This window comes from Pongo abelii, chromosome 11 (assembly GCF_028885655.2).
Source record: "Pongo abelii isolate AG06213 chromosome 11, NHGRI_mPonAbe1-v2.0_pri, whole genome shotgun sequence".
NCBI classification, from domain to species: Eukaryota; Metazoa; Chordata; class Mammalia; order Primates; family Hominidae; genus Pongo; species Pongo abelii.
Genome location: NC_071996.2, coordinates 2,572,462 through 2,644,550, shown reverse-complemented (window position 1 = coordinate 2,644,550; position 72,089 = coordinate 2,572,462).

Here is a 72,089-nt window from a genome sequence, read left to right as displayed (position 1 = left end):
GATGGTGGTTTCCTTTGCTGTGCAGAAGCTCTTTAGTTTAATTAGATCCCATTTGTCAATTTTGGCTTTTGTTGCCATTGCTTTTGGTGTTTTAGACATGAAGTCCTTGCCCATGCCTATGTCCTGAATGGTATTGCCTAGGTTTTCTTCTAGGGTTTTTATGGTTTTAGGTCTAACGTTTAAGTCTTTAATCCATCTTGAGTTGATTTTTGTATAAGGTGTAAGGAAGGGATCCAGTTTCAGCTTTCTACATGTGGCTAGCCAGTTTTCCCAGCACCATTTATTAAATAGGGAATCCTTTCTCCATTTCTTGTTTTTGTCAAGTTTGTCAAAGATCAGATTGTTGTAGATATGTGGCATTATTTCTGACGGCTCTGTTCTGTTCCATTGATCTAGATCTCTGTTTGGTACCAGTACCATGCTGTTTTGGTTACTGTAGCCTTGTAGTATAGTTTGAAGTCAGGTAGCGTGATGCCTTCAGCTTTGTTCTTTTGGCTTAGGATTGACTTGGTGATGCGGGCTCTTTTTTGGTTCCATATGAATTTTAAAGTAGTTTTTTCCAATTCCGTGAAGAAAGTCATTGGTAACTTGATGGGGATGGCATTGAATCTGTAAATTACCTTGGGAAGGATGGCCATTTTCATGATATTGATTCTTCCTACCCATGAGCATGGAATGTTCTTCCATTTGTTTGTATCCTCTTTTATTTCCTTGAGCAGTGGTTTGTAGTTTTCTCCTTGAAGAGGTCCTTCACATCCCTTGTAAGTTGGATTCCTAGGTATTTTATTCTCTTTGAAGCAATTGTGAATGGGAGTTCACTCATGATTTGGCTCTCTGTTTGTCTGTTATTGACGTATAAGAATGCTTGTGATTTTTGTCCATTGATTTTGTATCCTGAGACTTTGCTGAAGTTGCTTATCAGCTTAAGGAGATTTTGGGCTGAGACAATGGGGTTTTCTAGATATACTATCACGTCATCTGCAAACAGGGACAATTTGATTTCCTTTTTTCCTAATTGAATACCCTTGATTTCCTTCTCTTGCCTAATTGCCCTGGCCAGAACTTCCAACACTATGTTGAATAGAAGTGGTGAGAGAGGGCATCCCTGTCTTGTGCCAGTTTTCAAAGTGAATGCTTCCAGTATTTGCCCATTCAGTATGATATTGGCTGTGGGTTTGTCATAAATAGCTCTTATTATTTTGAGATACGACCCATCAATACCTAATTTATTGAGAGTTTCTAGCATGAAGGGTTGTTGAATTTTGTCAAAGTACTTTTCTTCACGTATTGAGATAATCATGTGGTTTTTGACTTTGGTTCTGTTTATATGCTGGATTACATTTATTGATTTGCATATATTGAACCAGCCTTGCATCCCATGGATGAAGCCCACTTGATCATGGTGGATAAGCTGTCTGATGTGCTGCTGGATTCGGTTTGCCAGTAATTTATTGAGGATTTTTGCATCAATATTCATCAAGGATATTGGTCTAAAATTCTCTTTTTTGGTTGTGTCTCTGCCAAGCTTTGGTAGCAGCATGATGCTGGTCTCATAAAATGAGTTAGGAAGGATTCCCTCTTTTTCTATTGATTGGAATAGTGTCTGAAGTAATGGTTCCAGTTCCTCCTTGGACCTCTGGTAGAATTCGGCTGTGAACCCATCTGATCCTGGACTCTTTTTGGTTGGTAAGCTATTGATTATTGCCACAATTTCAGCTCCTGTTATTAGTCTACTCAGAGATTCAACTTCTTCCTGGTTTAGGCATGGGAGAGTGTATGTGTCGAGGAATTTATCCCTTTCTTTTTTTTTAATTTTTTTTCTTTTTATCATTATTATTATTATTATTATTATTATTATTATACTTTAGGCTCTATGGTACATGTGCGCAACTTGCAGGTAAGCTACATGTGTATACATGTGCCATGCTGGTGCGCTGCACCCACCAACTCGTCATCTAGCATTAGGTTTATCTCCCAATGCTGTCCCTCGCCCCTCGCCCCACCCCACAACAGTCCCCGAAGTGTGATGTTCCCCTTCCTGTGTCCATGTGTTCTCATTGTTCAATTCTCACCTATGAGTGAGAATATGTGGTGTTTGGCTTTTCGTTCTTGCGATAGTTTACTGAGAACGATGATTTCCAATTTCATCCATGTCCCTACAAAGGATATGAACTCATCATTTTTTATGGCTGCCTGGTATTCCATGGTGTATATGTGCCACCTTTTCTTAATCCAGTCTATCGTTGTTGGACATTTGGGTTGGTTCCAAGTCTTTGCTATTGGGTATAATGCCGCAATAAACATACGTCTGCATGTGTCTTCATAGCAGCATGATTTATAGTCCTTTGGGTATATACCCAGTAATGGGATGGCTGGGTCAAATGGAATTTCTAGTTCTAGATCCCTGAGGAATCGCCACAGTGACTTCCACAAGGGTTGAACTAGTTTACAGTCCCACCAACAGTGTAAAAGTGTTCCTATTTCTCCACATCCTCTCCAGCACCTGTTGTTTCCTGACTTTTTAATGATTGCCATTCTAACTGGTGTGAGATGGTATCTCATTGTGGTTTTGATTTGCATTCCTCTGATGGCCAGTGATGGTGAGCATTTTTTCATGTGTTTTTTGCCTGCATAAATGTCTTCTTTGGAGGAGTGTCTGTTCATGTCCTTCGCCCACTTTTTGATGGGGTTGTTTGCTGTTTTCTTGTAAATTTGTTGGAGTTCATTGTAGATTCTGGATATTAGCCCTTTGTCAGATGAGTAGGTTGCGAAAATTTTCTCCCATTTTGTAGGTTGCCTGTTCACTCTGATGGTAGTTTCCTTTGCTGTGCAGAAGCTCTTTAGTTTAATTAGATCCCATTTGTCAATTTTGGCTTTTGTGGCCATTGCTTTTGGTGTTTTAGACATGAAGTCCTTGCCCATGCCTATGTCCTGAATGGCATTGCCTAGGTTTTCTTCTAGGGTTTTTATGGTTTTAGGTCTAACGTTTAAGTCTTTAATCCATCTTGAGTTGATTTTTGTATAAGGTGTAAGGAAGGGATCCAGTTTCAGCTTTCTACATGTGGCTAGCCAGTTTTCCCAGCACCATTTATTAAATAGGGAATCCTTTCTCCATTTCTTGTTTTTGTCAAGTTTGTCAAAGATCAGATTTTTGTAGACATGTGGCATTATTTCTGACGGCTCTGTTCTGTTCCATTGATCTAGATCTCTGTTTGGTACCAGTACCATGCTGTTTTGGTTACTGTAGCCTTGTAGTATAGTTTGAAGTCAGGTAGCGTGATGCCTCCAGCTTTGTTCTTTTGGCTTAGGATTGACTTGGTGATGCGGGCTCTTTTTTGGTTCCATATGAACTTTAAAGTAGTTTTTTCCAATTCTGTGCAGAAAGTCATTGGTAACTTGATGGGGATGGCATTGAATCTGTAAATTACCTTGGGAAGGATGGCCATTTTCATGATATTGATTCTTCCTACCCATGAGCATGGAATGTTCTTCCATTTGTTTGTATCCTCTTTTATTTCCTTGAGCAGTGGTTTGTAGTTTTCTCCTTGAAGAGGTCCTTCACATCCCTTGTAAGTTGGATTCCTAGGTATTTTATTCTCTTTGAAGCAATTGTGAATGGGAGTTCACTCATGATTTGGCTCTCTGTTTGTCTGTTATTGATGTATAAGAATGCTTGTGATTTTTGTCCATTGATTTTGTATCCTGAGACTTTGCTGAAGTTGCTTATCAGCTTAAGGAGATTTTGGGCTGAGACAATGGGTTTTCTAGATATACTATCACGTCATCTGCAAACAGGGACAATTTGGCTTCCTTTTTTCCTAATTGAATACCCTTGATTTCCTTCTCTTGCCTAATTGCCCTGGACTGAACTTCCAACACTATGTTGAATAGAAGTGGTGAGAGAGGGCATCCCTGTCTTGTGCCAGTTTTCAAAGTGAATGCTTCCAGTTTTTGCCCATTCAGTATGATATTGGCTGTGGGTTTGTCATAAATAGCTCTTATTATTTTGAGATACGACCCATCAATACCTAATTTATTGAGAGTTTTTAGCATGAAGGGTTGTTGAATTTTGTCAAAGTCCTTTTCTTCACGTATTGAGATAATCATGTGGTTTTTGACTTTGGTTCTGTTTATATGCTGGATTACATTTATTGATTTGCGTATATTGAACCAGCCTTGCATCTCAGGGATGAAGCCCACTTGATCATGGTGGATAAGCTGTCTGATGTGCTGCTGGATTCGGTTTGCCGGTAATTTATTGAGGATTTTTGCATCAATATTCATCAAGGATATTGGTCTAAAATTCTCTTTTTTGGTTGTGTCTCTGCCAAGCTTTGGTAGCAGCATGATGCTGGCCTCATAAAATGAGTTAGGAAGGATTCCCTCTTTTTCTATTGATTGGAATAGTTTCTGAAGTAATGGTTCCAGTTCCTCCTTGGACCTCTGGTAGAATTCGGCTGTGAACCCATCTGATCCTGGACTCTTTTTGGTTGGTAAGCTATTGATTATTGCCACAATTTCAGCTCCTGTTATTAGTCTACTCAGAGATTCAACTTCTTCCTGGTTTAGGCATGGGAGAGTGTATGTGTCGAGGAATTTATCCCTTTCTTTTTTTTTTAATTTTTTTTCTTTTTATCATTATTATTATTATTATTATTATTATTATTATTATACTTTAGGCTCTATGGTACATGTGCCCAACTTGCAGGTAAGCTACATGTGTATACATGTGCCATGCTGGTGCGCTGCACCCACCAACTCGTCATCTAGCATTAGGTATATCTCCCAATGCTGTCCCTCGCCCCTCGCCCCACCCCACAACAGTCCCCGAAGTGTGATGTTCCCCTTCCTGTGTCCATGTGTTCTCATTGTTCAATTCTCACCTATGAGTGAGAATATGTGGTGTTTGGCTTTTCGTTCTTGCGATAGTTTACTGAGAACGATGATTTCCAATTTCATCCATGTCCCTACAAAGGATATGAACTCATCATTTTTTATGGCTGCCTGGTATTCCATGGTGTATATGTGCCACCTTTTCTTAATCCAGTCTATCGTTGTTGGACATTTGGGTTGCTTCCAAGTCTTTGCTATTGGGTATAATGCCGCAATAAACATACGTCTGCATGTGTCTTCATAGCAGCATGATTTATAGTCCTTTGGGTATATACCCAGTAATGGGATGGCTGGGTCAAATGGAATTTCTAGTTCTAGATCCCTGAGGAATCGCCACAGTGACTTCCACAAGGGTTGAACTAGTTTACAGTCCCACCAACAGTGTAAAAGTGTTCCTATTTCTCCACATCCTCTCCAGCACCTGTTGTTTCCTGACTTTTTAATGATTGCCATTCTAACTGGTGTGAGATGGTATCTCATTGTGGTTTTGATTTGCATTCCTCTGATGGCCAGTGATGGTGAGCATTTTTTCATGTGTTTTTTGGCTGCATAAATGTCTTCTTTGGAGGAGTGTCTGTTCATGTCCTTCGCCCACTTTTTGATGGGGTTGTTTGGTGTTTTCTTGTAAATTTGTTGGGGTTCATTGTAGTTTCTGGATATTATCCCTTTGTCAGATGAGTAGGTTGCGAAAATTTTCTCCCATTTTGTAGGTTGCCTGTTCACTCTGATGGTAGTTTCCTTTGCTGTGCAGAAGCTCTTTAGTTTAATTAGATCCCATTTGTCAATTTTGGCTTTTGTGGCCATTTCTTTTGGTGTTTTAGACATGAAGTCCTTGCCCATGCCTATGTCCTGAATGGTATTGCCTAGGTTTTCTTCTAGAGTTTTTATGGTTTTAGGTCTAACGTTTAAGTCTTTAATCCATTTTGAGTTGATTTTTGTATATGGTGTAAGGAAGGGATCCAGTTTCAGCTTTCTACATGTGGCTAGCCAGTTTTCCCAGCACCATTTATTAAATAGGGAATCCTTTCTCCATTTCTTGTTTTTGTCAAGTTTGTCAAAGATCAGATTGTTGTAGATATGTGGCATTATTTCTGACGGCTCTGTTCTGTTCCATTGATCTAGATCTCTGTTTGGTACCAGTACCATGCTGTTTTGGTTACTGTAGCCTTGTAGTATAGTTTGAAGTCAGGTAGCGTGATGCCTCCAGCTTTGTTCTTTTGGCTTAGGATTGACTTGGTGATGCGGGCTCTTTTTTGGTTCCATATGAACTTTAAAGTAGTTTTTTCCAATTCTGTGCAGAAAGTCATTGGTAACTTGATGGGGATGGCATTGAATCTGTAAATTACCTTGGGAAGGATGGCCATTTTCATGATATTGATTCTTCCTACCCATGAGCATGGAATGTTCTTCCATTTGTTTGTATCCTCTTTTATTTCCTTGAGCAGTGGTTTGTAGTTTTCTCCTTGAAGAGGTCCTTCACATCCCTTGGAAGTTGGATTCCTAGGTATTTTATTCTCTTTGAAGCAATTGTGAATGGGAGTTCACTCATGATTTGGCTCTCTGTTTGTCTGTTATTGATGTATAAGAATGCTTGTGATTTTTGTCCATTGATTTTGTATCCTGAGACTTTGCTGAAGTTGCTTATCAGCTTAAGGAGATTTTGGGCTGAGACAATGGGGTTTTCTAGATATACTATCACGTCATCTGCAAACAGGGACAATTTGGCTTCCTTTTTTCCTAATTGAATACCCTTGATTTCCTTCTCTTGCCTAATTGCCCTGGCCAGAACTTCCAACACTATGTTGAATAGAAGTGGTGAGAGAGGGCATCCCTGTCTTGTGCCAGTTTTCAAAGTGAATGCTTCCAGTTTTTGCCCATTCAGTATGATATTGGCTGTGGGTTTGTCATAAATAGCTCTTATTATTTTGAGATACGACCCATGAATACCTAATTTATTGAGAGTTTTTAGCATGAAGGGTTGTTGAATTTTGTCAAAGTCCTTTTCTTCACGTATTGAGATAATCATGTGGTTTTTGACTTTGGTTCTATTTATATGCTGGATTTCATTTATTGATTTGCGTATATTGAACCAGCCTTGCATCTCAGGGATGAAGCCCACTTGATCATGGTGGATAAGCTGTCTGATGTGCTGCTGGATTCGGTTTGCCGGTAATTTATTGAGGATTTTTGCATCAATATTCATCAAGGATATTGGTCTAAAATTCTCTTTTTTGGTTGTGTCTCTGCCCAGCTTTGGTATCAGCATGATGCTGGCCTCATAAAATGAGTTAGGAAGGATTCCCTCTTTTTCTATTGATTGGAATAGTTTCTGAAGTAATGGTTCCAGTTCCTCCTTGGACCTCTGGTAGAATTCGGCTGTGAACCCATCTGATCCTGGACTCTTTTTGGTTGGTAAGCTATTGATTATTGCCACAACTTCAGCTCCTGTTATTAGTCTACTCAGAGATTCAATTTCTTCCTGGTTTAGGCATGGTAGAGTGTATGTGTCGAGGAATTTATCCCTTTCTTTTTTTTAATTTTTTTTCTTTTTATCATTATTATTATTATTATTATTATTATTATTATACTTTAGGCTCTATGGTACATGTGCGCAACTTGCAGGTAAGCTACATGTGTATACATGTGCCATGCTGGTGCGCTGCACCCACCAACTCGTCATCTAGCATTAGGTATATCTCCCAATGCTGTCCCTCGCCCCTCGCCCCACCCCAAAACAGTCCCCGAAGTGTGATGTTCCCCTTCCTGTGTCCATGTGTTCTCATTGTTCAATTCTCACCTATGAGTGAGAATATGTGTTGTTTGGCTTTTCGTTCTTGCGATAGTTTACTGAGAATGATGATTTCCAATTTCATCCATGTCCCTACAAAGGATATGAACTCATCATTTTTTATGGCTGCCTGGTATTCCATGGTGTATATGTGCCACCTTTTCTTAATCCAGTCTATCGTTGTTGGACATTTGGGTTGCTTCCAAGTCTTTGCTATTGGGTATAATGCCGCAATAAACATACGTCTGCATGTGTCTTCATAGCAGCATGATTTATAGTCCTTTGGGTATATACCCAGTAATGGGATGGCTGGGTCAAATGGAATTTTTAGTTCTAGATCCCTGAGGAATCGCCACAGTGACTTCCAAAAGGGTTGAACTAGTTTACAGTCCCACCAACACTGTAAAAGTGTTCCTATTTCTCCACATCCTCTCCAGCACCTGTTGTTTCCTGACTTTTTAATGATTGCCATTCTAACTGGTGTGAGATGGTATCTCATTGTGGTTTTGATTTGCATTTCTCTGATGGCCAGTGATGGTGAGCATTTTCTCATGTGTTTTTTGGCTGCATAAATGTCTTCTTTGGAGGAGTGTCTGTTCATGTCCTTCGCCCACTTTTTGATGGGGTTGTTTGGTGTTTTCTTGTAAATTTGTTGGAGTTCATTGTAGATTCTGGATATTAGCCCTTTGTCAGATGAGTAGGTTGCGAAAATTTTCTCCCATTTTGTAGGTTGCCTGTTCACTCTGATGGTGGTTTCCTTTGCTGTGCAGAAGCTCTTTAGTTTAATTAGATCCCATTTGTCAATTTTGGCTTTTGTTGCCATTGCTTTTGGTGTTTTAGACATGAAGTCCTTGCCCATGCCTATGTCCTGAATGGTATTGCCTAGGTTTTCTTCTAGGGTTTTTATGGTTTTAGGTCTAACGTTTAAGTCTTTAATCCATCTTGAGTTGATTTTTGTATAAGGTGTAAGGAAGGGATCCAGTTTCAGCTTTCTACATGTGGCTAGCCAGTTTTCCCAGCACCATTTATTAAATAGGGAATCCTTTCTCCATTTCTTGTTTTTGTCAAGTTTGTCAAAGATCAGATTGTTGTAGATATGTGGCATTATTTCTGACGGCTCTGTTCTGTTCCATTGATCTAGATCTCTGTTTGGTACCAGTACCATGCTGTTTTGGTTACTGTAGCCTTGTAGTATAGTTTGAAGTCAGGTAGCGTGATGCCTTCAGCTTTGTTCTTTTGGCTTAGGATTGACTTGGTGATGCGGGCTCTTTTTTGGTTCCATATGAATTTTAAAGTAGTTTTTTCCAATTCCGTGAAGAAAGTCATTGGTAACTTGATGGGGATGGCATTGAATCTGTAAATTACCTTGGGAAGGATGGCCATTTTCATGATATTGATTCTTCCTACCCATGAGCATGGAATGTTCTTCCATTTGTTTGTATCCTCTTTTATTTCCTTGAGCAGTGGTTTGTAGTTTTCTCCTTGAAGAGGTCCTTCACATCCCTTGTAAGTTGGATTCCTAGGTATTTTATTCTCTTTGAAGCAATTGTGAATGGGAGTTCACTCATGATTTGGCTCTCTGTTTGTCTGTTATTGACGTATAAGAATGCTTGTGATTTTTGTCCATTGATTTTGTATCCTGAGACTTTGCTGAAGTTGCTTATCAGCTTAAGGAGATTTTGGGCTGAGACAATGGGGTTTTCTAGATATACTATCACGTCATCTGCAAACAGGGACAATTTGATTTCCTTTTTTCCTAATTGAATACCCTTGATTTCCTTCTCTTGCCTAATTGCCCTGGCCAGAACTTCCAACACTATGTTGAATAGAAGTGGTGAGAGAGGGCATCCCTGTCTTGTGCCAGTTTTCAAAGTGAATGCTTCCAGTATTTGCCCATTCAGTATGATATTGGCTGTGGGTTTGTCATAAATAGCTCTTATTATTTTGAGATACGACCCATCAATACCTAATTTATTGAGAGTTTCTAGCATGAAGGGTTGTTGAATTTTGTCAAAGTACTTTTCTTCACGTATTGAGATAATCATGTGGTTTTTGACTTTGGTTCTGTTTATATGCTGGATTACATTTATTGATTTGCATATATTGAACCAGCCTTGCATCCCATGGATGAAGCCCACTTGATCATGGTGGATAAGCTGTCTGATGTGCTGCTGGATTCGGTTTGCCAGTAATTTATTGAGGATTTTTGCATCAATATTCATCAAGGATATTGGTCTAAAATTCTCTTTTTTGGTTGTGTCTCTGCCAAGCTTTGGTAGCAGCATGATGCTGGTCTCATAAAATGAGTTAGGAAGGATTCCCTCTTTTTCTATTGATTGGAATAGTGTCTGAAGTAATGGTTCCAGTTCCTCCTTGGACCTCTGGTAGAATTCGGCTGTGAACCCATCTGATCCTGGACTCTTTTTGGTTGGTAAGCTATTGATTATTGCCACAATTTCAGCTCCTGTTATTAGTCTACTCAGAGATTCAACTTCTTCCTGGTTTAGGCATGGGAGAGTGTATGTGTCGAGGAATTTATCCCTTTCTTTTTTTTTAATTTTTTTTCTTTTTATCATTATTATTATTATTATTATTATTATTATTATACTTTAGGCTCTATGGTACATGTGCGCAACTTGCAGGTAAGCTACATGTGTATACATGTGCCATGCTGGTGCGCTGCACCCACCAACTCGTCATCTAGCATTAGGTTTATCTCCCAATGCTGTCCCTCGCCCCTCGCCCCACCCCACAACAGTCCCCGAAGTGTGATGTTCCCCTTCCTGTGTCCATGTGTTCTCATTGTTCAATTCTCACCTATGAGTGAGAATATGTGGTGTTTGGCTTTTCGTTCTTGCGATAGTTTACTGAGAACGATGATTTCCAATTTCATCCATGTCCCTACAAAGGATATGAACTCATCATTTTTTATGGCTGCCTGGTATTCCATGGTGTATATGTGCCACCTTTTCTTAATCCAGTCTATCGTTGTTGGACATTTGGGTTGGTTCCAAGTCTTTGCTATTGGGTATAATGCCGCAATAAACATACGTCTGCATGTGTCTTCATAGCAGCATGATTTATAGTCCTTTGGGTATATACCCAGTAATGGGATGGCTGGGTCAAATGGAATTTCTAGTTCTAGATCCCTGAGGAATCGCCACAGTGACTTCCACAAGGGTTGAACTAGTTTACAGTCCCACCAACAGTGTAAAAGTGTTCCTATTTCTCCACATCCTCTCCAGCACCTGTTGTTTCCTGACTTTTTAATGATTGCCATTCTAACTGGTGTGAGATGGTATCTCATTGTGGTTTTGATTTGCATTCCTCTGATGGCCAGTGATGGTGAGCATTTTTTCATGTGTTTTTTGCCTGCATAAATGTCTTCTTTGGAGGAGTGTCTGTTCATGTCCTTCGCCCACTTTTTGATGGGGTTGTTTGCTGTTTTCTTGTAAATTTGTTGGAGTTCATTGTAGATTCTGGATATTAGCCCTTTGTCAGATGAGTAGGTTGCGAAAATTTTCTCCCATTTTGTAGGTTGCCTGTTCACTCTGATGGTAGTTTCCTTTGCTGTGCAGAAGCTCTTTAGTTTAATTAGATCCCATTTGTCAATTTTGGCTTTTGTGGCCATTGCTTTTGGTGTTTTAGACATGAAGTCCTTGCCCATGCCTATGTCCTGAATGGCATTGCCTAGGTTTTCTTCTAGGGTTTTTATGGTTTTAGGTCTAACGTTTAAGTCTTTAATCCATCTTGAGTTGATTTTTGTATAAGGTGTAAGGAAGGGATCCAGTTTCAGCTTTCTACATGTGGCTAGCCAGTTTTCCCAGCACCATTTATTAAATAGGGAATCCTTTCTCCATTTCTTGTTTTTGTCAAGTTTGTCAAAGATCAGATTTTTGTAGACATGTGGCATTATTTCTGACGGCTCTGTTCTGTTCCATTGATCTAGATCTCTGTTTGGTACCAGTACCATGCTGTTTTGGTTACTGTAGCCTTGTAGTATAGTTTGAAGTCAGGTAGCGTGATGCCTCCAGCTTTGTTCTTTTGGCTTAGGATTGACTTGGTGATGCGGGCTCTTTTTTGGTTCCATATGAACTTTAAAGTAGTTTTTTCCAATTCTGTGCAGAAAGTCATTGGTAACTTGATGGGGATGGCATTGAATCTGTAAATTACCTTGGGAAGGATGGCCATTTTCATGATATTGATTCTTCCTACCCATGAGCATGGAATGTTCTTCCATTTGTTTGTATCCTCTTTTATTTCCTTGAGCAGTGGTTTGTAGTTTTCTCCTTGAAGAGGTCCTTCACATCCCTTGTAAGTTGGATTCCTAGGTATTTTATTCTCTTTGAAGCAATTGTGAATGGGAGTTCACTCATGATTTGGCTCTCTGTTTGTCTGTTATTGATGTATAAGAATGCTTGTGATTTTTGTCCATTGATTTTGTATCCTGAGACTTTGCTGAAGTTGCTTATCAGCTTAAGGAGATTTTGGGCTGAGACAATGGGTTTTCTAGATATACTATCACGTCATCTGCAAACAGGGACAATTTGGCTTCCTTTTTTCCTAATTGAATACCCTTGATTTCCTTCTCTTGCCTAATTGCCCTGGACAGAACTTCCAACACTATGTTGAATAGAAGTGGTGAGAGAGGGCATCCCTGTCTTGTGCCAGTTTTCAAAGTGAATGCTTCCAGTTTTTGCCCATTCAGTATGATATTGGCTGTGGGTTTGTCATAAATAGCTCTTATTATTTTGAGATACGACCCATCAATACCTAATTTATTGAGAGTTTTTAGCATGAAGGGTTGTTGAATTTTGTCAAAGTCCTTTTCTTCACGTATTGAGATAATCATGTGGTTTTTGACTTTGGTTCTGTTTATATGCTGGATTACATTTATTGATTTGCGTATATTGAACCAGCCTTGCATCTCAGGGATGAAGCCCACTTGATCATGGTGGATAAGCTGTCTGATGTGCTGCTGGATTCGGTTTGCCGGTAATTTATTGAGGATTTTTGCATCAATATTCATCAAGGATATTGGTCTAAAATTCTCTTTTTTGGTTGTGTCTCTGCCAAGCTTTGGTAGCAGCATGATGCTGGCCTCATAAAATGAGTTAGGAAGGATTCCCTCTTTTTCTATTGATTGGAATAGTTTCTGAAGTAATGGTTCCAGTTCCTCCTTGGACCTCTGGTAGAATTCGGCTGTGAACCCATCTGATCCTGGACTCTTTTTGGTTGGTAAGCTATTGATTATTGCCACAATTTCAGCTCCTGTTATTAGTCTACTCAGAGATTCAACTTCTTCCTGGTTTAGGCATGGGAGAGTGTATGTGTCGAGGAATTTATCCCTTTCTTTTTTTTTTAATTTTTTTTCTTTTTATCATTATTATTATTATTATTATTATTATTATTATTATACTTTAGGCTCTATGGTACATGTGCCCAACTTGCAGGTAAGCTACATGTGTATACATGTGCCATGCTGGTGCGCTGCACCCACCAACTCGTCATCTAGCATTAGGTATATCTCCCAATGCTGTCCCTCGCCCCTCGCCCCACCCCACAACAGTCCCCGAAGTGTGATGTTCCCCTTCCTGTGTCCATGTGTTCTCATTGTTCAATTCTCACCTATGAGTGAGAATATGTGGTGTTTGGCTTTTCGTTCTTGCGATAGTTTACTGAGAACGATGATTTCCAATTTCATCCATGTCCCTACAAAGGATATGAACTCATCATTTTTTATGGCTGCCTGGTATTCCATGGTGTATATGTGCCACCTTTTCTTAATCCAGTCTATCGTTGTTGGACATTTGGGTTGCTTCCAAGTCTTTGCTATTGGGTATAATGCCGCAATAAACATACGTCTGCATGTGTCTTCATAGCAGCATGATTTATAGTCCTTTGGGTATATACCCAGTAATGGGATGGCTGGGTCAAATGGAATTTCTAGTTCTAGATCCCTGAGGAATCGCCACAGTGACTTCCACAAGGGTTGAACTAGTTTACAGTCCCACCAACAGTGTAAAAGTGTTCCTATTTCTCCACATCCTCTCCAGCACCTGTTGTTTCCTGACTTTTTAATGATTGCCATTCTAACTGGTGTGAGATGGTATCTCATTGTGGTTTTGATTTGCATTCCTCTGATGGCCAGTGATGGTGAGCATTTTTTCATGTGTTTTTTGGCTGCATAAATGTCTTCTTTGGAGGAGTGTCTGTTCATGTCCTTCGCCCACTTTTTGATGGGGTTGTTTGGTGTTTTCTTGTAAATTTGTTGGGGTTCATTGTAGTTTCTGGATATTATCCCTTTGTCAGATGAGTAGGTTGCGAAAATTTTCTCCCATTTTGTAGGTTGCCTGTTCACTCTGATGGTAGTTTCCTTTGCTGTGCAGAAGCTCTTTAGTTTAATTAGATCCCATTTGTCAATTTTGGCTTTTGTGGCCATTTCTTTTGGTGTTTTAGACATGAAGTCCTTGCCCATGCCTATGTCCTGAATGGTATTGCCTAGGTTTTCTTCTAGAGTTTTTATGGTTTTAGGTCTAACGTTTAAGTCTTTAATCCATTTTGAGTTGATTTTTGTATATGGTGTAAGGAAGGGATCCAGTTTCAGCTTTCTACATGTGGCTAGCCAGTTTTCCCAGCACCATTTATTAAATAGGGAATCCTTTCTCCATTTCTTGTTTTTGTCAAGTTTGTCAAAGATCAGATTGTTGTAGATATGTGGCATTATTTCTGACGGCTCTGTTCTGTTCCATTGATCTAGATCTCTGTTTGGTACCAGTACCATGCTGTTTTGGTTACTGTAGCCTTGTAGTATAGTTTGAAGTCAGGTAGCGTGATGCCTCCAGCTTTGTTCTTTTGGCTTAGGATTGACTTGGTGATGCGGGCTCTTTTTTGGTTCCATATGAACTTTAAAGTAGTTTTTTCCAATTCTGTGCAGAAAGTCATTGGTAACTTGATGGGGATGGCATTGAATCTGTAAATTACCTTGGGAAGGATGGCCATTTTCATGATATTGATTCTTCCTACCCATGAGCATGGAATGTTCTTCCATTTGTTTGTATCCTCCTTTATTTCCTTGAGCAGTGGTATGTAGTTTTCTCCTTGAAGAGGTCCTTCACATCCCTTGTAAGTTGGATTCCTAGGTATTTTATTCTCTTTGAAGCAATTGTGAATGGGAGTTCACTCATGATTTGGCTCTCTGTTTGTCTGTTATTGATGTATGAGAATGCTTGTGATTTTTGTCCATTGATTTTGTATCCTGTGACTTTGCTGAAGTTGCTTATCAGCTTAAGGAGATTTTGGGCTGAGACAATGGGGTTTTCTAGATATACTATCACGTCATCTGCAAACAGGGACAATTTGGCTTCCTTTTTTCCTAATTGAATACCCTTGATTTCCTTCTCTTGCCTAATTGCCCTGGCCAGAACTTCCAACACTATGTTGAATAGAAGTGGTGAGAGAGGGCATCAATGTCTTGTGCCAGTTTTCAAAGTGAATGCTTCCAGTTTTTGCCCATTCAGTATGATATTGGCTGTGGGTTTGTCATAAATAGCTCTTATTATTTTGAGATACGACCCATCAATACCTAATTTATTGAGAGTTTTTAGCATGAAGGGTTGTTGAATTTTGTCAAAGTCCTTTTCTTCACGTATTGAGATAATCATGCGGTTTTTGACTTTCGTTCTATTTATATGCTGGATTTCATTTATTGATTTGCGTATATTGAACCAGCCTTGCATCTCAGGGATGAAGCCCACTTGATCATGGTGGATAAGCTGTCTGATGTGCTGCTGGATTCGGTTTGCCGGTAATTTATTGAGGATTTTTGCATCAATATTCATCAAGGATATTGGTCTAAAATTCTCTTTTTTGGTTGTGTCTCTGCCCAGCTTTGGTAGCAGCATGATGCTGGCCTCATAAAATGAGTTAGGAAGGATTCCCTCTTTTTCTATTGATTGGAATAGTTTCTGAAGTAATGGTTCCAGTTCCTCCTTGGACCTCTGGTAGAATTCGGCTGTGAACCCATCTGATCCTGGACTCTTTTTGGTTGGTAAGCTATTGATTATTGCCACAACTTCAGCTCCTGTTATTAGTCTACTCAGAGATTCAATTTCTTCCTGGTTTAGGCATGGTAGAGTGTATGTGTCGAGGAATTTATCCCTTTCTTTTTTTCAATTTTTTTTCTTTTTATCATTATTATTATTATTATTATTATTATTATCATACTTTAGGCTCTATGGTACATGTGCGCAACTTGCAGGTAAGCTAAATGTGTATACATGTGCCATGCTGGTGCGCTGCACCCACCAACTCGTCATCTAGCATTAGGTATATCTCCCAATGCTGTCCCTCGCCCCTCGCCCCACCCCACAACAGTCCCCGAAGTGTGATGTTCCCCTTCCTGTGTCCATGTGTTCTCATTGTTCAATTCTCACCTATGAGTGAGAATATGTGGTGTTTGGCTTTTCGTTCTTGCGATAGTTTACTGAGAATGATGATTTCCAATTTCATCCATGTCCCTACAAAGGATATGAACTCATCATTTTTTATGGCTGCCTGGTATTCCATGGTGTATATGTGCCACGTTTTCTTAATCCAGTCTATCGTTGTTGGACATTTGGGTTGCTTCCAAGTCTTTGCTATTGGGTATAATGCCGCAATAAACATACGTCTGCATGTGTCTTCATAGTAGCATGATTTATAGTCCTTTGGGTATATACCCAGTAATGGGATGGCTGGGTCAAATGGAATTTCTAGTTCTAGATCCCTGAGGAATCGCCACAGTGACTTCCAAAAGGGTTGAACTAGTTTACAGTCCCACCAACACTGTAAAAGTGTTCCTATTTCTCCACATCCTCTCCAGCACCTGTTGTTTCCTGACTTTTTAATGATTGCCATTCTAACTGGTGTGAGATGGTATCTCATTGTGGTTTTGATTTGCATTTCTCTGATGGCCAGTGATGGTGAGCATTTTCTCATGTGTTTTTTGGCTGCATAAATGTCTTCTTTGGAGGAGTGTCTGTTCATGTCCTTCGCCCACTTTTTGATGGGGTTGTTTGGTGTTTTCTTGTAAATTTGTTGGAGTTCATTGTAGATTCTGGATATTAGCCCTTTGTCAGATGAGTAGGTTGCGAAAATTTTCTCCCATTTTGTAGGTTGCCTGTTCACTCTGATGGTGGTTTCCTTTGCTGTGCAGAAGCTCTTTAGTTTAATTAGATCCCATTTGTCAATTTTGGCTTTTGTTGCCATTGCTTTTGGTGTTTTAGACATGAAGTCCTTGCCCATGCCTATGTCCTGAATGGTATTGCCTAGGTTTTCTTCTAGGGTTTTTATGGTTTTAGGTCTAACGTTTAAGTCTTTAATCCATCTTGAGTTGATTTTTGTATAAGGTGTAAGGAAGGGATCCAGTTTCAGCTTTCTACATGTGGCTAGCCAGTTTTCCCAGCACCATTTATTAAATAGGGAATCCTTTCTCCATTTCTTGTTTTTGTCAAGTTTGTCAAAGATCAGATTGTTGTAGATATGTGGCATTATTTCTGACGGCTCTGTTCTGTTCCATTGATCTAGATCTCTGTTTGGTACCAGTACCATGCTGTTTTGGTTACTGTAGCCTTGTAGTATAGTTTGAAGTCAGGTAGCGGGATGCCTCCAGCTTTGTTCTTTTGGCTTAGGATTGACTTGGTGATGCGGGCTCTTTTTTGGTTCCATATGAACTTTAAAGTAGTTTTTTCCAATTCTGTGCAGAAAGTCATTGGTAACTTGATGGGGATGGCATTGAATCTGTAAATTACCTTGGGAAGGATGGCCATTTTCATGATATTGATTCTTCCTACCCATGAGCATGGAATGTTCTTCCATTTGTTTGTATCCTCTTTTATTTCCTTGAGCAGTGGTTTGTAGTTTTCTCCTTGAAGAGGTCCTTCACATCCCTTGTAAGTTGGATTCCTAGGTATTTTATTCTCTTTGAAGCAATTGTGAATGGGAGTTCACTCATGATTTGGCTCTCTGTTTGTCTGTTATTGATGTATAAGAATGCTTGTGATTTTTGTCCATTGATTTTGTATCCTGAGACTTTGCTGAAGTTGCTTATCAGCTTAAGGAGATTTTGGGCTGAGACAATGGTGTTTTCTAGATATACTATCACGTCATCTGCAAACAGGGACAATTTGGCTTCCTTTTTTCCTAATTGAATACCCTTGATTTCCTTCTCTTGCCTAATTGCCCTGGCCAGAACTTCCAACACTATGTTGAATAGAAGTGGTGAGAGAGGGCATCCCTGTCTTGTGCCAGTTTTCAAAGTGAATGCTTCCAGTTTTTGCCCATTCAGTATGATATTGGCTGTGGGTTTGTCATAAATAGCTCTTATTATTTTGAGATACGACCCATCAATACCTAATTTATTGAGTTTTTAGCATGAAGGGTTGTTGAATTTTGTCAAAGTCCTTTTCTTCACGTATTGAGATAATCATGTGGTTTTTGACTTTGGTTCTCTTTATATGCTGGATTACATTTATTGATTTGCGTATATTGAACCAGCCTTGCATCTCAGGGATGAAGCCCACTTGATCATGGTGGATAAGCTGTCTGATGTGCTGCTGGATTCGGTTTGCCGGTAATTTATTGAGGATTTTTGCATCAATATTCATCAAGGATATTGGTCTAAAATTCTCTTTTTTGGTTGTGTCTCTGCCAAGCTTTGGTAGCAGCATGATGCTGGCCTCATAAAATGAGTTAGGAAGGATTCCCTCTTTTTCTATTGATTGGAATAGTTTCTGAAGTAATGGTTCCAGTTCCTCCTTGGACCTCTGGTAGAATTCGGCTGTGAACCCATCTGATCCTGGACTCTTTTTGGTTGGTAAGCTATTGATTATTGCCACAATTTCAGCTCCTGTTATTTGTCTACTCAGAGATTCAACTTCTTCCTGGTTTAGGCATGGGAGAGTGTATGTGTCGAGGAATTTATCCCTTTCCTTTTTTTTTAATTTTTTTTCTTTTTATCATTATTATTATTATTATTATTATTATTATTATACTTTAGGCTCTATGGTACATGTGCGCAACTTGCAGGTAAGCTACATGTGTATACATGTGCCATGCTGGTGCGCTGCACCCACCAACTCGTCATCTAGCATTAGGTATATCTCCCAATGCTGTCCCTCGCCCCTCGCCCCACCCCACAACAGTCCCCGAAGTGTGATGTTCCCCTTCCTGTGTCCATGTGTTCTCATTGTTCAATTCTCACCTATGAGTGAGAATATGTGGTGTTTGGCTTTTCGTTCTTGCGATAGTTTACTGAGAACGATGATTTCCAATTTCATCCATGTCCCTACAAAGGATATGAACTCATCATTTTTTATGGCTGCCTGGTATTCCATGGTGTATATGTGCCACCTTTTCTTAATCCAGTCTATCGTTGTTGGACACTTGGGTTGCTTCCAAGTCTTTGCTATTGGGTATAATGCCGCAATAAACATACGTGTGCATGTGTCTTCATAGCAGCATGATTTATAGTCCTTTGGGTATATACCCAGTAATGGGATGGCTGGGTCAAATGGAATTTCTAGTTCTAGATCCCTGAGGAATCGCCACAGTGACTTCCACAAGGGTTGAACTAGTTTACAGTCCCACCAACAGTGTAAAAGTGTTCCTATTTCTCCACATCCTCTCCAGCACCTGTTGTTTCCTGACTTTTTAATGATTGCCATTCTAACTGGTGTGAGATGGTATCTCATTGTGGTTTTGATTTGCATTCCTCTGATGGCCAGTGATGGTGAGCATTTTTTCATGTGTTTTTTGGCTGCATAAATGTCTTCTTTGGAGGAGTGTCTGTTCATGTCCTTCGCCCACTTTTTGATGGGGTTGTTTGGTGTTTTCTTGTAAATTTGTTGGAGTTCATTGTAGATTCTGGATATTATCCCTTTGTCAGATGAGTAGGTTGCGAAAATTTTCTCCCATTTTGTAGGTTGCCTGTTCACTCTGATGGTAGTTTCCTTTGCTGTGCAGAAGCTCTTTAGTTTAATTAGATCCCATTTGTCAATTTTGGCTTTTGTGGCCATTGCTTTTGGTGTTTTAGACATGAAGTCCTTGCCCATGCCTATGTCCTGAATGGTATTGCCTAGGTTTTCTTCTAGGGTTTTTATGGTTTTAGGTCTAACGTTTAAGTCTTTAATCCATCTTGAGTTGATTTTTGTATAAGGTGTAAGGAAGGGATCCAGTTTCAGCTTTCTACATGTGGCTAGCCAGTTTTCCCAGCACCATTTATTAAATAGGGAATCCTTTCTCCATTTCTTGTTTTTGTCAAGTTTGTCAAAGATCAGATTGTTGTAGATATGTGGCATTATTTCTGACGGCTCTGTTCTGTTCCATTGATCTAGATCTCTGTTTGGTACCAGTACCATGCTGTTTTGGTTACTGTAGCCTTGTAGTATAGTTTGAAGTCAGGTAGCGTGATGCCTCCAGCTTTGTTCTTTTGGCTTAGGATTGACTTGGTGATGCGGGCTCTTTTTGGTTCCATATGAACTTTAAAGTAGTTTTTTCCAATTCCGTGAAGAACGTCATTGGTAACTTGATGGGGATGGCATTGAATCTGTAAATTACCTTGGGAAGGATGGCTATTTTCATGATATTGATTCTTCCTACCCATGAGCATGGAATGTTCTTCCATTTGTTTGTATCCTCTTTTATTTCCTTGAGCAGTGGTTTGTAGTTTTCTCCTTGAAGAGGTCCTTCACATCCCTTGTAAGTTGGATTCCTAGGTATTTTATTCTCTTTGAAGCAATTGTGAATGGGAGTTCACTCATGATTTGGCTCTCTGTTTGTCTGTTATTGATGTATGAGAATGCTTGTGATTTTTGTCCATTGATTTTGTATCCTGAGACTTTGCTGAAGTTGCTTATCAGCTTAAGGAGATTTTGGGCTGAGACAATGGTGTTTTCTAGTTATACTATCACGTCATCTGCAAACAGGGACAATTTGGCTTCCTTTTTTCCTAATTGAATACCCTTGATTTCCTTCTCTTGCCTAATTGCCCTGGCCAGAACTTCCAACACTATGTTGAATAGAAGTGGTGAGAGAGGGCATCCCTGTCTTGTGCCAGTTTTCAAAGTGAATGCTTCCAGTTTTTGCCCATTCAGTATGATATTGGCTGTGGGTTTGTCATAAATAGCTCTTATTATTTTGAGATACGACCCATCAATACCTAATTTATTGAGTTTTTAGCATGAAGGGTTGTTGAATTTTGTCAAAGTCCTTTTCTTCACGTATTGAGATAATCATGTGGTTTTTGACTTTGGTTCTGTTTATATGCTGGATTACATTTATTGATTTGCGTATATTGAACCAGCCTTGCATCTCAGGGATGAAGCCCACTTGATCATGGTGGATAAGCTGTCTGATGTGCCGCTGGATTCGGTTTGCCGGTAATTTATTGAGGATTTTTGCATCAATATTCATCAAGGATATTGGTCTAAAATTCTCTTTTTTGGTTGTGTCTCTGCCAAGCTTTGGTAGCAGCATGATGCTGGCCTCATAAAATGAGTTAGGAAGGATTCCCTCTTTTTCTATTGATTGGAATAGTTTCTGAAGTAATGGTTCCAGTTCCTCCTTGGACCTCTGGTAGAATTCGGCTGTGAACCCATCTGATCCTGGACTCTTTTTGGTTGGTAAGCTATTGATTATTGCCACAATTTCAGCTCCTGTTATTAGTCTACTCAGAGATTCAACTTCTTCCTGGTTTAGGCATGGGAGAGTGTATGTGTCGAGGAATTTATCCCTTTCTTTTTTTTTAATTTTTTTTCTTTTTATCATTATTATTATTATTATTATTATTATTATACTTTAGGCTCTATGGTACATGTGCGCAACTTGCAGGTAAGCTACATGTGTATACATGTGCCATGCTGGTGCGCTGCACCCACCAACTCGTCATCTAGCATTAGGTATATCTCCCAATGCTGTCCCTCGCCCCTCGCCCCACCCCACAACAGTCCCCGAAGTGTGATGTTCCCCTTCCTGTGTCCATGTGTTCTCATTGTTCCATTCTCACCTATGAGTGAGAATATGTGGTGTTTGGCTTTTCGTTCTTGCGATAGTTTACTGAGAACGATGATTTCCAATTTCATCCATGTCCCTACAAAGGATATGAACTCATCATTTTTTATGGCTGCCTGGTATTCCATGGTGTATATGTGCCACCTTTTCTTAATCCAGTCTATCGTTGTTGGACATTTGGGTTGCTTCCAAGTCTTTGCTATTGGGTATAATGCCGCAATAAACATACGTGTGCATGTGTCTTCATAGCAGCATGATTTATAGTCCTTTGGGTATATACCCAGTAATGGGATGGCTGGGTCAAATGGAATTTCTAGTTCTAGATCCCTGAGGAATCGCCACAGTGACTTCCACAAGGGTTGAACTAGTTTACAGTCCCACCAACAGTGTAAAAGTGTTCCTATTTCTCCACATCCTCTCCAGCACCTGTTGTTTCCTGACTTTTTAATGATTGCCATTCTAACTGGTGTGAGATGGTATCTCATTGTGGTTTTGATTTGCATTCCTCTGATGGCCAGTGATGGTGAGCATTTTTTCATGTGTTTTTTGGCTGCATAAATGTCTTCTTTGGAGGAGTGTCTGTTCATGTCCTTCGCCCACTTTTTGATGGGGTTGTTTGCTGTTTTCTTGTAAATTTGTTGGAGTTCATTGTAGATTCTGGATATTATCCCTTTGTCAGATGAGTAGGTTGCGAAAATTTTCTCCCATTTTGTAGGTTGCCTGTTCACTCTGATGGTAGTTTCCTTTGCTGTGCAGAAGCTCTTTAGTTTAATTAGATCCCATTTGTCAATTTTGGCTTTTGTGGCCATTGCTTTTGGTGTTTTAGACATGAAGTCCTTGCCCATGCCTATGTCCTGAATGGCATTGCCTAGGTTTTCTTCTAGGGTTTTTATGGTTTTAGGTCTAACGTTTAAGTCTTTAATCCATCTTGAGTTGATTTTTGTATAAGGTGTAAGGAAGGGATCCAGTTTCAGCTTTCTGCATGTGGCTAGCCAGTTTTCCCAGCACCATTTATTAAATAGGGAATCCTTTCTCCATTTCTTGTTTTTGTCAAGTTTGTCAAAGATCAGATTGTTGTAGACATGTGGCATTATTTCTGACGGCTCTGTTCTGTTCCATTGATCTAGATCTCTGTTTGGTACCAGTACCATGCTGTTTTGGTTACTGTAGCCTTGTAGTATAGTTTGAAGTCAGGTAGCGGGATGCCTCCAGCTTTGTTCTTTTGGCTTAGGATTGACTTGGTGATGCGGGCTCTTTTTTGGTTCCATATGAACTTTAAAGTAGTTTTTTCCAATTCTGTGCAGAAAGTCATTGGTAACTTGATGGGGATGGCATTGAATCTGTAAATTACCTTGGGAAGGATGGCCATTTTCATGATATTGATTCTTCCTACCCATGAGCATGGAATGTTCTTCCATTTGTTTGTATCCTCTTTTATTTCCTTGAGCAGTGGTTTGTAGTTTTCTCCTTGAAGAGGTCCTTCACATCCCTTGTAAGTTGGATTCCTAGGTATTTTATTCTCTTTGAAGCAATTGTGAATGGGAGTTCACTCATGATTTGGCTCTCTGTTTGTCTGTTATTGATGTATAAGAATGCTTGTGATTTTTGTCCATTGATTTTGTATCCTGAGACTTTGCTGAAGTTGCTTATCAGCTTAAGGAGATTTTGGGCTGAGACAATGGGGTTTTCTAGATATACTATCACGTCATCTGCAAACAGGGACAATTTGGCTTCCTTTTTTCCTAATTGAATACCCTTGATTTCCTTCTCTTGCCTAATTGCCCTGGCCAGAACTTCCAACACTATGTTGAATAGAAGTGGTGAGAGAGGGCATCCCTGTCTTGTGCCAGTTTTCAAAGTGAATGCTTCCAGTTTTTGCCCATTCAGTATGATATTGGCTGTGGGTTTGTCATAAATAGCTCTTATTATTTTGAGATACGACCCATCAATACCTAATTTATTGAGTTTTTAGCATGAAGGGTTGTTGAATTTTGTCAAAGTCCTTTTCTTCACGTATTGAGATAATCATGTGGTTTTTGACTTTGGTTCTGTTTATATGCTGGATTACATTTATTGATTTGCGTATATTGAACCAGCCTTGCATCTCAGGGATGAAGCCCACTTGATCATGGTGGATAAGCTGTCTGATGTGCTGCTGGATTCGGTTTGCCGGTAATTTATTGAGGATTTTTGCATCAATATTCATCAAGGATATTGGTCTAAAATTCTCTTTTTTGGTTGTGTCTCTGCCAAGCTTTGGTAGCAGCATGATGCTGGCCTCATAAAATGAGTTAGGAAGGATTCCCTCTTTTTCTATTGATTGGAATAGTTTCTGAAGTAATGGTTCCAGTTCCTCCTTGGACCTCTGGTAGAATTCGGCTGTGAACCCATCTGATCCTGGACTCTTTTTGGTTGGTAAGCTATTGATTATTGCCACAATTTCAGCTCCTGTTATTAGTCTACTCAGAGATTCAACTTCTTCCTGGTTTAGGCATGGGAGAGTGTATGTGTCGAGGAATTTATCCCTTTCTTTTTTTTTAATTTTTTTTCTTTTTATCATTATTATTATTATTATTATTATTATTATACTTTAGGCTCTATGGTACATGTGCGCAACTTGCAGGTAAGCTACATGTGTATACATGTGCCATGCTGGTGCGCTGCACCCACCAACTCGTCATCTAGCATTAGGTATATCTCCCAATGCTGTCCCTCGCCCCTCGCCCCACCCCACAACAGTCCCCGAAGTGTGATGTTCCCCTTCCTGTGTCCATGTGTTCTCATTGTTCAATTCTCACCTATGAGTGAGAATATGTGGTGTTTGGCTTTTCGTTCTTGCGATAGTTTACTGAGAACGATGATTTCCAATTTCATCCATGTCCCTACAAAGGATATGAACTCATCATTTTTTATGGCTGCCTGGTATTCCATGGTGTATATGTGCCACCTTTTCTTAATCCAGTCTATCGTTGTTGGACATTTGGGTTGCTTCCAAGTCTTTGCTATTGGGTATAATGCCGCAATAAACATACGTGTGCATGTGTCTTCATAGCAGCATGATTTATAGTCCTTTGGGTATATACCCAGTAATGGGATGGCTGGGTCAAATGGAATTTCTAGTTCTAGATCCCTGAGGAATCGCCACAGTGACTTCCACAAGGGTTGAACTAGTTTACAGTCCCACCAACAGTGTAAAAGTGTTCCTATTTCTCCACATCCTCTCCAGCACCTGTTGTTTCCTGACTTTTTAATGATTGCCATTCTAACTGGTGTGAGATGGTATCTCATTGTGGTTTTGATTTGCATTCCTCTGATGGCCAGTGATGGTGAGCATTTTTTCATGTGTTTTTTGGCTGCATAAATGTCTTCTTTGGAGGAGTGTCTGTTCATGTCCTTCGCCCACTTTTTGATGGGGTTGTTTGCTGTTTTCTTGTAAATTTGTTGGGGTTCATTGTAGATTCTGGATATTATCCCTTTGTCAGATGAGTAGGTTGCGAAAATTTTCTCCCATTTTGTAGGTTGCCTGTTCACTCTGATGGTAGTTTCCTTTGCTGTGCAGAAGCTCTTTAGTTTAATTAGATCCCATTTGTCAATTTTGGCTTTTGTGGCCATTGCTTTTGGTGTTTTAGACATGAAGTCCTTGCCCATGCCTATGTCCTGAATGGTATTGCCTAGGTTTTCTTCTAGGGTTTTTATGGTTTTAGGTCTAACGTGTAAGTCTTTAATCCATCTTGAGTTGATTTTTGTATAAGGTGTAAGGAAGGGATCCAGTTTCAGCTTTCTACATGTGGCTAGCCCGTTTTCCCAGCACCATTTATTAAATAGGGAATCCTTTCTCCATTTCTTGTTTTTGTCAAGTTTGTCAAAGATCAGATTGTTGTAGATATGTGGCATTATTTCTGACGGCTCTGTTCTGTTCCATTGATCTAGATCTCTGTTTGGTACCAGTACCATGCTGTTTTGGTTACTGTAGCCTTGTAGTATAGTTTGAAGTCAGGTAGCGTGATGCCTCCAGCTTTGTTCTTTTGGCTTAGGATTGACTTGGTGATGCGGGCTCTTTTTTGGTTCCATATGAACTTTAAAGTAGTTTTTTCCAATTCTGTGCCGAAAGTCATTGGTAACTTGATGGGGATGGCATTGAATCTGTAAATTACCTTGGGAAGGATGGCCATTTTCATGATATTGATTCTTCCTACCCATGAGCATGGAATGTTCTTCCATTTGTTTGTATCCTCTTTTATTTCCTTGAGCAGTGGTTTGTAGTTTTCTCCTTGAAGAGGTCCTTCACATCCCTTGTAAGTTGGATTCCTAGGTATTTTATTCTCTTTGAAGCAATTGTGAATGGGAGTTCACTCATGATTAGGCTCTCTGTTTGTCTGTTATTGATGTATGAGAATGCTTGTGATTTTTGTCCATTGATTTTGTATCCTGTGACTTTGCTGAAGTTGCTTATCAGCTTAAGGAGATTTTGGGCTGAGACAATGGGGTTTTCTAGATATACTATCACGTCATCTGCAAACAGGGACAATTTGGCTTCTTTTTTTCCTAATTGAATACCCTTGATTTCCTTCTCTTGCCTAATTGCCCTGGCCAGAACTTCCAACACTATGTTGAATAGAAGTGGTGAGAGAGGGCATCCCTGTCTTGTGCCAGTTTTCAAAGTGAATGCTTCCAGTTTTTGCCCATTCAGTATGATATTGGCTGTGGGTTTGTCATAAATAGCTCTTATTATTTTGAGATACGACCCATCAATACCTAATTTATTGAGAGTTTTTAGCATGAAGGGTTGTTGAATTTTGTCAAAGTCCTTTTCTTCACGTATTGAGATAATCATGTGGTTTTTGACTTTGGTTCTGTTTATATGCTGGATTACATTTATTGATTTGTGTATATTGAACCAGCCTTGCATCTCAGGGATGAAGCCCACTTGATCATGGTGGATAAGCTGTCTGATGTGCTGCTGGATTCGGTTTGCCGGTAATTTATTGAGGATTTTTGCATCAATATTCATCAAGGATATTGGTCTAAAATTCTCTTTTTTGGTTGTGTCTCTGCCCAGCTTTGGTATCAGCATGATGCTGGCCTCATAAAATGAGTTAGGAAGGATTCCCTCTTTTTCTATTGATTGGAATAGTTTCTGAAGTAATGGTTCCAGTTCCTCCTTGGACGTCTGGTAGAATTCGGCTGTGAACCCATCTGATCCTGGACTCTTTTTGGTTGGTAAGCTATTGATTATTGCCACAACTTCAGCTCCTGTTATTAGTCTACTCAGAGATTCAATTTCTTCCTGGTTTAGGCATGGGAGAGTGTATGTGTCGAGGAATTTATCCCTTTCTTTTTTTTTAATTTTTTTTCTTTTTATCATAATTATTATTATTATTATTATTATTATTATACTTTAGGCTCTATGGTACATGTGCGCAACTTGCAGGTAAGCTACATGTGTATACATGTGCCATGCTGGTGCGCTGCACCCACCAACTCGTCATCTAGCATTAGGTATATCTCCCAATGCTGTCCCTCGCCCCTCGCCCCACCCCACAACAGTCCCCGAAGTGTGATGTTCCCCTTCCTGTGTCCATGTGTTCTCATTGTTCCATTCTCACCTATGAGTGAGAATATGTGGTGTTTGGCTTTTCGTTCTTGCGATAGTTTACTGAGAACGATGATTTCCAATTTCATCCATGTCCCTACAAAGGATATGAACTCATCATTTTTTATGGCTGCCTGGTATTCCATGGTGTATATGTGCCAGCTTTTCTTAATCCAGTCTATCGTTGTTGGACATTTGGGTTGCTTCCAAGTCTTTGCTATTGGGTATAATGCCGCAATAAACATACGTGTGCATGTGTCTTCATAGCAGCATTATTTATAGTCCTTTGGGTATATACCCAGTAATGGGATGGCTGGGTCAAATGGAATTTCTAGTTCTAGATCCCTGAGGAATCGCCACAGTGACTTCCACAAGGGTTGAACTAGTTTACAGTCCCACCAACAGTGTAAAAGTGTTCCTATTTCTCCACATCCTCTCCAGCACCTGTTGTTTCCTGACTTTTTAATGATTGCCATTCTAACTGGTGTGAGATGGTATCTCATTGTGGATTTGATTTGCATTCCTCTGATGGCCAGTGATGGTGAGCATTTTTTCATGAGTTTTTTGGCTGCATAAATGTCTTCTTTTGAGGAGTGTCTGTTCATGTCCTTCGCCCACTTTTTGATGGGGTTGTTTGGTGTTTTCTTGTAAATTTGTTGGAGTTCATTGTAGATTCTGGATATTAGCCCTTTGTCAGATGAGTAGGTTGCGAAAATTTTCTCCCATTTTGTAGGTTGCCTGTTCACTCTGATGGTAGTTTCCTTTGCTGTGCAGAAGCTCTTTAGTTTAATTAGATCCCATTTGTCAATTTTGGCTTTTGTGGCCATTGCTTTTGGTGTTTTAGACATGAAGTCCTTGCCCATGCCTATGTCCTGAATGGTATTGCCTAGGTTTTCTTCTAGGGTTTTTATGGTTTTAGGTCTAACGTTTAAGTCTTTAATCCATCTTGAGTTGATTTTTGTATAAGGTGTAAGGAAGGGATCCAGTTTCAGCTTTCTACATGTGGCTAGCCAGTTTTCCCAGCACCATTTATTAAATAGGGAATCCTTTCTCCATTTCTTGTTTTTGTCAAGTTTGTCAAAGATCAGATTGTTGTAGACATGTGGCATTATTTCTGACGGCTCTGTTCTGTTCCATTGATCTAGATCTCTGTTTGGTACCAGTACCATGCTGTTTTGGTTACTGTAGCCTTGTAGTATAGTTTGAAGTCAGGTAGCGTGATGCCTCCAGCTTTGTTCTTTTGGCTTAGGATTGACTTGGTGATGCGGGCTCTTTTTTGGTTCCATATGAACTTTAAAGTAGTTTTTTCCAATTCTGTGCAGAAAGTCATTGGTAACTTGATGGGGATGGCATTGAATCTGTAAATTACCTTGAGAAGGATGGCGATTTTCATGATATTGATTCTTCCTACCCATGAGCATGGAATGTTCTTCCATTTGTTTGTATCCTCTTTTATTTCCTTGAGCAGTGGTTTGTAGTTTTCTCCTTGAAGAGGTCCTTCACATCCCTTGTAAGTTGGATTCCTAGGTATTTTATTCTCTTTGAAGCAATTGTGAATGGGAGTTCACTCATGATTTGGCTCTCTGTTTGTCTGTTATTGATGTATAAGAATGCTTGTGATTTTTGTCCATTGATTTTGTATCCTGAGACTTTGCTGAAGTTGCTTATCAGCTTAAGGAGATTTTGGGCTGAGACAATGGGGTTTTCTAGATATACTATCACGTCATCTGCAAACAGGGACAATTTGGCTTCCTTTTTTCCTAATTAAATACCGTTGATTTCCTTCTCTTGCCTAATTGCCCTGGCCAGAACTTCCAACACTATGTTGAATAGAAGTGGTGAGAGAGGGCATCCCTGTCTTGTGCCAGTTTTCAAAGTGAATGCTTCCAGTTTTTGCCCATTCAGTATGATATTGGCTGTGGGTTTGTCATAAATAGCTCTTATTATTTTGAGATACGACCCATCAATACCTAATTTATTGAGAGTTTTTAGCATGAAGGGTTGTTGAATTTTGTCAAAGTCCTTTTCTTCACGTATTGAGATAATCATGTGGTTTTTGACTTTGGTTCTGTTTATATGCTGGATTACATTTATTGATTTGTGTATATTGAACCAGCCTTGCATCTCAGGGATGAAGCCCACTTGATCATGGTGGATAAGCTGTCTGATGTGCTGCTGGATTCGGTTTGCCGGTAATTTATTGAGGATTTTTGCATCAATATTCATCAAGGATATTGGTCTAAAATTCTCTTTTTTGGTTGTGTCTCTGCCCAGCTTTGGTATCAGCATGATGCTGGCCTCATAAAATGAGTTAGGAAGGATTCCCTCTTTTTCTATTGATTGGAATAGTTTCTGAAGTAATGGTTCCAGTTCCTCCTTGGACCTCTGGTAGAATTCGGCTGTGAACCCATCTGATCCTGGACTCTTTTTGGTTGGTAAGCTATTGATTATTGCCACAACTTCAGCTCCTGTTATTAGTCTACTCAGAGATTCAATTTCTTCCTGGTTTAGGCATGGGAGAGTGTATGTGTCGAGGAATTTATCCCTTTCTTTTTTTTTAATTTTTTTTCTTTTTATCATAATTATTATTATTATTATTATTATTATTATACTTTATTCTCTATGGTACATGTGCGCAACTTGCAGGTAAGCTACATGTGTATACATGTGCCATGCTGGTGCGCTGCACCCACCAACTCGTCATCTAGCATTAGGTATATCTCCCAATGCTGTCCCTCGCCCCTCGCCCCACCCCACAACAGTCCCCGAAGTGTGATGTTCCCCTTCCTGTGTCCATGTGTTCTCATTGTTCCATTCTCACCTATGAGTGAGAATATGTGGTGTTTGGCTTTTCGTTCTTGCGATAGTTTACTGAGAACGATGATTTCCAATTTCATCCATGTCCCTACAAAGGATATGAACTCATCATTTTTTATGGCTGCCTGGTATTCCATGGTGTATATGTGCCACCTTTTCTTAATCCAGTCTATCGTTGTTGGACATTTGGGTTGCTTCCAAGTCTTTGCTATTGGGTATAATGCCGCAATAAACATACGTCTGCATGTGTCTTCATAGCAGCATGATTTATAGTCCTTTGGGTATATACCCAGTAATGGGATGGCTGGGTCAAATGGAATTTCTAGTTCTAGATCCCTGAGGAATCGCCACAGTGACTTCCACAAGGGTTGAACTAGTTTACAGTCCCACCAACAGTGTAAAAGTGTTCCTATTTCTCCACATCCTCTCCAGCACCTGTTGTTTCCTGACTTTTTAATGATTGCCATTCTAACTGGTGTGAGATGGTATCTCATTGTGGTTTTGATTTGCATTCCTCTGATGGCCAGTGATGGTGAGCATTTTTTCATGTGTTTTTTGGCTGCATAAATGTCTTCTTTGGAGGAGTGTCTGTTCATGTCCTTCGCCCACTTTTTGATGGGGTTGTTTGGTGTTTTCTTGTAAATTTGTTGGAGTTCATTGTAGATTCTGGATATTATCCCTTTGTCAGATGAGTAGGTTGCGAAAATTTTCTCCCATTTTGTAGGTTGCCTGTTCACTCTGATGGTAGTTTCCTTTGCTGTGCAGAAGCTCTTTAGTTTAATTAGATCCCATTTGTCAATTTTGGCTTTTGTGGCCATTGCTTTTGGTGTTTTAGACATGAAGTCCTTGCCCATGCCTATGTCCTGAATGGTATTGCCTAGGTTTTCTTCTAGGGTTTTTATGGTTTTAAGTCTAACGTTTAAGTCTTTAATCCATCTTGAGTTGATTTTTGTATAAGGTGTAAGGAAGGGATCCAGTTTCAGCTTTCTACATGTGGCTAGCCAGTTTTCCCAGCACCATTTATTAAATAGGGAATCCTTTCTCCATTTCTTGTTTTTGTCAAGTTTGTCAAAGATCAGATTGTTGTAGATATGCGGCATTATTTCTGACGGCTCTGTTCTGTTCCATTGATCTAGATCTCTGTTTGGTACCAGTACCATGCTGTTTTGGTTACTGTAGCCTTGTAGTATAGTTTGAAGTCAGGTAGCGTGATGCCTCCAGCTTTGTTCTTTTGGCTTAGGATTGACTTGGTGATGCGGGCTCTTTTTTGGTTCCATATGAACTTTAAAGTAGTTTTTTCCAATTCTGTGCAGAAAGTCATTGGTAACTTGATGGGGATGGCATTGAATCTGTAAATTACCTTGGGAAGGATGGCCATTTTCATGATATTGATTCTTCCTACCCATGAGCATGGAATGTTCTTCCATTTGTTTGTATCCTCTTTTATTTCCTTGAGCAGTGGTTTGTAGTTTTCTCCTTGAAGAGGTCCTTCACATCCCTTGTAAGTTGGATTCCTAGGTATTTTATTCTCTTTGAAGCAATTGTGAATGGGAGTTCACTCATGATTTGGCTCTCTGTTTGTCTGTTATTGATGTATAAGAATGCTTGTGATTTTTGTCCATTGATTTTGTATCCTGAGACTTTGCTGAAGTTGCTTATCAGCTTAAGGAGATTTTGGGCTGAGACAATGGGATTTTCTGGATATACTATCACGTCATCTGCAAACAGGGACAATTTGGCTTCCTTTTTTCCTAATTAAATACCCTTGATTTCCTTCTCTTGCCTAATTGCCCTGGCCAGAACTTCCAACACTATGTTGAATAGAAGTGGTGAGAGAGGGCATCCCTGTCTTGTGCCAGTTTTCAAAGTGAATGCTTCCAGTTTTTGCCCATTCAGTATGATATTGGCTGTGGGTTTGTCATAAATAGCTCTTATTATTTTGAGATACGACCCATCAATACCTAATTTATTGAGAGTTTTTAGCATGAAGGGTTGTTGAATTTTGTCAAAGTCCTTTTCTTCACGTATTGAGATAATCATGTGGTTTTTGACTTTGGTTCTGTTTATATGCTGGATTACATTTATTGATTTGTGTATTTTGAACCAGCCTTGCATCTCAGGGATGAAGCCCACTTGATCATGGTGGATAAGCTGTCTGATGTGCTGCTGGATTCGGTTTGCCGGTAATTTATTGAGGATTTTTGCATCAATATTCATCAAGGATATTGGTCTAAAATTCTCTTTTTTGGTTGTGTCTCTGCCCAGCTTTGGTATCAGCATGATGCTGGCCTCATAAAATGAGTTAGGAAGGATTCCCTCTTTTTCTATTGATTGGAATAGTTTCTGAAGTAATGGTTCCAGTTCCTCCTTGGACCTCTGGTAGAATTCGGCTGTGAACCCATCTGATCCTGGACTCTTTTTGGTTGGTAAGCTATTGATTATTGCCACAACTTCAGCTCCTGTTATTAGTCTACTCAGAGATTCAATTTCTTCCTGGTTTAGGCATGGGAGAGTGTATGTGTCGAGGAATTTATCCCTTTCTTTTTTTTTTAATTTTTTTTCTTTTTATCATTATTATTATTATTATTATTATTATTATACTTTAGGCTCTATGGTACATGTGCGCAACTTGCAGGTAAGCTACATGTGTATACATGTGCCATGCTGGTGCGCTGCACCCACCAACTCGTCATCTAGCATTAGGTATATCTCCCAATGCTGTCCCTCGCCCCTCGCCCCACCCCACAACAGTCCCCGAAGTGTGATGTTCCCCTTCCTGTGTCCATGTGTTCTCATTGTTCAATTCTCACCTATGAGTGAGAATATGTGGTGTTTGGCTTTTCGTTCTTGCGATAGTTTACTGAGAACGATGATTTCCAATTTCATCCATGTCCCTACAAAGGATATGAACTCATCTTTTTTATGGCTGCCTGGTATTCCATGGTGTATATGTGCCACCTTTTCTTAACCCAGTCTATCGTTGTTGGACATTTGGGTTGCTTCCAAGTCTTTGCTATTGGGTATAATGCCGCAATAAACATACGTCTGCATGTGTCTTCATAGCAGCATGATTTATAGTCCTTTGGGTATATACCCAGTAATGGGATGGCTGGGTCAAATGGAATTTCTAGTTCTAGATCCCTGAGGAATCGCCACAGTGACTTCCACAAGGGTTGAACTAGTTTACAGTCCCACCAACAGTGTAAAAGTGTTCCTATTTCTCCACATCCTCTCCAGCACCTGTTGTTTCCTGACTTTTTAATGATTGCCATTCTAACTGGTGTGAGATGGTATCTCATTGTGGTTTTGATTTGCATTTCTCTGATGGCCAGTGATGGTGAGCATTTTTTCATGTGTTTTTTGGCTGCATAAATGTCTTCTTTGGAGGAGTGTCTGTTCATGTCCTTCGCCCACTTTTTGATGGGGTTGTTTGCTGTTTTCTTGTAAATTTGTTGGAGTTCATTGTAGATTCTGGATATTAGCCCTTTGTCAGATGAGTAGGTTGCGAAAATTTTCTCCCATTTTGTAGGTTGCCTGTTCACTCTGATGGTAGTTTCCTTTGCTGTGCAGAAGCTCTTTAGTTTAATTAGATCCCATTTGTCAATTTTGGCTTTTGTGGCCATTGCTTTTGGTGTTTTAGACATGAAGTCCTTGCCCATGCCTATGTCCTGAATGGTATTGCCTAGGTTTTCTTCTAGGGTTTTTATGGTTTTAGGTCTAACGTTTAAGTCTTTAATCCATCTTGAGTTGATTTTTGTATAAGGTGTAAGGAAGGGATCCAGTTTCAGCTTTCTACATGTGGCTAGCCAGTTTTCCCAGCACCATTTATTAAATAGGGAATCCTTTCTCCATTTCTTGTTTTTGTCAAGTTTGTCAAAGATCAGATTGTTGTAGACATGTGGCATTATTTCTGACGGCTCTGTTCTGTTTCCATTGATCTATATCTCTGTTTGGTACCAGTACCATGCTGTTTTGGTTACTGTAGCCTTGTAGTATAGTTTGAAGTCAGGTAGCGTGATTAATCCAGCTTTGTTCTTTTGGCTTAGGATTGACTTGGTGATGCGGGCTCTTTTTTGGTTCCATATGAATTTTAAAGTAGTTTTTTCCAATTCCGTGAAGAAAGTCATTGGTAACTTGATGGGGATGGCATTTAATCTGTAAATTACCTTGGGAAGGATGGCCATTTTCATGAAATTGATTCTTCCTACCCATGAGCATGGAATGTTCTTCCATTTGTTTGTATCCTCTTTTATTTCCTTGAGCAGTGGTTTGTAGTTTTCTCTTTGAAGAGGTCCTTCACATCCCTTGTAAGTTGGATTCCTAGGTATTTTATTCTCTTTGAAGCAATTGTGAATGGGAGTTCACTCATGATTTGGCTCTCTGTTTGTCTGTTATTGATGTATAAGAATGCTTGTGATTTTTGTCCATTGATTTTGTATCCTGAGACTTTGCTGAAGTTGCTTATCAGCTTAAGGAGATTTTGGGCTGAGACAATGGGGTTTTCTAGATATACTATCACGTCATCTGCAAACAGGGACAATTTGACTTCCTTTTTTCCTAATTGAATACCCTTGATTTCCTTCTCTTGCCTAATTGCCCTGGCCAGAACTTCCAACACTATGTTGAATAGAAGTGGTGAGAGAGGGCATCCCTGTCTTGTGCCAGTTTTCAAAGTGAATGCTTCCAGTTTTTGCCCATTCAGTATGATATTGGCTGTGGGTTTGTCATAAATAGCTCTTATTATTTTGAGATACGACCCATCAATACCTAATTTATTGAGAGTTTTTAGCATGAAGGGTTGTTGAATTTTGTCAAAGTCCTTTTCTTCACGTATTGAGATAATCATGTGGTTTTTGACTTTGGTTCTGTTTATATGCTGGATTACATTTATTGATTTGCATATATTGAACCAGCCTTGCATCCCAGGGATGAAGCCCACTTGATCATGGTGGATAAGCTCTCTGATGTGCTGCTGGATTCGGTTTGCCAGTAATTTATTGAGCACTTTTGCATCAATATTCATCAAGGATATTGGTCTAAAATTCTCTTTTTTGGTTGTGTCTCTGCCAAGCTTTGGTAGCAGCATGATGCTGGCCTCATAAAATGAGTTAGGAAGGATTCCCTCTTTTTCTATTGATTGGAATAATTTCTGAAGAAATGGTTCCAGTTCCTCCTTGGACCTCTGGTAGAATTCGGCTGTGAACCCATCTGATCTTGGACTCTTTTTGGTTGGTAAGCTATTGATTATTGCCACAATTTCAGCTCCTGTTATTAGTCTACTCAGAGATTCAACTTCTTCCTGGTTTAGGCATGGGAGAATGTATGTGTCGAGGAATTTATCCCTTTCTTTTTTTTTTAATTTTTTTTCTTTTTATCATTATTATTATTATTATTATTATTATTATTATTATTATACTTTAGGCTCTATGGTACATGTGCGCAACTTGCAGGTAAGCTACATGTGTATACATGTGCCATGCTGGTGCGCTGCACCCACCAACTCGTCATCTAGCATTAGGTATATCTCCCAATGCTGTCCCTCGCCCCTCGCCCCACCCCACAACAGTCCCCGAAGTGTGATGATCCCCTTCCTGTGTCCATGTGTTCTCATTTTTCAATTCTCACCTATGAGTGAGAATATGTGGTGTTTGGTTTTTCGTTCTTGCGATAGTTTACTGAGAACAATGATTTCCAATTTCATCCATGTCCCTACAAAGGATATGAACTCATCATTTTTTATGGCTGCCTGGTATTCCATGGTGTATATGTGCCACCTTTTCTTAATCCAGTCTATCGTTGTTGGACATTTGGGTTGCTTCCAAGTCTTTGCTATTGGGTATAATGCCGCAATAAACATACGTGTGCATGTGTCTTCATAGCAGCATGATTTATACTCCTTTCGGTATATACACAGTAATGGGATGGCTGGGTCAAATGGAATTTCTAGTTCTAGATCCCTGAGGAATCGCCACAGTGACTTCCACAAGGGTTGAACTAGTTTACAGTCCCACCAACAGTGTAAAAGTGTTCCTATTTCTCCACATCCTCTCCAGCACCTGTTGTTTCTTGACTTTTTAATGATTGCCATTCTAACTGGTGTGAGATGGTATCTCATTGTGGTTTTGATTTGCATTTCTCTGATGGCCAGTGATGGTGAGCATTTTTTCATGTGTTTTTTGGCTGCGTAAATGTCTTCTTTGGAGGAGTGTCTGTTCATGTCCTTCGCCCACTTTTTGATGGGGTTGTTTGGTGTTTTCTTGTAAATTTGTTGGAGTTCATTGTAGATTCTGGATATTAGCCCTTTGTCAGATGAGTAGGTTGTGAAAATTTTCTCCCATTTTGTGGGTTGCCTGTTCACTCTGATGGTAGTTTCCTTTGCTCTGCAGAAGCTCTTTAATTTAATTAGATCCCATTTGTCAATTTTGGCTTTTGTGGCCATTGCTTTTGGTGTTTTAGACATGAAGTCCTTGCCCATGCCTATGTCCTGAATGGTATTGCCTAGGTTTTCTTCTAGGGTTTTTATGGTTTTAGGTCTAACGTTTAAGTCTTTAATCCATCTTGAGTTGATTTTTGTATAAGGTGTAAGGAAGGGATCCAGTTTCAGCTTTCTACATGTGGCTAGCCAGTTTTCCCAGCACCATTTATTAAATAGGGAATCCTTTCTCCATTTCTTGTTTTTGACAAGTTTGTCAAAGATCAGATTGTTGTAGACATGTGGCATTATTTCTGACGGCTCTGTTCTGTTCCATTGATCTAGATCTCTGTTTGGTACCAGTAGCATGCTGTTTTGGTTACTGTAGCCTTGTAGTATAGTTTGAAGTCAGGTAGCGTGATGCCTCCAGCTTTGTTCTTTTGGCTTAGGATTGACTTGGTCATGCGGGCTCTTTTTTGGTTCCATATGAACTTTAAAGTAGTTTTTTCCAATTCTGTGCAGAAAGTCATTGGTAACTTGATGGGGATGGCATTGAATCTGTAAATTACCTTGGGAAGGATGGCCATTTTCATGATATTGATTCTTCCTACCCATGAGCATGGAATGTTCTTCCATTTGTTTGTATCCTCTTTTATTTCCTTGAGCAGTGGTTTGTAGTTTTCTCCTTGAAGAGGTCCTTCACATCCCTTGTAAGTTGGATTCCTAGGTATTTTATTCTCTTTGAAGCAATTGTGAATGGGAGTTCACTCATGATTTGGCTCTCTGTTTGTCTGTTATTGATGTATAAGAATGCTTGTGATTTTTGTCCATTGATTTTGTATCCTGAGACTTTGCTGAAGTTGCTTATCAGCTTAAGGAGATTTTGGGCTGAGACAATGGGGTTTTCTAGATATACTATCACGTCATCTGCAAACAGGGACAATTTGGCTTCCTTTTTTCCTAATTGAATACCCTTGATTTCCTTCTCTTGCCTAATTGCCCTGGCCAGAACTTCCAACACTATGTTGAATAGAAGTGGTGAGAGAGGGCATCCCTGTCTTGTGCCAGTTTTCAAAGTGAATGCTTCCAGTTTTTGCCCATTCAGTATGATATTGGCTGTGGGTTTGTCATAAATAGCTCTTATTATTTTGAGATACGACCCATCAATACCTAATTTATTGAGAGTTTTTAGCATGAAGGGTTGTTGAATTTTGTCAAAGTCCTTTTCTTCACGTATTGAGATAATCATGTGGTTTTTGACTTTGGTTCTGTTTATATGCTGGATTACATTTATTGATTTGCGTATATTGAACCAGCCTTGCATCTCAGGGATGAAGCCCACTTGATCATGGTGGATAAGCTGTCTGATGTGCTGCTGGATTCGGTTTGCCGGTAATTTATTGAGGATTTTTGCATCAATATTCATCAAGGATATTGGTCTAAAATTCTCTTTTTTGGTTGTGTCTCTGCCCAGCTTTGGTATCAGCATGATGCTGGCCTCATAAAATGAGTTAGGAAGGATTCCCTCTTTTTCTATTGATTGGAATAGTTTCTGAAGTAATGGTTCCAGTTCCTCCTTGGACCTCTGGTAGAATTCGGCTGTGAACCCATCTGATCCTGGACTCTTTTTGGTTGGTAAGCTATTGATTATTGCCACAACTTCAGCTCCTGTTATTAGTCTACTCAGAGATTCAATTTCTTCCTGGTTTAGGCATGGGAGAGTGTATTTGTCGAGGAATTTATCCCTTTCTTTTTTTTTTAAATTTTTTTCTTTTTATCATTATTATTATTATTATTATTATAATACTTTAGGCTCCATGGTACATGTGCGCAACTTGCAGGTAAGCTACATGTGTATACATGTGCCATGCTGGTGCGCTGCACCCACCAACTCGTCATCTAGCATTAGGTATATCTCCCAATGCTGTCCCTCGCCCCTCGCCCCACCCCACAACAGTCCCCGAAGTGTGATGTTCCCCTTCCTGTGTCCATGTGTTCTCATTGTTCAATTCTCACCTATGAGTGAGAATATGTGGTGTTTGGCTTTTCGTTCTTGCGATAGTTTACTGAGAACGATGATTTCCAATTTCATCCATGTCCCTACAAACGATATGAGCTCATCATTTTTTATGGCTGCCTGGTATTCCATGGTGTATATGTGCCACCTTTTCTTAATCCAGTCTATCGTTGTTGGACATTTGGGTTGCTTCCAAGTCTTTGCTATTGGGTATAATGCCGCAATAAACATACGTCTGCATGTGTCTTCATAGCAGCATGATTTATAGTCCTTTGGGTATATACCCAGTAATGGGATGGCTGGGTCAAATGGAATTTCTAGTTCTAGATCCCTGAGGAATCGCCACAGTGACTTCCACAAGGGTTGAACTAGTTTACAGTCCCACCAACAGTGTAAAAGTGTTCCTATTTCTCCACATCCTCTCCAGCACCTGTTGTTTCCTGACTTTTTAATGATTGCCATTCTAACTGGTGTGAGATGGTATCTCATTGTGGTTTTGATTTGCATTTCTCTGATGGCCAGTGATGGTGAGCATTTTTTCATGTGTTTTTTGTCTGTATAAATGTCTTCTTTGGAGGAGTGTCTGTTCATGTCCTTCGCCCACTTTTTGATGGGGTTGTTTGGTGTTTTCTTGTAAATTTGTTGGAGTTCATTGTAGATTCTGGATATTATCCCTTTGTCAGATGAGTAGGTTGCGAAAATTTTCTCCCATTTTGTAGGTTGCCTGTTCACTCTGATGGTAGTTTCCTTTGCTGTGCAGAAGCTCTTTAGTTTAATTAGATCCCATTTGTCAATTTTGGCTTTTGTTGCCATTGCTTTTGGTGTTTTAGACATGAAGTCCTTGCCCATGCCTATGTCCTGAATGGTATTGCCTAGGTTTTCTTCTAGGGTTTTTATGGTTTTAGGTCTAACGTTTAAGTCTTTAATCCATCTTGAGTTGATTTTTGTATAAGGTGTAAGGAAGGGATCCAGTTTCAGCTTTCTACATGTGGCTAGCCAGTTTTCCCAGCACCATTTATTAAATAGGGAATCCTTTCTCCATTTCTTGTTTTTGTCAAGTTTGTCAAAGATCAGATTGTTGTAGATATGTGGCATTATTTCTGACGGCTCTGTTCTGTTCCATTGATCTAGATCTCTGTTTGGTACCAGTACCATGCTGTTTTGGTTACTGTAGCCTTGTAGTATAGTTTGAAGTCAGGTAGCGTGATGCCTCCAGCTTTGTTCTTTTGGCTTAGGATTGACTTGGTGATGCGGGCTCTTTTTTGGTTCCATATGAACTTTAAAGTAGTTTTTTCCAATTCTGTGCAGAAAGTCATTGGTAACTTGATGGGGATGGCATTGAATCTGTAAATTACCTTGGGAAGGTTGGCCATTTTCATGATATTGATTCTTCCTACCCATGAGCATGGAATGTTCTTCCATTTGTTTGTATCCTCTTTTATTTCCTTGAGCAGTGGTTTGTTGTTTTCTCCTTGAAGAGGTCCTTCACATCCCTTGTAAGTTGGATTCCTAGGTATTTTATTCTCTTTGAAGCAATTGTGAATGGGAGTTCACTCATGATTTGGCTCTCTGTTTGTCTGTTATTGATGTATGAGAATGCTTGTGATTTTTGTCCATTGATTTTGTATCCTGTGACTTTGCTGAAGTTGCTTATCAGCTTAAGGAGATTTTGGGCTGAGACAATGGGGTTTTCTAGATATACTATCACGTCATCTGCAAACAGGGACAATTTGGCTTCCTTTTTTCCTAATTGAATACCCTTGATTTCCTTCTCTTGCCTAATTGCCCTGGCCAGAACTTCCAACACTATGTTGAATAGAAGTGGTGAGAGAGGGCATCCCTGTCTTGTGCCAGTTTTCAAAGTGAATGTTTCCAGTTTTTGCCCATTCAGTATGATATTGGCTGTGGGTTTGTCATAAATAGCTCTTATTATTTTGAGATACGACCCATCAATACCTAATTTATTGAGAGTTTTTAGCATGAAGGGTTGTTGAATTTTGTCAAAGTCCTTTTCTTCACGTATTGAGATAATCATGTGGTTTTTGACTTTGGTTCTGTTTATATGCTGGATTACATTTATTGATTTGTGTATATTGAACCAGCCTTGCATCTCAGGGATGAAGCCCACGTGATCATGGTGGATAAGCTGTCTGATGTGCTGCTGGATTCGGTTTGCCGGTAATTTATTGAGGATTTTTGCATCAATATTCATCAAGGATATTGGTCTAAAATTCTCTTTTTTGATTGTGTCTCTGCCCAGCTTTGGTATCAGCATGATGCTGGCCTCATAAAATGAGTTAGGAAGGATTCCCTGTTTTTCTATTGATTGGAATAGTTTCTGAAGTAATGGTTCCAGTTCCTCCTTGGACCTCTGGTAGAATTCGGCTGTCAACCCATCTGATCCTGGACTCTTTTTGGTTCGTAAGCTATTGATTATTGCCACAACTTCAGCTCCTGTTATTAGTCTACTCAGAGATTCAATTTCTTCCTGGTTTAGGCATGGGAGAGTGTATGTGTCGAGGAATTTATCCCTTTCTTTTTTTTTAATTTTTTTCTTTTTATCATAATTATTATTATTATTATTATTATTATTATACTTTAGGCTCTATGGTACATGTGCGCAACTTGCAGGTAAGCTACATGTGTATACATGTGCCATGCTGGTGCGCTGCACCCACCAACTCGTCATCTAGCATTAGGTATATCTCCCAATGCTGTCCCTCGCCCCTCGCCCCACCCCACAACAGTCCCCGAAGTGTGATGATCCCCTTCCTGTGTCCATGTGTTCTCATTGTTCCATTCTCACCTATGAGTGAGAATATGTGGTGTTTGGCTTTTCGTTCTTGCGATAGTTTACTGAGAACAATGATTTCCAATTTCATCCATGTCCCTACAAAGGATATGAACTCATCATTTTTTATGGCTGCCTGGTATTCCATGGTGTATATGTGCCACCTTTTCTTAATCCAGTCTATCGTTGTTGGACATTTGGGTTGCTTCCAAGTCTTTGCTATTGGGTATAATGCCGCAATAAACATACGTGTGCATGTGTCTTCATAGCAGCATGATTTATAGTCCTTTGGGTATATACCCAGTAATGGGATGGCTGGGTCAAATGGAATTTCTAGTTCTAGATCCCTGAGGAATCGCCACAGTGACTTCCACAAGGGTTGAACTAGTTTACAGTCCCACCAACAGTGTAAAAGTATTCCTATTTCTCCACATCCTCTCCAGCACCTGTTGTTTCTTGACTTTTTAATGATTGCCATTCTAACTGGTGTGAGATGGTATCTCATTGTGGTTTTGATTTGCATTTCTCTGATGGCCAGTGATGGTGAGCATTTTTTCCTGTGTTTTTTGGCTGCGTAAATGTCTTCTTTGGAGGAGTGTCTGTTCATGTCCTTCGCCCACTTTTTGATGGGGTTGTTTGGTGTTTTCTTGTAAATTTGTTGGAGTTCATTGTAGATTCTGGATATTAGCCCTTTGTCAGATGAGTAGGTTGCGAAAATTTTCTCCCATTTTGTAGGTTGCCTGTTCACTCTGATGGTAGTTTCCTTTGCTGTGCAGAAGCTCTTTAATTTAATTAGATCCCATTTGTCAATTTTGGCTTTTGTGGCCATTGCTTTTGGTGTTTTAGACATGAAGTCCTTGCCCATGCCTATGTCCTGAATGGTATTGCCTAGGTTTTCTTCTAGGGTTTTTATGGTTTTAGGCCTAACGTGTAAGTCTTTAATCCATCTTGAGTTGATTTTTGTATAAGGTGTAAGGAAGGGATCCAGTTTCAGCTTTCTACATGTGGCTAGCCAGTTTTCCCAGCACCATTTATTAAATAGGGAATCCTTTCTCCATTTCTTGTTTTTGACAAGTTTGTCAAAGATCAGATTGTTGTAGACATGTGGCATTATTTCTGACGGCTCTGTTCTGTTCCATTGATCTAGATCTCTGTTTGGTACCAGTACCATGCTGTTTTGGTTACTGTAGCCTTGTAGTATAGTTTGAAGTCAGGTAGCGTGATGCCTCCAGCTTTGTTCTTTTGGCTTAGGATTGACTTGGTGATGCGGGCTCTTTTTTGGTTCCATATGAACTTTAAAGTAGTTTTTTCCAATTCTGTGCAGAAAGTCATTGGTACCTTGATGGGGATGGCATTGAATCTGTAAATTACCTTGGGAAGGATGGCCATTTTCATGATATTGATTCTTCCTACCCATGAGCATGGAATGTTCTTCCATTTGTTTGTATCCTCTTTTATTTCCTTGAGCAGTGGTTTGTAGTTTTCTCCTTGAAGAGGTCCTTCACATCCCTTGTAAGTTGGTTTCCTAGGTATTTTATTCTCTTTGAAGCAATTGTGAATGGGAGTTCACTCATGATTTGGCTCTCTGTTTGTCTGTTATTGATGTATAAGAATGCTTGTGATTTTTGTCCATTGATTTTGCATCCTGTGACTTTGCTGAAGTTGCTTATCAGCTTAAGGAGATTTTGGGCTGAGACAATGGGGTTTTCTAGATATACTATCACGTCATCTGCAAACAGGGACAATTTGGCTTCCTTTTTTCCTAATTGAATACCCTTGATTTCCTTCTCTTGCCTAATTGCCCTGGCCAGAACTTCCAACACTATGTTGAATAGAAGTGGTGAGAGAGGGCATCCCTGTCTTGTGCCAGTTTTCAAAGTGAATGCTTCCAGTTTTTGCCCATTCAGTATGATATTGGCTGTGGGTTTGTCATAAATAGCTCTTATTATTTTGAGATACGACCCATCAATACCTAATTTATTGAGAGTTTTTAGCATGAAGGGTTGTTGAATTTTGTCAAAGTCCTTTTCTTCACGTATTGAGATAATCATGTGGTTTTTGACTTTGGTTCTGTTTATATGCTGGATTACATTTATTGATTTGTGTATATTGAACCAGCCTTGCATCTCAGGGATGAAGCCCACTTGATCATGGTGGATAAGCTGTCTGATGTGCTGCTGGATTCGGTTTGCCGGTAATTTATTGAGGATTTTTGCATCAATATTCATCAAGGATATTGGTCTAAAATTCTCTTTTTTGGTTGTGTCTCTGCCCAGCTTTGGTATCAGCATGATGCTGGCCTCATAAAATGAGTTAGGAAGGATTCCCTCTTTTTCTATTGATTGGAATAGTTTCTGAAGTAATGGTTCCAGTTCCTCCTTGGACCTCTGGTAGAATGCGGCTGTGAACCCATCTGATCCTGGACTCTTTTTGGTTGGTAAGCTATTGATTATTGCCACAACTTCAGCTCCTGTTATTAGTCTACTCAGAGATTCAATTTCTTCCTGGTTTAGGCATGGGAGAGTGTATGTGTCGAGGAATTTATCCCTTTCTTTTTTTTTAATTTTTTTTTCTTTTTATCATAATTATTATTATTATTATTATTATTATTATACTTTAGGCTCTATGGTACATGTGCGCAACTTGCAGGTAAGCTACATGTGTATACATGTGCCATGCTGGTGCGCTGCACCCACCAACTCGTCATCTAGCATTAGGTATATCTCCCAATGCTGTCCCTCGCCCCTCGCCCCACCCCACAACAGTCCCCGAAGTGTGATGTTCCCCTTCCTGTGTCCATGTGTTCTCATTGTTCCATTCTCACCTATGAGTGAGAATATGTGGTGTTTGGCTTTTCGTTCTTGCGATAATTTACTGAGAACGATGATTTCCAATTTCATCCATGTCCCTACAAAGGATATGAACTCATCATTTTTTATGGCTGCCTGGTATTCCATGGTGTATATGTGCCACCTTTTCTTAATCCAGTCTATCGTTGTTGGACATTTGGGTTGCTTCCAAGTCTTTGCTATTGGGTATAATGCCGCAATAAACATACGTCTGCATGTGTCTTCATAGCAGCATGATTTATAGTCCTTTGGGTATATACCCAGTAATGGGATGGCTGGGTCAAATGGAATTTCTAGTTCTAGATCCCTGAGGAATCGCCACAGTGACTTCCACAAGGGTTGAACTAGTTTACAGTCCCACCAACAGTGTAAAAGTGTTCCTATTTCTCCACATCCTCTCCAGCACCTGTTGTTTCCTGACTTTTTAATGATTGCCATTCTAACTGGTGTGAGATGGTATCTCATTGTGGTTTTGATTTGCATTCCTCTGATGGCCAGTGATGGTGAGCATTTTTTCATGTGTTTTTTGGCTGCATAAATGTCTTCTTTGGAGGAGTGTCTGTTCATGTCCTTTGCCCAATTTTTGATGGGGTTGTTTGGTGTTTTCTTGTAAATTTGTTGGAGTTCATTGTAGATTCTGGATATTATCCCTTTGTCAGATGAGTAGGTTGCGAAAATTTTCTCCCATTTTGTAGGTTGCCTGTTCACTCTGATGGTAGTTTCCTTTGCTGTGCAGAAGCTCTTTAGTTTAATTAGATCCCATTTGTCAATTTTGGCTTTTGTGGCCATTGCTTTTGGTGTTATAGACATGAAGTCCTTGCCCATGCCTATGTCCTGAATGGCATTGCCTAGGTTTTCTTCTAGGGTTTTTATGGTTTTAGGTCTAACGTTTAAGTCTTTAATCCATCTTGAGTTGATTTTTGTATAAGGTGTAAGGAAGGGATCCAGTTTCAGCTTTCTACATGTGGCTAGCCAGTTTTCCCAGCACCATTTATTAAATAGGGAATCCTTTCTCCATTTCTTGTTTTTGTCAAGTTTGTCAAAGATCAGATTGTTGTAGACATGTGGCATTATTTCTGACGGCTCTGTTCTGTTCCATTGATCTATATCTCTGTTTGGTACCAGTACCATGCTGTTTTGGTTACTGTAGCCTTGTAGTATAGTTTGAAGTCAGGTAGCGTGATGCCTCCAGCTTTGTTCTTTTGGCTTAGGATTGACTTGGTGATGCGGGCTCTTTTTTGGTTCCATATGAACTTTAAAGTAGTTTTTTCCAATTCTGTGCAGAAAGTCATTGGTAACTTGATGGGGATGGCATTGAATCTGTAAATTACCTTGGGAAGGATGGCCATTTTCATGATATTGATTCTTCCTACCCATGAGCATGGAATGTTCTTCCATTTGTTTGTATCCTCTTTTATTTCCTTGAGCAGTGGTTTGTAGTTTTCTCCTTGAAGAGGTCCTTCACATCCCTTGTAAGTTGGATTCCTAGGTATTTTATTCTCTTTGAAGCAATTGTGAATGGGAGTTCACTCATGATTTGGCTCTCTGTTTGTCTGTTATTGATGTATAAGAATGCTTGTGATTTTTGTCCATTGATTTTGTATCCTGAGACTTTGCTGAAGTTGCTTATCAGCTTAAGGAGATTTTGGGCTGAGACAATGGGGTTTTCTAGATATACTATCACGTCATCTGCAAACAGGGACAATTTGGCTTCCTTTTTTCCTAATTAAATACCCTTGATTTCCTTCTCTTGCCTAATTGCCCTGGCCAGAACTTCCAACACTATGTTGAATAGAAGTGGTGAGAGAGGGCATCCCTGTCTTGTGCCAGTTTTCAAAGTGAATGCTTCCAGTTTTTGCCCATTCAGTATGATATTGGCTGTGGGTTTGTCATAAATAGCTCTTATTATTTTGAGATACGACCCATCAATACCTAATTTATTGAGAGTTTTTAGCATGAAGGGTTGTTGAATTTTGTCAAAGTCCTTTTCTTCACGTATTGAGATAATCATGTGGTTTTTGACTTTGGTTCTGTTTATATGCTGGATTACATTTATTGATTTGTGTATATTGAACCAGCCTTGCATCTCAGGGATGAAGCCCACTTGATCATGGTGGATAAGCTGTCTGATGTGCTGCTGGATTCGGTTTGCCGGTAATTTATTGAGGATTTTTGCATCAATATTCATCAAGGATATTGGTCTAAAATTCTCTTTTTTGGTTGTGTCTCTGCCCAGCTTTGGTATCAGCATCATGCTGGCCTCATAAAATGAGTTAGGAAGGATTCCCTCTTTTTCTATTGATTGGAATAGTTTCTGAAGTAATGGTTCCAGTTCCTCCTTGGACCTCTGGTAGAATTCGGCTGTGAACCCATCTGATCCTGGACTCTTTTTGGTTGGTAAGCTATTGATTATTGCCACAACTTCAGCTCCTGTTATTAGTCTACTCAGAGATTCAATTTCTTCCTGGTTTAGGCATGGGAGAGTGTATGTGTCGAGGAATTTATCCCTTTCTTTTTTTTTTAATTTTTTTTCTTTTTATCATTATTATTATTATTATTATTATTATTATTATTATACTTTAGGCTCTATGGTACATGTGCGCAACTTGCAGGTAAGCTACGTGTGTATACATGTGCCATGCTGGTGCGCTGCACCCACCAACTCGTCATCTAGCATTAGGTATATCTCCCAATGCTGTCCCTCGCCCCTCGCCCCACCCCACAACAGTCCCCGAAGTGTGATGATCCCCTTCCTGTGTCCATGTGTTCTCATTGTTCCATTCTCACCTATGAGTGAGAATATGTGGTGTTTGGCTTTTCGTTCTTGCGATAGTTTACTGAGAACAATGATTTCCAATTTCATCCATGTCCCTACAAAGGATATGAACTCATCATTTTTTATGGCTGCCTGGTATTCCATGGTGTATATGTGCCACCTTTTCTTAATCCAGTCTATCGTTGTTGGACATTTGGGTTGCTTCCAAGTCTTTGCTATTGGGTATAATGCCGCAATAAACATACGTGTGCATGTGTCTTCATAGCAGCATGATTTATAGTCCTTTGGGTATATACCCAGTAATGGGATGGCTGGGTCAAATGGAATTTCTAGTTCTAGATCCCTGAGGAATCGCCACAGTGACTTCCACAAGGGTTGAACTAGTTTACAGTCCCACCAACAGTGTAAAAGTATTCCTATTTCTCCACATCCTCTCCAGCACCTGTTGTTTCTTGACTTTTTAATGATTGCCATTCTAACTGGTGTGAGATGGTATCTCATTGTGGTTTTGATTTGCATTTCTCTGATGGCCAGTGATGGTGAGCATTTTTTCATGTGTTTTTTGGCTGCGTAAATGTCTTCTTTGGAGGAGTGTCTGTTCATGTCCTTCGCCCACTTTTTGATGGGGTTGTTTGGTGTTTTCTTGTAAATTTGTTGGAGTTCATTGTAGATTCTGGATATTAGCCCTTTGTCAGATGAGTAGGTTGCGAAAATTTTCTCCCATTTTGTAGGTTGCCTGTTCACTCTGATGGTAGTTTCCTTTGCTGTGCAGAAGCTCTTTAATTTAATTAGATCCCATTTGTCAATTTTGGCTTTTGTGGCCATTGCTTTTGGTGTTTTAGACATGAAGTCCTTGCCCATGCCTATGTCCTGAATGGTATTGCCTAGGTTTTCTTCTAGGGTTTTTATGGTTTTAGGTCTAACGTGTAAGTCTTTAATCCATCTTGAGTTGATTTTTGTATAAGGTGTAAGGAAGGGATCCAGTTTCAGCTTTCTACATGTGGCTAGCCAGTTTTCCCAGCACCATTTATTAAATAGGGAATCCTTTCTCCATTTCTTGTTTTTGACAAGTTTGTCAAAGATCAGATTGTTGTAGACATGTGGCATTATTTCTGACGGCTCTGTTCTGTTCCATTGATCTAGATCTCTGTTTGGTACCAGTACCAAGCTGTTTTGGTTACTGTAGCCTTGTAGTATAGTTTGAAGTCAGGTAGCGTGATGCCTCCAACTTTGTTCTTTTGGCTTAGGATTGACTTGGTGATGCGGGCTCTTTTTTGGTTCCATATGAACTTTAAAGTAGTTTTTTCCAATTCTGTGCAGAAAGTCATTGGTACTTTGATGGGGATGGCATTGAATCTGTAAATTACCTTGGGAAGGATGGCCATTTTCATGATATTGATTCTTCCTACCCATGAGCATGGAATGTTCTTCCATTTGTTTGTATCCTCTTTTATTTCCTTGAGCAGTGGTTTGTAGTTTTCTCCTTGAAGAGGTCCTTCACATCCCTTGTAAGTTGGATTCCTAGGTATTTTATTCTCTTTGAAGCAATTGTGAATGGGAGTTCACTCATGATTTGGCTCTCTGTTTGTCTGTTATTGATGTATAAGAATGCTTGTGATTTTTGTTCATTGATTTTGTATCCTGTGACTTTGCTGAAGTTGCTTATCAGCTTAAGGAGATTTTGGGCTGAGACAATGGGGTTTTCTAGATATACTATCACGTCATCTGCAAACAGGGACAATTTGGCTTCCTTTTTTCCTAATTGAATACCCTTGATTTCCTTCTCTTGCCTAATTGCCCTGGCCAGAACTTCCAACAGTATGTTGAATAGAAGTGGTGAGAGAGGGCATCCCTGTCTTGTGCCAGTTTTCAAAGTGAATGCTTCCAGTTTTTGCCCATTCAGTATGATATTGGCTGTGGGTTTGTCATAAATAGCTCTTATTATTTTGAGATACGACCCATCAATACCTAATTTATTGAGAGTTTTTAGCATGAAGGGTTGTTGAATTTTGTCAAAGTCCTTTTCTTCACGTATTGAGATAATCATGTGGTTTTTGACTTTGGTTCTGTTTATATGCTGGATTACATTTATTGATTTGTGTATATTGAACCAGCCTTGCATCTCAGGGATGAAGCACACTTGATCATGGTGGATAAGCTGTCTGATGTGCTGCTGGATTCGGTTTGCCGGTAATTTATTGAGGATTTTTGCATCAATATTCATCAAGGATATTGGTCTAAAATTCTCTTTTTTGGTTGTGTCTCTGCCCAGCTTTGGTATCAGCATGATGCTGGCCTCATAAAATGAGTTAGGAAGGATTCCCTCTTTTTCTATTGATTGGAATAGTTTCTGAAGTAATGGTTCCAGTTCCTCCTTGGACCTCTGGTAGAATTCGGCTGTGAACCCATCTGATCCTGGACTCTTTTTGGTTGGTAAGCTATTGATTATTGCCACAACTTCAGCTCCTGTTATTAGTCTACTCAGAGATTCAATTTCTTCCTGGTTTAGGCATGGGAGAGTGTATGTGTCGAGGAATTTATCCCTTTCTTTTTTTTTAATTTTTTTTTCTTTTTATCATAATTATTATTATTATTATTATTATTATTATACTTTAGGCTCTATGGTACATGTGCGCAACTTGCAGGTAAGCTACATGTGTATACATGTGCCATGCTGGTGCGCTGCACCCACCAACTCGTCATCTAGCATTAGGTATATCTCCCAATGCTGTCCCTCGCCCCTCGCCCCACCCCACAACAGTCCCCGAAGTGTGATGTTCCCCTTCCTGTGTCCATGTGTTCTCATTGTTCCATTCTCACCTATGAGTGAGAATATGTGGTGTTTGGCTTTTCGTTCTTGCGATAGTTTACTGAGAACGATGATTTCCAATTTCTTCCATGTCCCTACAAAGGATATGAACTCATCATTTTTTATGGCTGCCTGGTATTCCATGGTGTATATGTGCCACCTTTTCTTAATCCAGTCTATCGTTGTTGGACATTTGGGTTGCTTCCAAGTCTTTGCTATTGGGTATAATGCCGCAATAAACATACGTGTGCATGTGTCTTCATAGCAGCATGATTTATAGTCCTTTGGGTATATACCCAGTAATGGGATGGCTGGGTCAAATGGAATTTCTAGTTCTAGATCCCTGAGGAATCGCCACAGTGACTTCCACAAGGGTTGAACTAGTTTACAGTCCCACCAACAGTGTAAAAGTGTTCCTATTTCTCCACATCCTCTCCAGCACCTGTTGTTTCCTGACTTTTTAATGATTGCCATTCTAACTGGTGTGAGATGGTATCTCATTGTGGTTTTGATTTGCATTCCTCTGATGGCCAGTGATGGTGAGCATTTTTTCATGTGTTTTTTGGCTGCATAAATGTCTTCTTTGGAGGAGTGTCTGTTCATGTCCTTTGCCCAATTTTTGAAGGGGTTGTTTGGTGTTTTCTTGTAAATTTGTTGGAGTTCATTGTAGATTCTGGATATTATCCCTTTGTCAGATGAGTAGGTTGCGAAAATTTTCTCCCATTTTGTAGGTTGCCTGTTCACTCTGATGGTAGTTTCCTTTGCTGTGCAGAAGCTCTTTAGTTTAATTAGATCCCATTTGTCAATTTTGGCTTTTGTGGCCATTGCTTTTGGTGTTTTAGACATGAAGTCCTTGCCCATGCCTATGTCCTGAATGGCATTGCCTAGGTTTTCTTCTAGGGTTTTTATGGTTTTAGGTCTAACGTTTAAGTCTTTAATCCATCTTGAGTTGATTTTTGTATAAGGTGTAAGGAAGGGATCCAGTTTCAGCTTTCTACATGTGGCTAGCCAGTTTTCCCAGCACCATTTATTAAATAGGGAATCCTTTCTCCATTTCTTGTTTTTGTCAAGTTTGTCAAAGATCAGATTGTTGTAGACATGTGGCATTATTTCTGACGGCTCTGTTCTGTTCCATTGATCTATATCTCTGTTTGGTACCAGTACCATGCTGTTTTGGTTACTGTAGCCTTGTAGTATAGTTTGAAGTCAGGTAGCGTGATGCCTCCAGCTTTGTTCTTTTGGCTTAGGATTGACTTGGTGATGCGGGCTCTTTTTTGGTTCCATATGAACTTTAAAGTAGTTTTTTCCAATTCTGTGCAGAAAGTCATTGGTAACTTGATGGGGAGGGCATTGAATCTGTAAATTACCTTGGGAAGGATGGCCATTTTCATGATATTGATTCTTCCTACCCATGAGCATGGAATGTTCTTCCATTTGTTTGTATCCTCTTTTATTTCCTTGAGCAGTGGTTTGTAGTTTTCTCCTTGAAGAGGTCCTTCACATCCCTTGTAAGTTGGATTCCTAGGTATTTTATTCTCTTTGAAGCAATTGTGAATGGGAGTTCACTCATGATTTGGCTCTCTGTTTGTCTGTTATTGATGTATAAGAATGCTTGTGATTTTTGTCCATTGATTTTGTATCCTGAGACTTTGCTGAAGTTGCTTATCAGCTTAAGGAGATTTTGGGCTGAGACAATGGGGTTTTCTAGATATACTATCACGTCATCTGCAAACAGGGACAATTTGGCTTCCTTTTTTCCTAATTGAATACCCTTGATTTCCTTCTCTTGCCTAATTGCCCTGGCCAGAACTTCCAACACTATGTTGAATAGAAGTGGTGAGAGAGGGCATCCCTGTCTTGTGCCAGTTTTCAAAGTGAATGCTTCCAGTTTTTGCCCATTCAGTATGATATTGGCTGTGGGTTTGTCATAAATAGCTCTTATTATTTTGAGATACGACCCATCAATACCTAATTTATTGAGAGTTTTTAGCATGAAGGGTTGTTGAATTTTGTCAAAGTCCTTTTCTTCACGTATTGAGATAATCATGTGGTTTTTGACTTTGGTTCTGTTTATATGCTGGATTACATTTATTGATTTGCGTATATTGAACCAGCCTTGCATCTCAGGGATGAAGCCCACTTGATCATGGTGGATAAGCTGTCTGATGTGCTGCTGGATTCGGTTTGCCGGTAATTTATTGAGGATTTTTGCATCAATATTCATCAAGGATATTGGTCTAAAATTCTCTTTTTTGGTTGTGTCTCTGCCCAGCTTTGGTATCAGCATGATGCTGGCCTCATAAAATGAGTCAGGAAGGATTCCCTCTTTTTCTATTGATTGGAATAGTTTCTGAAGTAATGGTTCCAGTTCCTCCTTGGACCTCTGGTAGAATTCGGCTGTGAACCCATCTGATCCTGGACTCTTTTTGGTTGGTAAGCTATTGATTATTGACACAACTTCAGCTCCTGTTATTAGTCTACTCAGAGATTCAATTTCTTCCTGGTTTAAGCATGGGAGAGTGTATGTGTCGAGGAATTTATCCCTTTCTTTTTTTTTAATTTTTTTTCTTTTTATCATTATTATTATTATTATTATTATTATTATTATTATTATTATACTTTAGGCTCTATGGTACATGTGCGCAACTTGCAGGTAAGCTACATGTGTATACATGTGCCATGCTGGTGCGCTGCACCCACCAACTCGTCATCTAGCATTAGGTATATCTCCCAATGCTGTCCCTCGCCCCTCGACCCACCCCACAACAGTCCCCGAAGTGTGATGTTCCCCTTCCTGTGTCCATGTGTTCTCATTGTTCAATTCTCACCTATGAGTGAGAATATGTGGTGTTTGGCTTTTCGTTCTTGCGATAGTTTACTGAGAACGATGATTTCCAATTTCATCCATGTCCCTACAAAGGATATGAACTCATCATTTTTTATGGCTGCCTGGTATTCCATGGTGTATATGTGCCACCTTTTCTTAATCCAGTCTATCGTTGTTGGACATTTGGGTTGCTTCCAAGTCTTTGCTATTGGGTATAATGCCGCAATAAACATACGTCTGCATGTGTCTTCATAGCAGCATGATTTATAGTCCTTTGGGTATATACCCAGTAATGGGATGGCTGGGTCAAATGGAATTTCTAGTTCTAGATCCCTGAGGAATCGCCACAGTGACTTCCACAAGGGTTGAACTAGTTTACAGTCCCACCAACAGTGTAAAAGTGTTCCTATTTCTCCACATCCTCTCCAGCACCTGTTGTTTCCTGACTTTTTAATGATTGCCATTCTAACTGGTGTGAGATGGTATCTCATTGTGGTTTTGATTTGCATTTCTCTGATGGCCAGTGATGGTGAGCATTTTTTCATGTGTTTTTGGGTTGCATAAATGTCTTCTTTGGAGGAGTGTCTGTTCATGTCCTTCGCCCACTTTTTGATGGGGTTGTTTGGTGTTTTCTTGTAAATTTGTTGGAGTTCATTGTAGATTCTGGATATTATCCCTTTGTCAGATGAGTAGGTTGCGAAAATTTTCTCCCATTTTGTAGGTTGCCTGTTCACTCTGATGGTAGTTTCCTTTGCTGTGCAGAAGCTCTTTAGTTTAATTAGATCCCATTTGTCAATTTTGGCTTTTGTGGCCATTGCTTTTGGTGTTTTAGACATGAAGTCCTTGCCCATGCCTATGTCCTGAATGGCATTGCCTAGGTTTTCTTCTAGGGTTTTTATGGTTTTAGGTCTAACGTTTAAGTCTTTAATCCATCTTGAGTTGATTTTTGTATAAGGTGTAAGGAAGGGATCCAGTTTCAGCTTTCTACATGTGGCTAGCCAGTTTTCCCAGCACCATTTATTAAATAGGGAATCCTTTCTCCATTTCTTGTTTTTGTCAAGGTTGTCAAAGATCAGATTGTTGTAGACATGTGGCATTATTTCTGACGGCTCTGTTCTGTTCCATTGATCTAGATCTCTGTTTGGTACCAGTACCATGCTGTTTTGGTTACTGTAGCCTTGTAGTATAGTTTGAAGTCAGGTAGCGTGATGCCTCCAGCTTTGTTCTTTTGGCTTAGGATTGACTTGGTGATGCGGGCTCTTTTTTGGTTCCATATGAACTTTAAAGTAGTTTTTTCCAATTCTGTGCAGAAAGTCATTGGTAACTTGATGGGGATGGCATTGAATCTGTAAATTACCTTGGGAAGGATGGCCATTTTCATGATATTGATTCTTCCTACCCATGAGCATGGAATGTTCTTCCATTTGTTTGTATCCTCTTTTATTTCCTTGAGCAGTGGTTTGTAGTTTTCTCCTTGAAGAGGTCCTTCACATCCCTTGTAAGTTGGATTCCTAGGTATTTTATTCTCTTTGAAGCAATTGTGAATGGGAGTTCACTCATGATTTGGCTCTCTGTTTGTCTGTTATTGATGTATAAGAATGCTTGTGATTTTTGTCCATTGATTTTGTATCCTGTGACTTTGCTGAAGTTGCTTATCAGCTTAAGGAGATTTTGGGCTGAGACAATGGGGTTTTCTAGATATACTATCACGTCATCTGCAAACAGGGACAATTTGGCTTCCTTTTTTCCTAATTGAATACCCTTGATTTCCTTCTCTTGCCTAATTGCCCTGGCCAGAACTTCCAACACTATGTTGAATAGAAGTGGTGAGAGAGGGCATCAATGTCTTGTGCCAGTTTTCAAAGTGAATGCTTCCAGTTTTTGCCCATTCAGTATGATATTGGCTGTGGGTTTGTCATAAATAGCTCTTATTATTTTGAGATACGACCCATCAATACCTAATTTATTGAGAGTTTTTAGCATGAAGGGTTGTTGAATTTTGTCAAAGTCCTTTTCTTCACGTATTGAGATAATCATGTGGTTTTTGACTTTGGTTCTATTTATATGCTGGATTTCATTTATTGATTTGCGTATATTGAACCAGCCTTGCATCTCAGGGATGAAGCCCACTTGATCATGGTGGATAAGCTGTCTGATGTGCTGCTGGATTCGGTTTGCCGGTAATTTATTGAGGATTTTTGCATCAATATTCATCAAGGATATTGGTCTAAAATTCTCTTTTCTGGTTGTGTCTCTGCCCAGCTTTGGTATCAGCATGATGCTGGCCTCATAAAATGAGTTAGGAAGGATTCCCTCTTTTTCTATTGATTGGAATAGTTTCTGAAGTAATGGTTCCAGTTCCTCCTTGGACCTCTGGTAGAATTCGGCTGTGAACCCATCTGATCCTGGACTCTTTTTGGTTGGTAAGCTATTGATTATTGCCACAACTTCAGCTCCTGTTATTAGTCTACTCAGAGATTCAATTTCTTCCTGGTTTAGGCATGGTAGAGTGTATGTGTCGAGGAATTTATCCCTTTCTTTTTTTCAATTTTTTTTCTTTTTATCATTATTATTATTATTATTATTATTATTATTATACTTTAGGCTCTATGGTACATGTGCGCAACTTGCAAGTAAGCTAAATGTGTATACATGAGCCATGCTGGTGCGCTGCACCCACCAACTCGTCATCTAGCATTAGGTATATCTCCCAATGCTGTCCCTCGCCCCTCGCCCCACCCCACAACAGTCCCCAAAGTGTGATGTTCCCCTTCCTGTGTCCATGTGTTCTCATTGTTCAATTCTCACCTATGAGTGAGAATATGTGGTGTTTGGCTTTTCGTTCTTGCGATAGTTTACTGAGAATGATGATTTCCAATTTCATCCATGTCCCTACAAAGGATATGAACTCATCATTTTTTATGGCTGCCTGGTATTCCATGGTGTATATGTGCCACGTTTTCTTAATCCAGTCTATCGTTGTTGGACATTTGGGTTGCTTCCAAGTCTTTGCTATTGGGTATAATGCCGCAATAAACATACGTCTGCATGTGTCTTCATAGCAGCATGATTTATAGTCCTTTGGGTATATACCCAGTAATGGGATGGCTGGGTCAAATGGAATTTCTAGTTCTGGATCCCTGAGGAATCGCCACAGTGACTTCCAAAAGGGTTGAACTAGTTTACAGTCCCACCAACACTGTAAAAGTGTTCCTATTTCTCCACATCCTCTCCAGCACCTGTTGTTTCCTGACTTTTTAATGATTGCCATTCTAACTGGTGTGAGATGGTATCTCATTGTGGTTTTGATTTGCATTTCTCTGATGGCCAGTGATGGTGAGCATTTTCTCATGTGTTTTTTGGCTGCATAAATGTCTTCTTTGGAGGAGTGTCTGTTCATGTCCTTCGCCCACTTTTTGATGGGGTTGTTTGCTGTTTTCTTGTAAATTTGTTGGAGTTCATTGTAGATTCTGGATATTAGCCCTTTGTCAGATGAGTAGGTTGCGAAAATTTTCTCCCATTTTGTAGGTTGCCTGTTCACTCTGATGGTGGTTTCCTTTGCTGTGCAGAAGCTCTTTAGTTTAATTAGATCCCATTTGTCAATTTTGGCTTTTGTTGCCATTGCTTTTGGTGTTTTAGACATGAAGTCCTTGCCCATGCCTATGTCCTGAATGGTATTGCCTAGGTTTTCTTCTAGGGTTTTTATGGTTTTAGGTCTAACGTTTAAGTCTTTAATCCATCTTGAGTTGATTTTTGTATAAGGTGTAAGGAAGGGATCCAGTTTCAGCTTTCTACATGTGGCTAGCCAGTTTTCCCAGCACCATTTATTAAATAGGGAATCCTTTCTCCATTTCTTGTTTTTGTCAAGTTTGTCAAAGATCAGATTGTTGTAGATATGTGGCATTATTTCTGACGGCTCTGTTCTGTTCCATTGATCTAGATCTCTATTTGGTACCAGTACCATGCTGTTTTGGTTACTGTAGCCTTGTAGTATAGTTTGAAGTCAGGTAGCGTGATGCCTTCAGCTTTGTTCTTTTGGCTTAGGATTGACTTGGTGATGCGGGCTCTTTTTTGGTTCCATATGAATTTTAAAGTAGTTTTTTCCAATTCCGTGAAGAAAGTCATTGGTAACTTGATGGGGATGGCATTGAATCTGTAAATTACCTTGGGAAGGATGGCCATTTTCATGATATTGATTCTTCCTACCCATGAGCATGGAATGTTCTTCCATTTGTTTGTATCCTCTTTTATTTCCTTGAGCAGTGGTTTGTAGTTTTCTCCTTGAAGAGGTCCTTCACATCCCTTGGAAGTTGGATTCCTAGGTATTTTATTCTCTTTGAAGCAATTGTGAATGGGAGTTCACTCATGATTTGGCTCTCTGTTTGTCTGTTATTGATGTATAAGAATGCTTGTGATTTTTGTCCATTGATTTTGTACCCTGAGACTTTGCTGAAGTTGCTTATCAGCTTAAGGAGATTTTGGGCTGAGACAATGGGGTTTTCTAGATATACTATCACGTCATCTGCAAACAGGGACAATTTGACTTCCTTTTTTCCTAATTGAATACCCTTGATTTCCTTCTCTTGCCTAATTGCCCTGGCCAGAACTTCCAACACTATGTTGAATAGAAGTGGTGAGAGAGGGCATCCCTGTCTTGTGCCAGTTTTCAAAGTGAATGCTTCCAGTATTTGCCCATTCAGTATGATATTGGCTGTGGGTTTGTCATAAATAGCTCTTATTATTTTGAGATACGACCCATCAATACCTAATTTATTGAGAGTTTCTAGCATGAAGGGTTGTTGAATTTTGTCAAAGTCCTTTTCTTCACGTATTGAGATAATCATGTGGTTTTTGACTTTGGTTCTGTTTATATGCTGGATTACATTTATTGATTTGCATATATTGAACCAGCCTTGCATCCCATGGATGAAGCCCACTTGATCATGGTGGATAAGCTGTCTGATGTGCTGCTGGATTCGGTTTGCCAGTAATTTATTGAGGATTTTTGCATCAATATTCATCAAGGATATTGGTCTAAAATTCTCTTTTTTGGTTGTGTCTCTGCCAAGCTTTGGTAGCAGCATGATGCTGGCCTCATAAAATGAGTTAGGAAGGATTCCCTCTTTTTCTATTGATTGGAATAGTTTCTGAAGTAATGGTTGCAGTTCCTCCTTGGACCTCTGGTAGAATTCGGCTGTGAACCCATCTGATCCTGGACTCTTTTTGGTTGGTAAGCTATTGATTATTGCCACAATTTCAGCTCCTGTTATTAGTCTACTCAGAGATTCAACTTCTTCCTGGTTTAGGCATGGGAGAGTGTATGTGTCGAGGAATTTATCCCTTTCTTTTTTTTTTAATTTTTTTTCTTTTTATCATTATTATTATTATTATTATTGTTATTATTATTATACTTTAGGCTCTATGGTACATGTGCGCAACTTGCAGATAAGCTACATGTGTATACATGTGCCATGCTGGTGCGCTGCACCCACCAACTCGTCATCTAGCATTAGGTATATCTCCCAATGCTGTCCCTCGCCCCTCGCCCCACCCCACAACAGTCCCCGAAGTGTGATGTTCCCCTTCCTGTGTCCATGTGTTCTCATTGTTCAATTCTCACCTATGAGTGAGAATATGTGGTGTTTGGCTTTTCGTTCTTGCGATAGTTTACTGAGAACAATGATTTCCAATTTCATCCATGTCCCTACAAAGGATATGAACTCATCATTTTTTATGGCTGCCTGTTATTCCATGGTGTATATGTGCCACCTTTTCTTAATCCAGTCTATCGTTGTTGGACATTTGGGTTGCTTCCAAGTCTTTGCTATTGGGTATAATGCCGCAATAAACATACGTGTGCATGTGTCTTCATAGCAGCATGATTTATAGTCCTTTGGGTATATACCCAGTAATGGGATGGCTGGGTCAAATGGAATTTCTAGTTCTAGATCCCTGAGGAATCGCCACAGTGACTTCCACAAGGGTGGAACCAGTTTACAGTCCCACCAACAGTGTAAAAGTGTTCCTATTTCTCCACATCCTCTCCAGCACCTGTTGTTTCCTGACTTTTTAATGATTGCCATTCTAACTGGTGTGAGATGGTATCTCATTGTGGTTTTGATTTGCATTTCTCTGATGGCCAGTGATGGTGAGCATTTTTTCATGTGTTTTTTGGCTGCATGAATGTCTTCTTTGGAGGAGTGTCTGTTCATGTCCTTCGCCCACTTTTTGATGGGGTTGTTTGGTGTTTTCTTGTAAATTTGTTGGAGTTCATTGTAGATTCTGGATATTATCCCTTTGTCAGATGAGTAGGTTGCGAAAATTTTCTCCCATTTTGTAGGTTGCCTGTTCACTCTGATGGTAGTTTCCTTTGCTGTGCAGAAGCTCTTTAGTTTAATTAGATCCCATTTGTCAATTTTGGCTTTTGTGGCCATTGCTTTTGGTGTTTTAGACATGAAGTCCTTGCCCATGCCTATGTCCTGAATGGCATTGCCTAGGTTTTCTTCTAGGGTTTTTATGGTTTTAGGTCTAACGTTTAAGTCTTTAATCCATCTTGAGTTGATTTTTGTATAAGGTGTAAGGAAGGGATCCAGTTTCAGCTTTCTACATGTGGCTAGCCAGTTTTCCCAGCACCATTTATTAAATAGGGAATCCTTTCTCCATTTCTTGTTTTTGTCAAGTTTGTCAAAGATCAGATTGTTGTAGACATATGGCATTATTTCTGACGGCTCTGTTCTGTTCCATTGATCTAGATCTCTGTTTGGTACCAGTACCATGCTGTTTTGGTTACTGTAGCCTTGTAGTATAGTTTGAAGTCAGGTAGCGGGATGCCTCCAGCTTTGTTCTTTTGGCTTAGGATTGACTTGGTGATGCGGGCTCTTTTTGGGTTCCATATGAACTTTAAAGTAGTTTTTTCCAATTCTGTGAAGAAAGTCATTGGTAACTTGATGGGGATGGCATTGAATCTGTAAATTACCTTGGGAAGGATGGCCATTTTCATGATATTGATTCTTCCTACCCATGAGCATGGAATGTTCTTCCATTTGTTTGTATCCTCTTTTATTTCCTTGAGCAGTGGTTTGTAGTTTTCTCCTTGAAGAGGTCCTTCACATCCCTTGTAAGTTGGATTCCTAGGTATTTTATTCTCTTTGAAGCAATTGTGAATGGGAGTTCACTCATGATTTGGCTCTCTGTTTGTCTGTTATTGATGTATAAGAATGCTTGTGATTTTTGTCCATTGATTTTGTATCCTGAGACTTTGCTGAAGTTGCTTATCAGCTTAAGGAGATTTTGGGCTGAGACAATGGGGTTTTCTAGATATACTATCACGTCATCTGCAAACAGGGACAATTTGGCTTCCTTTTTTCCTAATTGAATACCCTTGATTTCCTTCTCTTGCCTAATTGCCCTGGCCAGAACTTCCAACACTATGTTGAATAGAAGTGGTGAGAGAGGGCATCCCTGTCTTGTGCCAGTTTTCAAAGTGAATGCTTCCAGTTTTTGCCCATTCAGTATGATATTGGCTGTGGGTTTGTCATAAATAGCTCTTATTATTTTGAGATACGACCCATCAATACCTAATTTATTGAGTTTTTAGCATGAAGGGTTGTTGAATTTTGTCAAAGTCCTTTTCTTCACGTATTGAGATAATCATGTGGTTTTTGACTTTGGTTCTGTTTATATGCTGGATTACATTTATTGATTTGCGTATATTGAACCAGCCTTGCATCTCAGGGATGAAGCCCACTTGATCATGGTGGATAAGCTGTCTGATGTGCTGCTGGATTCGGTTTGCCGGTAATTTATTGAGGATTTTTGCATCAATATTCATCAAAGATATTGGTCTAAAATTCTCTTTTTTGGTTGTGTCTCTGCCAAGCTTTGGTAGCAGCATGATGCTGGCCTCATAAAATGAGTTAGGAAGGATTCCCTCTTTTTCTATTGATTGGAATAGTTTCTGAAGTAATGGTTCCAGTTCCTCCTTGGACCTCTGGTAGAATTCGGCTGTGAAACCATCTGATCCTGGACTCTTTTTGGTTGGTAAGCTATTGATTATTGCCACAATTTCAGCTCCTGTTATTAGTCTACTCAGAGATTCAACTTCTTCCTGGTTTAGGCATGGGAGAGTGTATGTGTCGAGGAATTTATCCCTTTCTTTTTTTTTTAATTTTTTTTCTTTTTATCATTATTATTATTATTATTATTATTATTATACTTTAGGCTCTATGGTACATGTGCGCAACTTGCAGGTAAGCTACATGTGTATACATGTGCCATGCTGGTGCGCTGCACCCACCAACTCGTCATCTAGCATTAGGTATATCTCCCAATGCTGTCCCTCGCCCCTCGCCCCACCCCACAACAGTCCCCGAAGTGTGATGTTCCCCTTCCTGTGTCCATGTGTTCTCATTGTTCAATTCTCACCTATGAGTGAGAATATGTGGTGTTTGGCTTTTCGTTCTTGCGATAGTTTACTGAGAACGATGATTTCCAATTTCATCCATGTCCCTACAAAGGATATGAACTCATCATTTTTTATGGCTGCCTGGTATTCCATGGTGTATATGTGCCACCTTTTCTTAATCCAGTCTATCGTTGTTGGACATTTGGGTTGCTTCCAAGTCTTTGCTATTGGGTATAATGCCGCAATAAACATACGTGTGCATGTGTCTTCATAGCAGCATGATTTATAGTCCTTTGGGTATATACCCAGTAATGGGATGGCTGGGTCAAATGGAATTTCTAGTTCTAGATCCCTGAGGAATCGCCACAGTGACTTCCACAAGGGTTGAACTAGTTTACAGTCCCACCAACAGTGTAAAAGTGTTCCTATTTCTCCACATCCTCTCCAGCACCTGTTGTTTCCTGACTTTTTAATGATTGCCATTCTAACTGGTGTGAGATGGTATCTCATTGTGGTTTTGATTTGCATTCCTCTGATGGCCAGTGATGGTGAGCATTTTTTCATGTGTTTTTTGGCTGCATAAATGTCTTCTTTGGAGGAGTGTCTGTTCATGTCCTTCGCCCACTTTTTGATGGGGTTGTTTGGTGTTTTCTTGTAAATTTGTTGGGGTTCATTGTAGATTCTGGATATTATCTCTTTGTCAGATGAGTAGGTTGCGAAAATTTTCTCCCATTTTGTAGGTTGCCTGTTCACTCTGATGGTAGTTTCCTTTGCTGTGCAGAAGCTCTTTAGTTTAATTAGATCCCATTTGTCAATTTTGGCTTTTGTGGCCATTTCTTTTGGTGTTTTAGACATGAAGTCCTTGCCCATGCCTATGTCCTGAATGGTATTGCCTAGGTTTTCTTCTAGGGTTTTTATGGTTTTAGGTCTAACGTTTAAGTCTTTAATCCATTTTGAGTTGATTTTTGTATAAGGTGTAAGGAAGGGATCCAGTTTCAGCTTTCTACATGTGGCTAGCCAGTTTTCCCAGCACCATTTATTAAATAGGGAATCCTTTCTCCATTTCTTGTTTTTGTCAAGTTTGTCAAAGATCAGATTGTTGTAGATGTGTGGCATTATTTCTGACGGCTCTGTTCTGTTCCATTGATCTAGATCTCTGTTTGGTACCAGTACCATGCTGTTTTGGTTACTGTAGCCTTGTAGTATAGTTTGAAGTCAGGTAGCGTGATGCCTCCAGCTTTGTTCTTTTGGCTTAGGATTGACTTGGTGATGCGGGCTCTTTTTTGGTTCCATATGAACTTTAAAGTAGTTTTTTCCAATTCTGTGCAGAAAGTCATTGGTAACTTGATGGGGATGGCATTGAATCTGTAAATTACCTTGGGAAGGATGGCCATTTTCATGATATTGATTCTTCCTACCCATGAGCATGGAATGTTCTTCCATTTGTTTGTATCCTCCTTTATTTCCTTGAGCAGTGGTTTGTAGTTTTCTCCTTGAAGAGGTCCTTCACATCCCTTGTAAGTTGGATTCCTAGGTATTTTATTCTCTTTGAAGCAATTGTGAATGGGAGTTCACTCATGATTTGGCTCTCTGTTTGTCTGTTATTGATGTATGAGAATGCTTGTGATTTTTGTCCATTGATTTTGTATCCTGTGACTTTGCTGAAGTTGCTTATCAGCTTAAGGAGATTTTGGGCTGAGACAATGGGGTTTTCTAGATATACTATCACGTCATCTGCAAACAGGGACAATTTGGCTTCCTTTTTTCCTAATTGAATACCCTTGATTTCCTTCTCTTGCCTAATTGCCCTGGCCAGAACTTCCAACACTATGTTGAATAGAAGTGGTGAGAGAGGGCATCAATGTCTTGTGCCAGTTTTCAAAGTGAATGCTTCCAGTTTTTGCCCATTCAGTATGATATTGGCTGTGGGTTTGTCATAAATAGCTCTTATTATTTTGAGATACGACCCATCAATACCTAATTTATTGAGAGTTTTTAGCATGAAGGGTTGTTGAATTTTGTCAAAGTCCTTTTCTTCACGTATTGAGATAATCATGTGGTTTTTGACTTTGGTTCTATTTATATGCTGGATTTCATTTATTGATTTGCGTATATTGAACCAGCCTTGCATCTCAGGGATGAAGCCCACTTGATCATGGTGGATAAGCTGTCTGATGTGCTGCTGGATTCGGTTTGCCGGTAATTTATTGAGGATTTTTGCATCAATATTCATCAAGGATATTGGTCTAAAATTCTCTTTTTTGGTTGTGTCTCTGCCCAGCTTTGGTATCAGCATGATGCTGGCCTCATAAAATGAGTTAGGAAGGATTCCCTCTTTTTCTATTGATTGGAATAGTTTCTGAAGTAATGGTTCCAGTTCCTCCTTGGACCTCTGGTAGAATTCGGCTGTGAACCCATCTGATCCTGGACTCTTTTTGGTTGGTAAGCTATTGATTATTGCCACAACTTCAGCTCCTGTTATTAGTCTACTCAGAGATTCAATTTCTTCCTGGTTTAGGCATGGTAGAGTGTATGTGTCGAGGAATTTATCCCTTTCTTTTTTTCAATTTTTTTTCTTTTTATCATTATTATTATTATTATTATTATTATTATACTTTAGGCTCTATGGTACATGTGCGCAACTTGCAAGTAAGCTAAATGTGTATACATGTGCCATGCTGGTGCGCTGCACCCACCAACTCGTCATCTAGCATTAGGTATATCTCCCAATGCTGTCCCTCGCCCCTCGCCCCACCCCACAACAGTCCCCAAAGTGTGATGTTCCCCTTCCTGTGTCCATGTGTTCTCATTGTTCAATTCTCACCTATGAGTGAGAATATGTGGTGTTTGGCTTTTCGTTCTTGCGATAGTTTACTGAGAATGATGATTTCCAATTTCATCCATGTCCCTACAAAGGATATGAACTCATCATTTTTTATGGCTGCCTGGTATTCCATGGTGTATATGTGCCACGTTTTCTTAATCCAGTCTATCGTTGTTGGACATTTGGGTTGCTTCCAAGTCTTTGCTATTGGGTATAATGCCGCAATAAACATACGTCTGCATGTGTCTTCATAGCAGCATGATTTATAGTCCTTTGGGTATATACCCAGTAATGGGATGGCTGGGTCAAATGGAATTTCTAGTTCTAGATCCCTGAGGAATCGCCACAGTGACTTCCAAAAGGGTTGAACTAGTTTACAGTCCCACCAACACTGTAAAAGTGTTCCTATTTCTCCACATCCTCTCCAGCACCTGTTGTTTCCTGACTTTTTAATGATTGCCATTCTAACTGGTGTGAGATGGTATCTCATTGTGGTTTTGATTTGCATTTCTCTGATGGCCAGTGATGGTGAGCATTTTCTCATGTGTTTTTTGGCTGCATAAATGTCTTCTTTGGAGGAGTGTCTGTTCATGTCCTTCGCCCACTTTTTGATGGGGTTGTTTGCTGTTTTCTTGTAAATTTGTTGGAGTTCATTGTAGATTCTGGATATTAGCCCTTAGTCAGATGAGTAGGTTGCGAAAATTTTCTCCCATTTTGTAGGTTGCCTGTTCACTCTGATGGTGGTTTCCTTTGCTGTGCAGAAGCTCTTTAGTTTAATTAGATCCCATTTGTCAATTTTCGCTTTTGTTGCCATTGCTTTTGGTGTTTTAGACATGAAGTCCTTGCCCATGCCTATGTCCTGAATGGTATTGCCTAGGTTTTCTTCTAGGGTTTTTATGGTTTTAGGTCTAACGTTTAAGTCTTTAATCCATCTTGAGTTGATTTTTGTATAAGGTGTAAGGAAGGGATCCAGTTTCAGCTTTCTACATGTGGCTAGCCAGTTTTCCCAGCACCATTTATTAAATAGGGAATCCTTTCTCCATTTCTTGTTTTTGTCAAGTTTGTCAAAGATCAGATTGTTGTAGATATGTGGCATTATTTCTGACGGCTCTGTTCTGTTCCATTGATCTAGATCTCTATTTGGTACCAGTACCATGCTGTTTTGGTTACTGTAGCCTTGTAGTATAGTTTGAAGTCAGGTAGCGTGATGCCTTCAGCTTTGTTCTTTTGGCTTAGGATTGACTTGGTGATGCGGGCTCTTTTTTGGTTCCATATGAATTTTAAAGTAGTTTTTTCCAATTCCGTGAAGAAAGTCATTGGTAACTTGATGGGGATGGCATTGAATCTGTAAATTACCTTGGGAAGGATGGCCATTTTCATGATATTGATTCTTCCTACCCATGAGCATGGAATGTTCTTCCATTTGTTTGTATCCTCTTTTATTTCCTTGAGCAGTGGTTTGTAGTTTTCTCCTTGAAGAGGTCCTTCACATCCCTTGGAAGTTGGATTCCTAGGTATTTTATTCTCTTTGAAGCAATTGTGAATGGGAGTTCACTCATGATTTGGCTCTCTGTTTGTCTGTTATTGATGTATAAGAATGCTTGTGATTTTTGTCCATTGATTTTGTACCCTGAGACTTTGCTGAAGTTGCTTATCAGCTTAAGGAGATTTTGGGCTGAGACAATGGGGTTTTCTAGATATACTATCACGTCATCTGCAAACAGGGACAATTTGACTTCCTTTTTTCCTAATTGAATACCCTTGATTTCCTTCTCTTGCCTAATTGCCCTGGCCAGAACTTCCAACACTATGTTGAATAGAAGTGGTGAGAGAGGGCATCCCTGTCTTGTGCCAGTTTTCAAAGTGAATGCTTCCAGTATTTGCCCATTCAGTATGATATTGGCTGTGGGTTTGTCATAAATAGCTCTTATTATTTTGAGATACGACCCATCAATACCTAATTTATTGAGAGTTTCTAGCATGAAGGGTTGTTGAATTTTGTCAAAGTCCTTTTCTTCACGTATTGAGATAATCATGTGGTTTTTGACTTTGGTTCTGTTTATATGCTGGATTACATTTATTGATTTGCATATATTGAACCAGCCTTGCATCCCATGGATGAAGCCCACTTGATCATGGTGGATAAGCTGTCTGATGTGCTGCTGGATTCGGTTTGCCAGTAATTTATTGAGGATTTTTGCATCAATATTCATCAAGGATATTGGTCTAAAATTCTCTTTTTTGGTTGTGTCTCTGCCAAGCTTTGGTAGCAGCATGATGCTGGCCTCATAAAATGAGTTAGGAAGGATTCCCTCTTTTTCTATTGATTGGAATAGTTTCTGAAGTAATGGTTGCAGTTCCTCCTTGGACCTCTGGTAGAATTCGGCTGTGAACCCATCTGATCCTGGACTCTTTTTGGTTGGTAAGCTATTGATTATTGCCACAATTTCAGCTCCTGTTATTAGTCTACTCAGAGATGCAACTTCTTCCTGGTTTAGGCATGGGAGAGTGTATGTGTCGAGGAATTTATCCCTTTCTTTTTTTTTAATTTTTTTTCTTTTTATCATTATTATTATTATTATTATTATTATTATACTTTAGGCTCTATGGTACATGTGCGCAACTTGCAGGTAAGCTACATGTGTATACATGTGCCATGCTGGTGCGCTGCACCCACCAACTCGTCATCTAGCATTAGGTATATCTCCCAATGCTGTCCCTCGCCCCTCGCCCCACCCCACAACAGTCCCCGAAGTGTGATGTTCCCCTTCCTGTGTCCATGTGTTCTCATTGTTCAATTCTCACCTATGAGTGAGAATATGTGGTGTCTGGCTTTTCGTTCTTGCGATAGTTTACTGAGAACGATGATTTCCAATTTCATCCATGTCCCTACAAAGGATATGAACTCATCATTTTTTATGGCTGCCTGGTATTCCATGGTGTATATGTGCCACCTTTTCTTAATCCAGTCTATCGTTGTTGGACATTTGGGTTGCTTCCAAGTCTTTGCTATTGGGTATAATGCCGCAATAAACATACGTCTGCATGTGTCTTCATAGCAGCATGATTTATAGTCCTTTGGGTATATACCCAGTAATGGGATGGCTGGGTCAAATGGAATTTCTAGTTCTAGATCCCTGAGGAATCGCCACAGTGACTTCCACAAGGGTTGAACTAGTTTACAGTCCCACCAACAGTGTAAAAGTGTTCCTATTTCTCCACATCCTCTCCAGCACCTGTTGTTTCCTGACTTTTTAATGATTGCCATTCTAACTGGTGTGAGATGGTATCTCATTGTGGTTTTGATTTGCATTCCTCTGATGGCCAGTGATGGTGAGCATTTTTTCATGTGTTTTTTGGCTGCATAAATGTCTTCTTTGGAGGAGTGTCTGTTCATGTCCTTCGCCCACTTTTTGATGGGATTGTTTGCTGTTTTCTTGTAAATTTGTTGGAGTTCATTGTAGATTCTGGATATTAGCCCTTTGTCAGATGAGTAGGTTGCGAAAATTTTCTCCCATTTTGTAGGTTGCCTGTTCACTCTGATGGTAGTTTCCTTTGCTGTGCAGAAGCTCTTTAGTTTAATTAGATCCCATTTGTCAATTTTGGCTTTTGTGGCCATTGCTTTTGGTGTTTTAGACATGAAGTCCTTGCCCATGCCTATGTCCTGAATGGCATTGCCTAGGTTTTCTTCTAGGGTTTTTATGGTTTTAGGTCTAACGTTTAAGTCTTTAATCCATCTTGAGTTGATTTTTGTATAAGGTGTAAGGAAGGGATCCAGTTTCAGCTTTCTACATGTGGCTAGCCAGTTTTCCCAGCACCATTTATTAAATAGGGAATCCTTTCTCCATTTCTTGTTTTTGTCATGTTTGTCAAAGATCAGATTGTTGTAGACATGTGGCATTATTTCTGACGGCTCTGTTCTGTTCCATTGATCTAGATCTCTGTTTGGTACCAGTACCATGCTGTTTTGGTTACTGTAGCCTTGTAGTATAGTTTGAAGTCAGGTAGCGGGATGCCTCCAGCTTTGTTCTTTTGGCTTAGGATTGACTTGGTGATGCGGGCTCTTTTTTGGTTCCATATGAACTTTAAAGTAGTTTTTTCCAATTCTGTGCAGAAAGTCATTGGTAACTTGATGGGGATGGCATTGAATCTGTAAATTACCTTGGGAAGGATGGCCATTTTCATGATATTGATTCTTCCTACCCATGAGCATGGAATGTTCTTCCATTTGTTTGTATCCTCTTTTATTTCCTTGAGCAGTGGTTTGTAGTTTTCTCCTTGAAGAGGTCCTTCACATCCCTTGTAAGTTGGATTCCTAGGTATTTTATTCTCTTTGAAGCAATTGTGAATGGGAGTTCACTCATGATTTGGCTCTCTGTTTGTCTGTTATTGATGTATAAGAATGCTTGTGATTTTTGTCCATTGATTTTGTATCCTGAGACTTTGCTGAAGTTGCTTATCAGCTTAAGGAGATTTTGGGCTGAGACAATGGGGTTTTCTAGATATACTATCACGTCATCTGCAAACAGGGACAATTTGGCTTCCTTTTTTCCTAATTGAATACCCTTGATTTCCTTCTCTTGCCTAATTGCCCTGGCCAGAACTTCCAACACTATGTTGAATAGAAGTGGTGAGAGAGGGCATCCCTGTCTTGTGCCAGTTTTCAAAGTGAATGCTTCCAGTTTCTGCCCATTCAGTATGATATTGGCTGTGGGTTTGTCATAAATAGCTCTTATTATTTTGAGATACGACCCATCAATACCTAATTTATTGAGTTTTTAGCATGAAGGGTTGTTGAATTTTGTCAAAGTCCTTTTCTTCACGTATTGAGATAATCATGTGGTTTTTGACTTTGGTTCTGTTTATATGCTGGATTTCATTTATTGATTTGCGTATATTGAACCAGCCTTGCATCTCAGGGATGAAGCCCACTTGATCATGGTGGATAAGCTGTCTGATGTGCTGCTGGATTCGGTTTGCCGGTAATTTATTGAGGATTTTTGCATCAATATTCATCAAGGATATTGGTCTAAAATTCTCTTTTTTGGTTGTGTCTCTGCCAAGCTTTGGTAGCAGCATGATGCTGGCCTCATAAAATGAGTTAGGAAGGATTCCCTCTTTTTCTATTGATTGGAATAGTTTCTGAAGTAATGGTTCCAGTTCCTCCTTGGACCTCTGGTAGAATTCGGCTGTGAACCCATCTGATCCTGGACTCTTTTTGGTTGGTAAGCTATTGATTATTGCCACAATTTCAGCTCCTGTTATTAGTCTACTCAGAGATTCAACTTCTTCCTGGTTTAGGCATGGGAGAGTGTATGTGTCGAGGAATTTATCCCTTTCTTTTTTTTTTAATTTTTTTTCTTTTTATCATTATTATTATTATTATTATTATTATTATTATTATTATACTTTAGGCTCTATGGTACATGTGTGCAACTTGCAGGTAAGCTACATGTGTATACATGTGCCATGCTAGTGCGCTGCACCCACCAACTCGTCATCTAGCATTAGGTATATCTCCCAATGCTGTCCCTCACCCCTCGCCCCACCCCACAACAGTCCCCGAAGTGTGATGTTCCCCTTCCTGTGTCCATGTGTTCTCATTGTTCAATTCTCACCTATGAGTGAGAATATGTGGTGTTTGGCTTTTCGTTCTTGCGATAGTTTACTGAGAACGATGATTTCCAATTTCATCCATGTCCCTACAAAGGATATGAACTCATCATTTTTTATGGCTGCCTGGTATTCCATGGTGTATATGTGCCACCTTTTCTTAATCCAGTCTATCGTTGTTGGACATTTGGGTTGCTTCCAAGTCTTTGCTATTGGGTATAATGCCGCAATAAACATACGTCTGCATGTGTCTTCATAGCAGCATGATTTATAGTCCTTTGGGTATATACCCAGTAATGGGATGGCTGGGTCAAATGGAATTTCTGGTTCTAGATCCCTGAGGAATCGCCACAGTGACTTCCACAAGGGTTGAACTAGTTAACAGTCCCACCAACAGTGTAAAAGTGTTCCTATTTCTCCACATCCTCTCCAGCACCTGTTGTTTCCTGACTTTTTAATGATTGCCATTCTAACTGGTGTGAGATGGTATCTCATTGTGGTTTTGATTTGCATTTCTCTGATGGCTAGTGATGGTGAGCATTTTTTCATGTGTTTTTTGTCTGCATAAATGTCTTCTTTGGAGGAGTGTCTGTTCATGTCCTTTGCCGACTTTTTGATGGGGTTGTTTGGTGTTTTCTTGTAAATTTGTTGGAGTTCATTGTAGATTCTGGATATTATCCCTTTGTCAGATGAGTAGGTTGCGAAAATTTTCTCCCATCTTATAGGTTGCCTGTTCACTCTGATGGTAGTTTCCTTTGCTGTGCAGAAGCTCTTTAGTTTAATTAGTTCCCATTTGTCAATTTTGGCTTTTGTGGCCATTGCTTTTGGTGTTTTAGACATGAAGTCCTTGCCCATGCCTATGTCCTGAATGGTATTGCCTAGGTTTTCTTCTAGGGTTTTTATGGTTTTAGGTCTAACGTTTAAGTCTTTAATCCATCTTGAGTTGATTTTTGTATAAGGTGTAAGGAAGGGATCCAGTTTCAGCTTTCTACATGTGGCTAGCCAGTTTTCCCAGCACCATTTATTAAATAGGGAATCCTTTCTCCATTTCTTGTTTTTGTCAAGTTTGTCAAAGATCAGATTGTTGTAGATATGTGGCATTATTTCTGTCGGCTCTGTTCTGTTCCATTGATCTAGATCTCTGTTTGGTACCAGTACCATGCTGTTTTGGTTACTGTAGCCTTGTAGTATAGTTTGAAGTCAGGTAGCGTGATGCCTCCAGCTTTGTTCTTTTGGCTTAGGATTGACTTGGTGATGCGGGCTCTTTTTGGGTTCCATATGAACTTTAAAGTAGTTTTTTCCAATTCCGTGCAGAAAGTCATTGGTAACTTGATGGGGATGGCATTGAATCTGTAAATTACCTTGGGAAGGATGGCCATTTTCATGATATTGATTCTTCCTACCCATGAGCATGGAATGTTCTTCCATTTGTTTGTATCCTCTTTTATTTCCTTGAGCAGTGGTTTGTAGTTTTCTCCTTGAAGAGGTCCTTCACATCCCTTGTAAGTTGGATTCCTAGGTATTTTATTCTCTTTGAAGCAATTGTGAATGGGAGTTCACTCATGATTTGGCTCTCTGTTTGTCTGTTATTGATGTATAAGAATGCTTGTGATTTTTGTCCATTGATTTTGTATCCTGAGACTTTGCTGAAGTTGCTTATCAGCTTAAGGAGATTTTGGGCTGAGACAATGGGGTTTTCTAGATATACTATCACGTCATCTGCAAACAGGGACAATTTGGCTTCCTTTTTTCCTAATTGAATACCCTTGATTTCCTTCTCTTGCCTAATTGCCCTGGCCAGAACTTCCAACACTATGTTGAATAGAAGTGGTGAGAGAGGGCATCCCTGTCTTGTGCCAGTTTTCAAAGTGAATGCTTCCAGTTTTTGCCCATTCAGTATGATATTGGCTGTGGGTTTGTCATAAATAGCTCTTATTATTTTGAGATACGACCCATCAATACCTAATTTATTGAGAGTTTTTAGCATGAAGGGTTGTTGAATTTTGTCAAAGTCCTTTTCTTCACGTATTGAGATAATCATGTGGTTTTTGACTTTGGTTCTGTTTATATGCTGGATTACATTTATTGATTTGCATATATTGAACCAGCCTTGCATCCCAGGGATGAAGCCCACTTGATCATGGTGGATAAGCTGTCTGATGTGCTGCTGGATTCGGTTTGCCGGTAATTTATTGAGGATTTTTGCATCAATATTCATCAAGGATATTGGTCTAAAATTCTCTTTTTTGGTTGTGTCTCTGCCAAGCTTTGGTAGCAGCATGATGCTGGCCTCATAAAATGAGTTAGGAAGGATTCCCTCTTTTTCTATTGATTGGAATAGTTTCTGAAGTAATGGTTCCAGTTCCTCCTTGGACCTCTGGTAGAATTCGGCTGTGAACCCATCTGATCCTGGACTCTTTTTGTTTGGTAAACTATTGATTATTGCCACAACTTCAGCTCCTGTTATTAGTCTACTCAGAGATTCAACTTCTTCCTGGTTTAGGCATGGGAGAGTGTATGTGTCGACGAATTTATCCCTTTCTTTTTTTTTTAATTTTTTTTCTTTTTATCATTATTATTATTATTATTATTTTTATTATAATACTTTAGGCTCTATGGTACATGTG